The 72,089-nt window shown below is 40.0% G+C and overlaps 1 protein-coding gene across 1 annotated transcript; it reads right to left on the bottom strand.

Moving 5' to 3' along the window:
- Window positions 1–23,935: 23,935 nt before the first annotated feature.
- LOC122124863 (short coiled-coil protein B-like) lies at window positions 23,936–33,961 on the bottom strand. The gene is made up of 2 exons (XM_042699457.1): window positions 33,940–33,961; window positions 23,936–24,078 (listed from the first exon to the last, which is right to left on the bottom strand). Exons 1-2 carry the CDS (start codon window positions 33,959–33,961, stop codon window positions 23,936–23,938), a joined length of 165 nt encoding a protein of 54 aa, XP_042555391.1.
- Between the last annotated feature and the right edge of the window lie 38,128 nt (window positions 33,962–72,089).

The following is a 72,089-nucleotide window of genomic DNA, read 5'->3' as shown; positions in this document are numbered from 1 at the left end:
CTTTTCTTTCCTCCTGTGCTTGCTCAGTTAGACTTTGAGTAACATCTGTTTGGGGCAGGTCCCAGTTCCTTGTTGCTTTCTTCAGGATGTGTCCCCCCCTCTTAGAATTCTTTGTAATGCCGGCTTAATGTGTCTGTATTCATTTAGTTTTTCTTTGCTATTAAAAGTTTTCAGTTCTCCATCGAATGTGAGTGCTAGCTTTGCCGGGTATATTAGTCTGGGTTGGCAGTTATTGGCTCTCAGGGCTCGTATGGTGCTTTCCCAGGCTTTTCTTGCATTCATTGTTTGTGTGGAGAGATCTGCAGTGATTCTAATTTTTTTTCCCGTTGTAGTATAGCTCCTTCTTCATTTTTGCTGCATGCAGGATTGTTTCCTTATTATTCAGATCTATCATTTTTACTATAATGTGTCTAGAAGTGTTTCTCCTGGGATCTTGCTTGTTGGGTGTTCGATAAGCTTTTGTGATGTAGTTAAGATGGTCGTTTTTGAGGTGGGGAAAATTTTCATTGATTATCTTGTTAAATAGGTGTTGCATTCCCTTGCTCTGGAATTCCTCACCTTCGTCCACTCCGATTATGCGAAGGTTAAATTTCTTGGCATTATCTGCTTGCTCTTGAATTTCCCTTTGGTTTAATTTGAGTGATTTTTCCATATCTGTCACTTTTTGGTCCAGTTGGTGTATTCTGTCTTCTGTATCTGACACTCTACCTTCCATTTCATTCACTCTGTTGACCATGGCTTCTATTGTGGTTTGCATGGAAGAAATGGATCTCTTTATGGATTCAATGTTGGTTCTCAGAGTACTGATCTCACCTCTCAGTGAGGTATGCATTACCTCTAATTTGGCGTTTATCTCATTTCTTACTGAGGTTTGTGCAGCTTCTATTTTTGCATCCAACTTTTGTTTGATATCCTGTATCTCTTTTGATAGTTCATCCTTGTGCTCTTTCAATTTCTGATCAATTTCTCGCTTTATTTCTTGAGTCATTGCCTCCAGCAACCCTTGGATGTAGCTTTGTCTTCCATTCCTGCTTTGCTCCCACTGGGGCTCTCCCCTGCGTGGCTGCTGGCTTTTGATGTGAGCTTGCTGTCCTGGGTGGTGGTAAACCTTGTGATTTTTCTCTGTGATTTTCGCATGGGGGTTCAGGAGACTGCTCTTCAATTTTGTTTTGGTGTGTCTGTCTTTGCTTGGTTGCTGATTCTGTATTGGTAGAGAGAGTCTGTGCCTGCTCTGGGTTCTGTTGGGAGCCTATTTCCAGCTGCTATTCTGACTTACTTAGGATTCTCAGCTCTCTGCTGTAGATTGCTGGCAATTCCCGCCTTTGGAAGGGTTGAGCAGCCTAGACTGCTTGTGTTTGCTCCTACGGTGCTCTTGGGAAGATCAGATGCTCTAGATGCACTCTCCCAAATACTGGAGTCTGCTATGGGTCCTGATGTGTTTTTGTTTGTTTGTTTTGGGCTGGTTGTGGGCTTGAACTCTAGGTTTGGGTGCTGTCCCTCAGCTCTTCAGCTCAAGGCTGGCACCCTACCATTTGAGCCACAGCACCACTTCTGACCCTTTTTGCTTTTGTGATGCTGAGAAATCAGATCCAGGGCCTCATGCATCCAAGACTAGCACTCTATTGCTGAGCCGCCTTATCAGCCTGAGCTCCTGCTTACTATCAGGTGCTGGCAGCCTGTGTTGCCCAATTCCCAGCCTAGGGTATATGGGTGGAGTTTTGGTGGGGTTTGGGCTTCTCTTGTCCTGAGCCTCCAGGTCTTTTGTTGTCACAGGCGTGCTTCCCGGGGAGTGTTGTTTCCTCGTTTTCTCCCCTCTGTTGAGGCGTATGCTCAGCTTTTTACTTCAGTTGGGAGGAGTTGGTTGTGTTGTTCAGGCGCCGGATCCCCAGGCCTGGTTCCGGCCCCAGCCTGGAGCGCGCTCGTTAGGCCTGTGCTGATGTGTATACCACCTAGGTTATGCAGCCTGGAGGACACAGTTCAAATTTCTTCTACTGTTGGTAGTCTTGACCCAGGGGCGCTGTTCCTGGCTTGGGCATTTAAGCTCCCTTCCAGGGGCACTCTTGCTCTGGCCTGGCCAGCCGAGTGTGCTCCATGGGCTGGTGGAGCTCTCGAACAGTTCCCAGTTTTAGTGGGTCCTGTGGTCCGGGTGTTGGGGTGGGGAGTCTAGGTCAGGGTCTGGGGATTACCTTCAGCTCTGGTCTCCCTTGAGGGATACACTGTCCCCTGTGGGGTACTCACCCTGGAGCTGGTTGTTTCTGTGTGGTGTAGGTCGTCAGTTGTTGCTGCAATCCGAGTTCAGTTGGGGTGGTTGCGGGCTGGGTTGGGCGGTGGTGGCTCTGTGTGATTCTTTTCTGTCTCTGCCTCTGTCGAAGCTGTCGGGTCAACAGTGTCCACGCTCAGGCGGCTTCTTCGCGGTTTGTAGAGATCCGGTGGGTCTGACACCAGTGCCTCATGTGACTTCTGCGCGGGTAATCTGCAGGCAGCCCCCTGTGCCTCTGGGACCCGGGCGGCCCCCGCTGGGTCATTGCGATCGCGATGAGGCGGGTAGGTGGTCTGCCAACAGGTCCCTTTGTCACGCTGCTGGTGCAGGGCGGCTTTGGCGGGATGGAGCCTCTCTGCTCCAGTGGAGAGTGAGGGGTGGGGATGAGATCCTCGTGGAGACTCCCGGCTGGTAGGTTTCTCTGTTCCTGGCGATCCACTGTTCTGCAAACCGGTAGCTGGTGTTCTGCAAGCGGCCCCCTGTGTCTCTGGGGCTCCGGCAGCCCCCACCGGGCCGGCTCGCCTGCGGCTTGGCGCACTGCAGCGCGGCCAGTAAAGGTTAGGGGAGGGGTCTTCGCTTTTCTCTGTTCTGAAATTCTTCTTTTCCTCTCTTTCTTTTTTTGTTATTTTCCACCTCTGGTTTTTCTCCGACTGTTTGTCTTTTTGTTGTTGTCAGTCTCTTGGGGAGATTAAGCGTTGGAACTCGAACTCTCTTTTTGGTTGGTGAGAGCTGTGGCGTTTCCCTACTGCCCCGTCACCATCTTGGTCCCCTCTCTGCCAAATTTCAAACTCTACTATAAAGCCATAGTAATCAAAACAGCTTGGTATTGGCATAAGAACAGACTTCAGGACCAATGGAATAGAATTGAAAACCCAGAAATGAACCTACAGACCTATAGCCATCTAATCTTTGATAAGGGAGCTAAAACAATAGAATGGAACAAAGACAGCCTCTTCAGGAAATGGTGCTAGCAAAATTGGTTAACTACTTGTAGAAGACTAAAGCTAGATCCTTATATATCACCCTGCACCAGAATCAACTCCAAATGGATCAAAGACCTTGAAGTCAAAGCAGACACTCTGAAAACATTACAGGATGGAATAGGAGAAACCCTAGGTCCTCTTGGCTCAGGCCGAAATTTTCTGAATAGAGACCCAGAAACACAACAAATCACAGAAAGGTTGGACAAATGGGATTGCATAAAGTTGCAGAGCTTCTGCATGGCAAAGGACATAGCTAGCAAGATCAATAGAAAGCCCACGGATTGGGAGAAGATCTTTACTAGCCATACAACGGACAAGGGTCTCATATCTAAAATATACTTGGAACTCAAAAATTTAAATACCCCAACAACAAATCCTCAAAGAAACAACTGCCCAATAAACAAGTGGGCTAAAGACTTAAAGAGAAACTTCTCTGAAGAAGAAAGAAGGATGGCCAATAGACACATGAAGAAATGCTCAACCTCCCTAGCCATAAAAGAAATGCAAATCAAAACAACATTGAGATACTACCTTACTCCAGTTAGAATGGCAAAAATCAAGAACTCTAACAACAACAGATGCTGGAGGGGATGTGGACAGAAGGGAACCTTACTTCATTGTTGGTGGGAATGTAAACTTGTTCAACCACTTTGGAAAGCAGTATGGAGGTTCCTCAAAAGACTCCACATAGAACTCCCCTATGACCCAGCAATCCCACTTTTGGGCATTTACCCAAATATTTACAAACAAGACCACACTAAAGCTACCAGCACAACTATGTTTATTGCAGCATTATTTACCATAGCTAAGATCTGGAACCAACCCAGATGCCCCTCAGTAGATGAATGGGTCAAGAAAATGTGGTATATATACACAATGGAATTCTATGCCTCCATCAGAAAGAATGACATTGCCCCATTTGTTAGGAAATGGAAAGACTTGGAAAAAATTATATTAAGCGAAGTAAGCCAGGCCCATAGAAACATAGGCCCCATGGTTTCCCTTATTTGCAATATCTAGTATATGTATGAGTCAAGCGGAAAAGGTCAGATAATGTGATGTTAGGAAAATGAACCCTTAGATATGTATTTTAATGTTTTTTTTCTTTCATGCATGTGTTTCTAACGCATTTATAAGATTATTTCTTTGTTGCTTTGTATGTCCCTCCCCCACAGTATAACCCCTGCTTTCACTATATTTGATGTCAGTATAACTTGTGGAGGAGATCAGGATAAACAAGTCGTTTAAGGATACAGATGGACCTGTTGCAACAATGAGAAGTACAAGTTGTCATGTCCAAAACGAGCTTTACAATGTTGGTACAGGTGTGGGGGTGAGGGTGGGGAAGGACTGGAACTGGGGGGGAGGGGAGAGGCTGGGAAGGGATGTGAAGGATAAACAAAGGAGGAGGCTGCAATGCTTGGTAAGAAATGTACGCATTATCCTGTCCATGTAATTGTAACCCCTCTGTACAGTATGTTCACAAATAAAATAAAATAAATTAAAAAAAAAAAAGAATTGTTGCCTCCTCCTTTGTTTTCCCTTACCATCTCTACCCTCCCATCTCTCCCCTACCCTACCTGCCCCCTGGCCAAGTTGTAAAGTTCCTTTTTCAACATAAGGTCTTGTACATCTCATTGTTGCATTGGGTCCACCTGTATCCCTACTTAAACAATTTCTTTTTTCCCTTCTCCTCCACAAATTTTACCAACATCAAATACATTGAAAATAGGGGTTATACCATGGGGGAGGGACATACAAAGCAACAAAGAAATCATGTTATCAATATTTTAGGAAACAATAGCAAGAAAGAAAAACCATTTGAGTCCTTATCTTGGGGTTCATTTCACCTAACATCAACTTATCTGACCTTTTCTGCTTGTCTCAGACATATACTACTTATTGCAAATAAGAGAAACAATGGGACCTATGTTTCTTTGGGCCTGGCTTACTTCACTTCATATAATTTTTCCAAGTCTTTCCATTTCCTAACAAATGGGGCAATGTCATTCTTTCTGATGGAGGTATAGAATTCCATTGTGTATATATACCACATTTTCTTGATACATTCATCTACTGAGGGGTATTTGAGTTAGTTCCATATCTTAGCTATGGTAAATAATACTGCAATAAACATAGTTGTGCTGATAGCTTTAGTATGGTCTTGTTTGTGATCATTTGGGTATATGCCCAAAAGTGAGATTGCTGGGTCATAGGGGAGATCTATGTGCAGTCTTTTGAGGAAACTCCATACTACTTTCCAAAGTGGTTGAACAAGTTTACACTCCCACCAACAATGCTGTAAAGTTTCCTTCTGTCCACATCCCCTCCAGCATCTGTTGTTATTAAAGATCTTGATTATAGCAATTCTAACTGGGGTGAGGTGGTATCTCAATGTTGTTTTGATTTGCATTTCTTTTATGGCTAGGAAGGTTGAGCATTTCTTCATGTGTCTATTGGCCAACCTTCTTTCTTCCTCAGAGAAGTTTCTCTTTAAGTCTTTAGTCCACTTATTTATTGGGCAGTTGTTTCTTTGAGGATTTATTGTTGAGGGATTTAATTTTTTGAGTTCCAAGTATATTTTAGATATGAGACCCTTGTCCATTGTATGGCTAATGAAGATCTTCTCCCAAACCATGGGCTTTCTATTGATCTTGCTAGCTATTTCCTTTGTCATGCAGAAGCTCTGCAATTTCATGCAATCCCATTTGTCCAACCTTTCTTTCATTTGTTGTGTTTCTGGGTCTCTATTAAGAAAATTTCGGCCTGAGCCAAGGAGACCTAGGGTTTCTCCTATTCTGTCCTGTAATGTTTTCAGAGTGTCTGCTTTGACTTCGAGGTATTTGATCCATTTGGAGTGGATTCTGGTGCAGGGTGATATGTAAGGATCTAGCTTTAGTTTTTAACAAGTGATTAGCCAGTTTTGCCACCAGCACCACTTACTGAAGGGGCCGTCTTTCTTCCATTCTATTTAAAGAGAACTTTTAAAAAACATTTTGCCAAATTCTGCATAGTTGCTGAATTTAAAAAAAAAACACTACTTTATTGAGATATAATTCTCTTTTACAAGTAAAGATAATAAAAACACAAAGTAAAAAATGTCATTATGTTCTACACAGTCTCTTAATTTAAGAAAATCTGCCTTATTGAGATATAACTTAATTGGGGTATTAAAAAACCACCAATAGTTAAATTATAAAATGTAATGTGATGGACCTGTGTTACTTGACTTTTCTTTTGCATCACCCACATAAGGATCATGGGTAGAAAAGGAGATCTTCTAGTGCTGTTGTCCCAAGACATTGCAGCATGCCAAAGGACCAGAGGCTTACAGCTCCATGCCCTGACAGATGTATCATGTTCCAGTATCTGGCAGCTGTTGGAATCCCTGGTTTCTAGCAGCAGTGGAAAACAACCCCAGGTAGAGGCTTCTAATGTTATAGTTCTCATTTCACACTGGCCTTAGGTCCTGGGATGATCTTAGCCCTCTAGGAACCAGTAGTGTCCCTTATGTCAGAACCGTGAACAGTGCCTAGGGTTACAGCTCTCAATCCCATGTTGTTTGCTGGGGCACACTCAGTGCTCTACTGACCAGTTTTATAGTTCTTGGGTGTTATGATCTCCAGCCCCAGACAGTACTTAGTTTTACACCTCTCTGGTCTTTGGTGTCCAGCTGTCCCTTTTACCATCCTCTTTTCACTTTGTGTTTCCAGTTTAGCTTGCTTTACTAATGATAATCCAAAGTAGACAAGACCACTGGAGAAAAGCCTTTCATTGGGCCTAATGTTGCAGCACATAGAGGCAGCACAGAAAGCTGTTGCCAGGGTGTGGCCAGGGTGTGTGGAGCAATATTATGCAAACAAGGGACCATGCCTGCACTAATCTTAGGCAAAATGAGAGACTGAATTTTTATCAAATTCCTTCTTCTGGGCCATCAGGGAACTTGCTCCTCTTCTTGCCTGGGTGGAAATGGTTGCATGGTAATTTCAAGTTCATGAAAACAAAACCTTGTTTGAGGCTAGCATACAGGTTTGTAATCTTAGCTACTCAGGAGGCTGAAATCTGAGAGGATTCAAAGCCATCCATTGCAGAAAATTTCAAGAGACTTGTTTTTGTTGTTGTAGTTGTTGTTGCTTTTGGTCAGTTGTAGGGCTTGAACTCAGGACCTGGACACTCTCTGAGCAATTTTGCTCAAGGTTAGTGCTCAACCACTTTGAACCACAGTTCCATTTCCTGTTTTTCTTGTGGTTAATTCGAGATAAGAGTCTCATGGCCTTTCCTGGCCAGGCTGGCACCTTGATCTGCAGAGCTCAGCCTGTGTAGCTAGAATTACAGGTATGAGTCATCAGCACCCAGCTACTTCTTTTACTCTTCTACTTAGTTTAGTTTTATGAAGTTTCTTAAGACAGGAGCTAAGCTGATTGATTTGATGCTTTTTTCACATAAATATTTAGTGTTCCTTCCTTAGGGATGCTCTAGTTCTGACTTGAAATTCCAATGTATCATGTTATCATTCTCATTAAAGTTAAAAAGCAGTACTATTGATCTTCCTGTAGATTTCATCTTCAATTTATAGGTTATTTAGAAATGCTTATTTAGAAATGTTTATTTTCCAAACATGTTCTGTCACTGGTATGGAACTTAAGTCCAATAATATACTTTGCATGACTTGAGCCTTCCTTACACTCTGCTGGGAGGATTTGTGTGCTCTGCCCCCTTATTGTTTGACCACATCTTCTTCAGTTCTCCCCTTCCTCACTCTAGCCTTTTTACTGCCTTATGAATGTTCTAAGCCCACTAATGTTTCAGGGTCTTCGCTGGCCATCACCTCCCTCTGGGACTCTAGTAACCCTTCCAGGTGCTGCTCACCTTTATCGAGTTCTGCTCAATGCCACTTCATCAGATACATATTTTACAACTTAATACTATGGAACTGTATTCCCTCCTGCCTTGTCTTCATACTGTTTTCCACACCATGTGAACTCCTCTCTCCTTATCTGAAGTGGATGTATGCTATACCCCAGTGGAGGACCAACCTGTATCTCTGCAGGCAGGCATGTGTCACAGAGGTACTTCATCCAATAATGAGTTGCCTACTTGGTGGTGATCTCATAAGATAGAATTTCTGATGGCATTATAGTCTTCTTACTTTGTGTAAATATAACTTCTGACAGTCACACTATGACAAAACCAACTAATAAACATTTCTCAGAATATAAACAAGTCATCAGGTGACAAATGGCTGTACTTCTTTCTATATATGCATATGTATGGCACGATTTAATTTATAGTTTCAACAGAGTAGGAGAGTGCTGCCATTTAGATCTGGAATACCTCTTAAAGGTCCACATTTATGGCTTGGCTTGAATTTGGCATAATGGAATGAGATGGAAATGTTAAGAGGTGGACTGAATGTGAGGTCTTCCTGTCATTAGCAGTGACTGTGCCTGCAAGAAGATACGGAGACCCTTCTCCCCATCTATTTTTCTTTCTTTCTCTCATCTCTCTCTCCTCTTTCTTTCTTTTCTTCCTAACTAAAATTAGGTGAACTATTTTTCTCCCACAGATTCATGTCATCATGTACCATCTTAACAGCTGGTCCAACACAATGAAGCTAACATGGACTAACATCTCTAAAATGGTGAACCAAAATAAACCTTTTTATTTCCTCATACCTTATTTCAGATAATTTGTTACTGTGACAGAGCCATCTCACATATTATAACTGCAATCACTAGTAATAAAATGAGATAATCATAACAATATACTTTATAGATCACACAATATAACAATATATACAACATACTGTACAGAAGCCCTGTGAATGTTCTCAGTATGTGTGTGTTTGTGTTTGTTTTTTGGCATTCTTGGGGCTTGAACTCAGAGCTGGGTGCTGTCCCTGAGCTTTTTCACTCAAGGCTAGTGCTCTACCACTTTGAGCCACAGCACCACTTCCAGTGTTTCTAGTGGTTAATTGGAGATGAGTCCCACAGCTTTTTTTTTTTTTTTTTTTTTGTCAATCATGGAACTTGAACTCTGGGCTTGGGCCCTGTCTTTGTGCTCTTTAGCTCAAGGTGAGTGCTCTACCGCTTAAGCCACAGTGCCACTTCCTGTTTTGTAGTTGTTTATTGGAGATAAGAGTCTCATGGACTTTCCTGCTGGGGCTGGCTTTGAACCGTGATCCTCAGGTCTCAGCCTCCTGAGTAGCTAGGATTGCAGGCATGAGCCACGGGCACCTGGTTTCCACGGACTTTCTTACCTGGGCTGGTTTGAACCACAATCCTCAGATCTCAGCTTTCTGAATAGCTAGGATTTTCTTAAATACTACATTCAATTCAAGATTTTTTTTTCTTTAAGAGATGCAGTCTGATAAGGTGATGTTAGGGAAATGAACCCCAAGATATGTATTCAAATGTTTTTTTCTTTCATTTGATTGTTTCTAATGCATTTATAAGATTATTTCTTTGTTGCTTTGTATGTCCCTCCACCACAATATAACCCCTGCTTTCACTGTATTTGATGTTGGTATAATTTGTGGAGGGGAAGGGGAAAAACAAGTTGTTTAAATAAGGATACAGGTGGACCCGTTGCATCAGTGAGAAGTACAAGTCGTTATGTTGAAAATGAACTTTACAACTTTGGTCGGGGGGGGGAGGATTGAGTGGGGAAGGGGGGGGACAGGATGGGAAGGGATGGGAAGGGGAAACAAAGGAGGAGGCTACAATGCTTGATAAGAAATGTACTCATTATCTTGCCCATGTAATTGTAACCCCTCTGTACAGTATTTCCACAATAAAAAATAAGTAAAAATTTAAAAAAAGAGATGCAGTCTGTGACTAAGATGTTTTTGCTTTTAGTGTGTTCACCTTGTTTGGGTTAATTCTCTCTGTTAATTCTCTGCTTCCCATCTCTCCTCATGTCCACCTTTGTACAAACTGAGGCATCTGTGGGGTGAACGGTATAAGTAATCTCTTCATTGGCTTTTCAAATGTGGAGTTATTTCCAGAACCTTTTTTATGTATGCTGAATCCAAAGAGACAGAATAAAAATTATGTTGTAACATTCAAAAACCCCAAAATATTGTATTCATCTTTATTGTGATTTGCGAGATAGCAATAAGTGTGTGTGTGTGATGTAATACAGTGATAGCCCTTTTGGCTTTGAGGGGGGGGGGCGGGGTGTTGGTAATGGGGTTTGAACTCAGGGATTCTCGCTCTTACTTTTTTTTGCCTCAGGCTAGCACTATACAACTTGAGCCACTTCTCCACTTCTAGCATTTTGCTAGCTAGTTGGAGATAAAAAGTCTCATGGATTTTTCTGCCTTGGCTGGCTTTGAACTATGATCCTCAGATCTCAGATTCCTGAGTAGGTAGGATTATACCAGCTTGATTTTGGCTTTATGACAATGAGTTAAAAGGAAGAATTTTTCATTTTGAGTGGTCCTAGATCACTGAACTGTGCTGATGGCAGGCTAGTGGTATGTGATCCATGTGGGCAAGGTAGTGGGATGGAGCATGTTTTCCTCATGTTCTTCAGAAGGATGTGCAATTTAAAAACCTAGGAGTTGTTTCTGAAATATTTCATTCAATAATTTCAGACCACGGTTGACAATGCACAGTTGCAATCATAAGTAACTGAAGATGCACAGTAGAACTACTGAGGTGTATGTATTTGTTTGTTGTCTCTCTTACAACTTGGGTAAAACACCCTGGACAACAAAGACCATGGTGTGTTCATTGTTAGGTGTCAGAACAGCATCCTGCATTCTTTAGGTGTTTAATGTATGTTGAGTGAATTCATGAGCGAGGCCCACTGGGCCTAAGGGTGGTTCCATAGTTGGGTCAGACTGGTGCTTCTTGACACAGATGCTATTGGTACCTCTCCTCCTTTCCAGAGTCTGTATGACAAGTTCAAAGCAAATGACTTCCATTTGCTTTGAGAAATAATCATATTTTAAAGGCTGCTTATTAAGAGCTCTCATTTAATGAACAGCTTTGTTTTGTCTTCCTAAGATCCAATTGTAATGTATGTAGCTGGTGCCTTCCCCCCTCTGCCCCCTCCTCCCCCAGTTTCCCCCCCACTCTCTCTCCACACATGGTTTGTTCTTAAGGAAACCATATTCTGCAGCCTGTGGAGATGAAACTGCTCCTTAGTTATTCCGGGACTCTGCAGGAGGCTAACTTTGTTAAATGCTTTGTAAATCCAGAACCTTGTAAACTTTTAAAGGGCACAAAATCCTGCTGTCATGGATGCTATTTTAAATATTGACAGCATTAACTCAGATATATCCTACATCCATTTTTGGCACAGCTATTAGTGATAGAACATCCTTAACATTCTTGGTAGGTTTGTGTGTATGTTTATTTTCCATATTTTTTTCTGCCAGTATTGGGCAAAGCTTCATGATCCTGCTTAGCTTTTATGCTCAAAGCTAGCACTCTACCACTTGAGACACATTTCTACTTACTGATTTTTGTTGGTTAATTGGAGGTAAGAGTCTCGTGGACTTTTCTTCTTGGACTGGCTTAGAGCCAAGATCTTCAGATCTCAGAGATATGTTTTGTAAAGACAAACTTTTTCTTCAGATTAGTTCAGAAGGACTTCTAAAACTCCAGAGATTTCCTGGTGATTATGGAGGGGAATAGGAAGGCAGAAAGATTTTGTCTCAATGTGTTTTTATTCATAGTATTTTACAAAGGTCTCTTCATCATCTTCTGGCTTGCATAGTCTGACGAGTAGCCTAGTGTAATTTTTCTCTTCAAACATCCATAGGTAATGTGGTTTTCTCTGACTAGCTTCAAGATTTCCTATTGTCTTTATCCCTAGGTTTGGTTTTAATTTGTTGGTTTTTTGGCATTTGTTTTTGGTGTTCTTTGAATTTGTGGTTTGATAAATTATTGGTTCAGAAGATGGTAAATATATTGTTTTTCCTACCCATCTCTTTGAACTCTGGGATTCCAATAACACATATTAGACACTTTAATATTGTTCCAGACTCCTTTGGTGCTGAATGTTTTTGTTTTTTTTTGGGGGGGGGGGTCCAGTCATGGGGCCTGAACTCTGGTCTTGGGCTCTGTCCCTCATCTCTTCAGCTCAAGCCTAGCACTCTACCACTTGATCCACAGTACCATTTCAGGCTTTTTTTTCTGCTTAAGTGGTGCTGAGGAATCAAACCCAGGGCCTCATGCATGCAAGGCAAGCGCTCTACCACTGAGCCACCTTCCCAGCCCATTTGGTGCTGAAGTTTTACCTCTTCATTCTCAATTGGGGTTATTCTTATTGCTTTATTTTCAACCTCACTAATTACCTTCTCAGATAGTAAAGCCTCCCGATGACCCAGACACAGCTAGTTATCTCTGTTAGTATAGATTTTAACACTAGCCTGTCATTTGAGTTTTCTTGTGCTTCCTATCTCTCTTCTCTGTCTTTCTCTTTCTTCTCTTCATTTGATTGTGTGTATTCTTCACATCTTTTATATATTTTTATTAGTCTTCATGAATATATTCCTTACCAAGAATAACTGAAAGTCTGGTTTGTTTGGTTTCATTGTTTCTTGAAATTTTATTTTTACTCCTTTATATAATTCAAAATTTTATTTCAAAGTATATAATAGGAGTGAAGGCAAATACTTGTTTCTGCCTGAAAATGAATATTCTTTTTTTCTTCTGTTAAGCCTTTAATGTGGTGTTTTGATTTATTCCTAGCTTCAGGTTTGTTGGTGCCATGGATACTCTCAGTGCCCTATGATCTTGAGATTCTTAGAGTATTACCTCATGTTTAGGATGGGGCCTGCTCTGTCTGCCTGAGGGGCTTTATTAATACTTTCATATCCTGATTTATTTAAATTTTATTTTATTGTAAAGATGCTGTATAGAGGGGTTACATTTACATGAACAGGGTAATGAGTACATTTCTTGTTGAGCATTCTTTTTTTTTTTTTTTGTCTGTTGTGGGGCTTGAACTCTGGGCTTGGGCACTGTCACTACACTCTTCAGCTCAAGACAAGCACTCTACCACTTGAGCCACAGCATCATTTCCAGTTTTTTGTGGTTTATTGGAGATAAGAGTTTCACAGACTTTCTTGCCCGGGCTGGCTTTGAACCATGATCCTCAGATCTCAGTCTCTTCAGTAGCTAGGATTATAGGCATGAGCCACAGGCGCCTGGCTTTGTTAAACATTCTTACCCCCTCCTTTGTTTTTCTTGTACTATCCCTTCCCTTCCTCATATCCTCATTTTTAGGTCTTTTCTTTGCATGAATTTTTCAGAGGTAGCCTTTCTCCATGCTCATATCTTTCTGCTGTAATTCACTATTCTACACTATTACCTGTTCAATGCTTGTTCAATTTGTTGGGATGTGGAGATGTGAGATGTTCTCTGTCATTCTGATTAAGCTTCTGTTTTGGCCAGGCACTGTGCTAGGTGAATTTCTGGGTTTCTCAGTCTGGCCACCATTCCCACCAGACCCCTGCTTAAGACCTTTAAAAAATATGCTTTTAATTTCTTTAGGTAGCGTACAAAGGAGTTGCCATTCAACAGAGCATTTTATGAATACAGTGCCTCTTGATCAGTGTCACCCTCTTCAAAATTCTCACCCCCCCCCATATCCCAATTCTTCTCTCACTTTTTAAAATCTTTAGGTTATGTATTGGATTTTTCTCATTTAATTTATTTCCAGTGCACCTCGATCTGTATTATCCCTTCAACATCATCACTCCCTTCCACCAACCCCTTCCCCTATTTTGATCAGTCCTGTGGCATATGCAATGCATTCTTGCCTGCATTCTATTCATTTCCCTAGCTCATTCTTTTACCCATCTCCTTTTGGCACATCCTCTTGGAGATACCCATTTCCTAGTACTCATTTTGTTATGCTTTGACTTAGTCCTTCTAAAGAATTATCCTGTTTGTGTTCTCCATAGATTCTGTTATATTACAGTTAACTCATTTTTTAGGCTGTCTCTGAATTTATTTCTGGTATTCCTGTTCTTAATTAACTCCAACTGTGGCTTACAAAAGAGGTGAGTCAGTCAGTATGCACATTAAATCATTTTAACCTTCGAAACACTTTAAAAAGTGGTTGTATAACTAATTGGAATCTAATAACCTTAGGAATATTTGCTAGCCCCTGTACTTACTTGTACTTGTTCTTCTAAAAAAGGATCTGAGGAGACTCCCATAGATAAAATAATAATAATAATAGAAAGGGTAAAATGTAAGAAGGGGGAGTGGTAAAATAGGAGTCAAGTGTAGGAAAGGGGGCTAAGCCACTCAGCTGTTCCCAAAAGGGTACCCACCCCTCCCCTAGTTCTACCCAAAGCTGGCTGTGCCAGCACAGAAGTGGAAGATGAACACAGAAAGTAGACACCCACTCGAGCTTCTTGAAGAATACAAAGATTGAGTTTTTATAATTTTTGCCCCAAATTTTATCATGTTTCCAATGAGACACTAGTTCCACTTTCCATTTTTCAGGATCAGGATCTAGTTTTCCTAGATGTACTTTTGTTTTCAAAGTCCATACTCTTAACATCTTGTCCATTACAAATCAGTTAGCTCATTTATAACCATTTGAGTGGCACCCAGTGTGCTTAATTCTAGATTTATAGGTACATTCTAGTTTCCACTAATGAAGGAAACCATGCAACCTGTGTTTCTCTGGGCCTAGCTTACTTCACTTGAAGCCTCCAAGAAACAAGAACCTAGGTAATAAATGTGCTAAGGATTTAAAGAGCAACTTCTCAGAAGAAGTAAATATGGCCAATAGAGATATGAAAAATATGTTCAACATTTCTGGCCATAAAGGAAATGCAAATCAAAACAACACTGCAATTTCACCTGACCACAATTAAAATAGCCATTATGAAGAAAATCAATAAATGATGGCATGGATGTGGCCAAAAGGGAACCTATTACACTGTCAATAGGAATGTAAACTTGTTCAGCCACTCTGGAAAGAAATATGGTGGCTCCATAAAAGGCTAAACATGAGCTTCCCTGTGACCCAGCAATTCCATTCTTGGGCATTTATGCAATACACCACAAACAAAATACAATAAAACCATCACCACAACCATGTTTATTGTGTTAATTACTATAGCCAAAATATGGGATCAACCCAGATGCCCCTCAATGATCAAATGGATCAAGAAAATGTGGTATGTATACACAGTGGAATTCTGCTAATCCATCAGAAAAATGGCATTGAACTATTCATTAAGAAATGGAAAGACTTAGAGAGATAGTGTTAAGATTTCATTTTGTTCACTTGGCTTGTATCAGTGGCCGATAGGTACAGAAGTCAATGCTCTACTCCTAGTAGTTTTGAACTTTAGTCCCCTAAGATATCCAGAAGAGGCCACATGTTTGTAGTTCATGTTTGTAATCCTAGCTCTTCAAGAGACAGAGATGTAGAGGACAGCCTAGGCCATTTTGAGGCCAGCCTAGGCAGAAAGTAAGATTTCCTCCCCAACCCCAATATCAACTTAAAGTCTAATAAAATGAATACCAGGAATCTGGTCATGAAGTGTGTGTGGGGAGGCCAAGGGGAAGGTGACAGATGAATGAAGAGAGGAAGAGAGAAAGGGGAAGAATGCAATCATAATATTCAATGCATAGTCTATGAAACTAAGAAAACTGAAAGGATAGTTGATGTTGGGAGGGATGAGGAAGAATGATAAAATGTAATACTGGATAAGATGCATAGTACTCATAAACAAACAGGTTCAATTTTAACTCCTTTGTACAGCTGCTCAAAGATAATAAAATTATATTTAAAATGAAATATGTTAATAAAAATTTTAAAAGACTGTCATCTCAACCAATAACTGCTGAAAGTGGTGGTTCATAAATACAGGATGCATGAACAGGAGGATCATAGTCCAGGCCTGCCTATGCATGAATGTAAAACTATATCTAAAAATTAACTAAAGCATAAAGGGCTACAGACATAGCTCAAGTAAAATAATCTGCCTATAAAGGGCAAGACTTTTGAGTTAGACATGAATTCTACTCTCAAAAGTTTCCTGGAAGCTGGGGGCTGGTGGCTCAGCATGTAATCCTAGCAATTTAGGAGGCTGAGATCTGAGGATTGCGTTTCAAAGCCAGCCCGGGCAGTAAAGACCATGAGAACCCTATCTCCAATAAACCAACAGAAAACCAGAAGTGACACTGTAGCTCAAGTGGTAGAGGGCTTACCTTGAGCTGAAGAGCTGAGGGATTGCACTCAGGCCCAGAGTTCAAGCCCCATGACCGACAAAAAAAAAGTTTCCTGGAGAAAGATCTAAGCCTGGAGTCACAACTATATCAGCAGGCACTGACCTCTGTCACTTGCTGACACCAGAGTGGCAGGAAGCAAACAATTATGAATTCCTGACTTAGTGCAAGCTCCAGGATCTTCATGTTTCCCTCTGCTCCCCTGCTTGCCTACATTCTGCTTTTGCCCATTTATTTACAAGTCTTTGATGCAATTCTTCATAATGTTATCTGGCAGGTCTCGCACTTGGTAAGTAGGTGTTCAATCCCCATTTCTCCTTGAAAGTGCATGCCTTTGTTTAAATCTCAGAGTATTTCATTGTTCCAATGTCTCATCTCTATGAGAAGTTCAATGGAACAGTTGTGGGGATTTTTTCTTTTTTCTTTTTTGGCAGGCATGGGGCTTGAGCTCTGGGTCTGAGCATTGTTCCCGAGCTCTTTTTCTTCAAGGCTAGCACTCTACCACTTGAGCCAAAGTGCCACTTCTGGCTTTTTCTGAGTAGTTTATTGGAGATAAGAGTCTTACCAACTATCCTGATTGTGCTGATTTTGAACTGTGATGCCCAGATCTCAGTCTCTTAAGTAGCTAGGATTATAGATGTGAACCCAGGCACCTGGATCAAGAAGTTTTTGACTTGCAATTTGTCTGGACATTTTTGTGCACATTTGGTTTGATGTTATTTGTGGTTTTCTTCTAGCTGGAAATTTTGTGCAAAGATTTCATTTACTTGTGTGAGAATTGCTTTGATACACTTATTAATCACAGAATAGGGTCTGGGAAAGCAAATTCCCAGCCCTGAGCTGTGGTTTCTTGTTTCTCCATGGTTCTCTAGTAATTTACCTGCACATGATCTCTCCAGGGTGACTTTCACTCTTGTACTGTGAGTCTTCTGTCCACATGATGCTTCTCACGTGAAGTGCTCTCTCTCTCCTAGTCCATGAATGTTAGCACACAGCTCCCTGTGTAAGGGTCACATTGAACAAGACCCTAATAGGCCTGTGACTACCCTAATAGACCTGTGTGTACCATTCAGAACTGCAAGGTCCATATCCTACTAATCCAATAGACCCATTCCAGAATCAACTAAATATCTGAAAAAGATTTAATATACAGATATCATCAGAATTTGGCAAGAATAAACAAAAACATCACATTGCATTGGTGTAATTGGTTGGTTTGTCTGTCTCCACTACAAATTTATGAGCTACATCCAGGGTTTATACTACCCATAGGGGTGTAGCAGAATTCAATGCTTATCATTTTATAAGGACAGAAATCAAAAGATGAGGCATAGAATGGCATGTGCTACTTCAGGAGAGGAAAAGAGAGAAAAGAATGATGAATAGAAGAGAGAATCACAAGAAGAAGAGCACAGGGTCAGTTTATCACCAGTCCCCAGTCAACTGAGGAATGATGATTTATTGGTACACCTGGCAGAGTTCTGCAAAAGCAGTTCTTTTTTATTTTTAGTAAGTTTTTATTGTGAAAATACTGTACAGAGGGGTTACAGTTATGTGAGCAAGGTAATGAGTATGTTTCTTATCAAGAATTGTTGCCTCCTCCTTTGTTTTTCCCCTACTATCCCTTCCCTTCCACTTCCACAACTACACTCACGCACTCCATCCCCCACTCCACAACCCCCCTGCTGAAATTGTTTTTCAACATAGTGTCTTTTACATTTCATTGTTGCAATAGGTCAACCTATATCCCTATTTAAACATTTTGTTTTTTCCATTCTCATTCCAAAATTATACCAGCATTAAGCATAGTGAAAACAGGGGTTATACAGTAGGGAAGGGACACACAAAGCAACAAAAAAAAATCATACGGTACCTTATAAATACATTAGAAAAAGAGAAAAAAATCAACTCGTGTCCCTATCTTGGGGTTCATTTCGCTTAACATCATCTTATCTGGTAATATGTATATAGCTTTTGACCTTTTCTACTTATCCCAGACATATACTAGTTATTGCAAATAAGGAAAACAATGGGACCTCTGTTTCTTTGGGTCTGGCTTACTTCACTTATTATAATTTTTTTCCAAGTCTTTCCATTTCCTAACAAATGGGGTGATGTCATTCTTTCTGATGGAGGTGTAGAATTTCAATATATATAGTCACATTTTCTTGATCCATTCATCATCTACTGAGGGGTATCTGGGTTGTGCATATCTTAGCTATGGTAAATAATGCTGTAATAAACATAGTAGTGCTGGTGTAGATTTAGTATGTTCTTGTTTCTGATCATTTGGGTTAATGCCCAAAAGTGGATTTCTGGGTCATAGGGGAGATCTATGTGCAGTCTTTTTTTTTTAATTTAATTTAATTTTATTTGAGAACATACTGTACAGAGGGGTTACAATTACATGGGCAGAATAATGCGTACATTTCTGTCCAAGCATTGCAGCCTCCCAAACTCCATACTACTTTCCAAAGTGGTTGAACAAGTTTACATTCCCACCAACAATGCATTAAGGTTCCCTTCTGTCCACATCCCCTCCAGCATCTATTGTTATTAGAGTTCTTGATTCTAGCCATTCTAACTGGGGTGAGATGGAATCTCAATGTTGTTTTGATTTGCATTTCTTTTATGGCTAGAGTGGTTGAGCATTTCTTCATGTGTCTATTGGCCATTCTTATTTCCTCTTCAGAGAAGTTTCTCTTTAAGTCTTTAGCCCACTTATTTATTGGGCAGTTGTTTCTTTGCGGATTTGTTGTTGGGGGATTTAATTTTTTGAGTTCCAAGTATATTTTAGATATGAGACCCTTGTCCATTGTATGGCTAATTAAGATCTTCTCCCAAACCATGGGCTTTCTATTGATCTTGCTAGCTATTTCCTTTGTCATGCAGAAGCTCTGCAATTTCATGCAATCCCATTTGTCCAACCTTTCTTTCATTTGTTGTGTTTCTGGGTCTCTATTAAGAAATTTTTGGCCTGTGCCAAGGAGACCTAGGGTTTCTCCTATTCCTTCTTGTAATGTTTTCAGGGTGTCTGCTTTGACTCCAAGGTCTTGATCCATTTGGAGTTGGTTCTGGTGCAGGATGATATATAAGGACCTAGCTTTAGTTTTCTACAGATGATTAACCATTTTTGCCAGCACCTTTTACTGAAGTGGCTGTCTTTCTTCCATTCTATTTTTTTATCTTCCTTACTGAAAATTAAGTGGTTATAAGTCTGTGGGTTCATTTCTGGGTCATCAGTCCTATTCCATTGGTCCTCAGGTCTGTTCTTGTGCCAGTACCAAGCTGTTTTGATTACTATGGCTCTGTAGTATAGTTTGAAATGTGATATTGATATTCCTCCACCACTGTTATTTCTGTTAAAGATCGTTTTTGCTATTCAGGGTCTTTTATCGTTCCATATGAATTTTTGGATTGCTTCTTCTATTTCATTGAAGAATGAGGTTGGGATATTTGTAGGTATCACACTAAATTTGTAGATAGACTTTGGCAGTATTATCATTTTCACCATGTTGATCCTTCCAATCCAGGAACATGGGAGGTTTTGCCACTTTCTAAGTTCTGCTTTAATTTCCTTTCTCAGGTTTTTAAAGATTTTGTCACAGAGCGTCTTCACCTCTTTTGTTAAGTTCACTCCTAAGTATTTTGAGACTATTACAATAGGAGTTGTTTTCCTAATTTCAGCTGTGCTTTTCTTGTTATTGGCATATAGGAGCGCCATTGATTTCTGAGGGTTAAGTTTATACCCTGCTACTTTTTCAAAGTTTCGAATCAGCTTGAGTACCTCGGGAATGGATTCCATGGGGTTTTTAAAATACAAGAACATGTCATCTGCAGAGAAGGAGACTTTTACCTCCTCTTTCCCAATTTAGATCCCCTTTATGTCTGCCTCTTGCCTTACTGCTGTAGCTAGACATTCTAATACTAGATTGAAGAGGAGTGGAGAGAGTGGACATCCTTGTCTAGTTCCTGAATTTAGAGGAAATGGCTTTAACTTTTCACCATTAAGTATAATGCTGGATGTAGGCTTGTCATACACTGCCTTTACTATAAGGAGGAATGTTCCCATGGATTCATAGTTTTTCCAGAGCTTTCATCATACAGGGGTGTTGGATCTTGGCAAATGCTTTTTCTGCATCTGTTGAGATGATCGTGTGGTTCTTATCCTTGCTGTTGTTGATGTGATGAATTATATTAATCGATTTGCATATATTGAACCAGATTTGCATCCCTGAAATGCATCCTGTTTGATTGTGGTGTTAGCCTCTTCTTTATGATCAACCTCTAGACTTATCTCTGCATTTTTTCTGTAAGCCAATGGTCGAGTCAACTATTTGAGTCACCTTTTCTGAACAATCCTACATCTTCTGTTGAATTCTGCAGTCTCTTTGAACATTAAAGAGAATTAGTCAAGCATACCTAGCAGTAACTTAAGCATATTTCAATCTTGGTAACTCTGAGAGAATGTGACCATAAGTTTCTTTAGCTGCTTTATAGCTCCTCTCTCTATTGGTGAATGGAAAAAAAAGAAATTTGCAAAATAAAATTTCCTGGACATTAAGAGAAGACTCTCCATGGGGAAGTTTATTTGTCAAACACATTTTCACAGTAGAGAGGTTATATAGACAATATCAAAACATTTCTCAAACATAATACCTTTTGATCTTCCCTAAAGCAAATCAGCCCACCTCTTAAAAGCCACCCCTGATCCCTGTGCCCTTGCCTGCTTGGCTGGCCTCCCTTATTTTCTGATCTCACAAGAAGGCACCTGCCACCAGGCTTAGCACTGACTCTTCCTTCTGTGTGGAAATTTCATCCCTGGATATTTGCCATCTCACTCCTCACCTCCTTCATTTTTTCAGGGAAGTTTATGACTAACCTATTGCTTCCTCCTTCTACATCCATGCTGCTGGGCAATTCACCTCACCTTGCTCTCCTTTACTTTCTCATTTAACAATGATCAATTGTCCTGGATCTGCCTCCACCACAAGATGTAAGTTCCACAAAGTAAGATCTGTGCCGGTGCTATTCACAGAAACAGTCCAGAATCCAGAATACTACCTCACTGTCATAGAGGTTCAATGTCTTTTGGATGGATGCATGAAGAGCACCTAAGGCAAACTAAGCTGTGTCTAGGACCACAGGGGAAGGCAGAGCTTGTGGCACAAGGGTGACAGAGGTAAGAATGAGTACTAGAAACTTCTTTACTACTTCTTACAGATTCAGGTTATTTCTCCAAGCAGAAGAAAAATGCACAGAAAGAAAAGGGCTACAAAAGAGAAAAGGAGGGAGTAAGAGAAGATGAAAAGGAGAATGACCTTAAACTTCCTAGCTAAGCTGGGAGCAGACTTTTACATTCTCCTTTTCTCCTTTTCCCTTGCTGAAATTGAAACCAACTGAAAGACATTGTTAAGGCCCAATAAAGCTGCATGATTTAAACAGATACTACTAATTGTCAGCAAGTAACAAGGACTTGCTGGGGCACCATAACCTGTCTTCCAGTTGTTTGCATAGTAAAACCACTCCATCATCTCTGCTTCCAGCCCATTGGCAAAGACAGACTTGACTGTTTTTCCTCCTGCACCTTGTATAATTTTTCTCAGTAGCACAACATTTTAGTGTGTTGTAGAAAGAGAATTCTCATGCATATTTTTAAATGAGAAGGCCAATTACATTGTTACCACAAATGCAAATTCAATACTAATTAATCTGCAAAATTCTGTTTATTAATGGCTGATTTAAGCAATTAGCTGTGCTAATTGCTGAAGAAAAAGATGGTAAAGGTGACTCTTGAATTGAATTCCATGTAGTGTTTCTCATTATTTGCACCAATGGCTAAATACAATACTTGGATGGAAATCTCCAAAGATTGGCCTCCTTGGGACAATATTTCATTACTGAGTCATAGAAGAAAGATATATGTTTTTTCTCTGAAACATCTTTTTATTAAACAGCAAAGCAGAAATGCAACACAATTTTAAATTTTTGTAAAATTAGGTCACAACAGGGATGCAAAATGTTTGCAGTATGACTATTACATCTTTATATAGTTAAAGTCATTCATCAAATCTTATACTAACACATAAGATTTTCCATGATTAAAGTAGCTAAAATCTAATAACCATAAGCTATATTAATGGATCTCTTTTCCAGTATAATATCTTAATATTACCTCTGATATTGATTCCTTTACCAAATGGAATCTATGAACTAAATTTTTAGAAATTGCTAAAAGAATGACTAAAATTCTACAAACCAATTAGTTGAATTTACAGAAAGAGTGAGATAAAAACACTGAGCTTACCAATTATTATACATATAAAATTGTCTCATTCATGATTCTAATACTAATACACTCTTCAAGGAATTTGGTATCAGTTAATTGACTGGGTACAACAAATAAACATTGCAACCAGACCCTAGAGCTGGTATAGCATAGTATGTGGCGTATGTAAGATCAATCAAACTTAACCCATTTTCACACACACACACACACACACACACATTTCCCAAAAGATCTGTTATGTGCCAGAGACAATACAAATCTGGAGTAGGTTGCTAATTTGTTACAAATTTGAGTAGGTTGCTACTTTTATGAAATTATTTTTTACCTATTTCTATTTATTCCTCCAAGATTTTCTATTTCTAATTGATACATAACCAAAACTCTTATCTTTTCAGATACCAACTGGGTTATTTGGTGCAAAAGAAAGTTGTTTTTTTGTTTTTAAACAAATCTCAATTTGATAATTTAGTTTCAAATTAAATCCCTCTTTACAGACCAAATCTCTTTTCACATGGTTAAAACGAAACCATCAGTCCTATCTTATTACTAGAAAGCAAAACTGACAAACTTTAGGCAAGGTTTTGGTTAACTTCAGGATTTACAGATTAGGTTACTGTCAGGTGATTACTACTCAAAGTACTTTTACAAATGTGAAACTATCTTGACTTAGGAGAAGGGAAATAGGGAGGATGAGGCAGATGGAGGAGAGGCACACAATGACAGATGGGTACATACATAAAACTGTATTCAGTACATGATTTTGGTAACATTTTCATAACATGGTTATTTTCTTGTATATTTTACTAAGTAAGCACGTAGTAAAAGACATTGCTAAGCTTGTATATCAAGGCAAATTCAATAAAACATTCATTCTCAAGTTTCATAAATATATGCAATTCTAATTATAAAGTCTCTACAATACATCTGCACATTTTCTTGGACTAACATAATACACAGGCTCATGGAAGTCTCTGGTTAAGTAGTTAATTTTGCCTAGATTTGACATTATTTTCATAAATATTCAATGAAGCTACAAACAAAGGTACTGTAACTTTTGGAATCTACCCAAGTTTTAAAAGGGGGGGGGGAGAAATGGAGGGGAGGGGAGGAAGGGAAGGAGAGAAGGAAAGCAAGAAAGAGAGGGAGAGAGAAAGAAGCAGCAATTCTGTAAATGAGAAGTGAACTCAATCCCTTACTTTCTTTTGCTTTTTGTGTCGGTTGTTTGGAAAATACTAGAAACAGTCATGAGGTTTTCTATATATTGTCCAAGAACTTGCTTTTCAGATTTTAGCTTCAGGCTTTCTTCCTTAACTGCATCTACTCTTGCTGAGAGATCTTCAAGTTGTGTTGGAGTTCCAACACTTGATTAATAAGTCATGTTTCTTCCTCCAGTTCCACCTGATTTTCAGCATCAACATCCATGTCAACATTCATCGTCCTGGGCACAGAACTGCACCTCAGACAGAAAAATCCTGATGAAAGGTTATCAGAGGCACCAGGAGAGGCAGGATCCCAAGATCATGCTTCGAGCCAGGACTCCAGCACTGACTGAAACCGCAAAAGATATGTTTTGAATATTTCCAACAACCAACAAAACATTATACTGAATTTAAATTTTCCCATTTCTTTTATAGTAATAACCTTATGGTTTATTTATTAAATGTGTAATGTCACAATATCTTGTGGCAGTGTTTTATGAGTTCATCTTAAGTAATGAATCACTAAAAGAAATCAATGAAGCATAGAATCAAGGGATGGGAATGTGGCTCAGTGGTAGAGGGTTTGCTTCACATGCATGAAGCTCTGGGTTCCATTCCTCAGTACCACATAAACAGAAAAAACTAGGAGTGGTGCTGTGGCTCAAGTGGTAGAGCACTAGCCTAGAGCTGAAGAGCTGAGATACAGTACCCAGGCCCGGAGTTCAAGCCCCACACAGTCAAAAAAAAAAATCAATGGAACAAAAAAGTTTCTTATAAAAAATAACAAATGGAGAGAAAAAATTCAAAATTAATATAATTAGATTTTATAAATAGGACACAACAACAAAACCCAGTTTTTTCCCAAGATTCTTACAGTATACCTCAAACACCTATATTTTAATTCAAAACCTGAAGAAATGGATAATTTCTAGATGCGTATAGCCCACAAAAATTGACCCAAGAGAATATAAAATATATAAGCAGATTTATAACAAACAATACAATTAAAGAGGGTTACAAAGAAAAAAGCAACTAAGATTTTGTTGTTGAGGGATTTAATTTTTTGAGTTCCAGGTATATTTTAGATATGAGACCCTTGTCTGTTGTATGGGCTAGTGAAGATCTTCTCCCAATCCATGGGTTTTCTATTGTTCTTACTAGCTATGTCCTTTGCCATGCAGAAGCTCTGCAATATCATGCAGTCACATTTGCCCAACCATTCTTTCATTTGTTGTGCTTCTGGGTCTCTATTAAGAAAATTTTGGCCTGTGAAAAGGAGACCTAGGATTTCTCCTATTCCATCCTGTAATGCTTTCAGAGTGTTTGCATTGACACCGAGGTGTTTGATCCATTTGGAGTTGATTCTGGTACAGGGTGATATATAAAGAAACAACTGCCCAATAAATAAGTGGGCTAAAGACTTAAAGAGAAACTTCTCTGAAGAGGAAAGAAGGATGGCCAATAGACACATGAAGAAATGCTCAACCTCCCTAGCCATAAAAGAAATGCAAATCAAAACAACATTGAGATACCACTTCACCCCAATTAGAATGGCTATGATCAAGAACTGTAATAATGACAGATGCTGGACGAGATGTGGACAGAAGGGAACCTTACTGCATTGTTGGTGGGAGTGTAAACTTGTTCAACCACTTTGAAAAGTAGTATGGAGTTTCCTCACAAGACTGCACATAGATCTCCCCTATGACACAGCAATCCCACTTTTGGGCATTTACCCAAATGATCACAAACAAGACTATACTAAAGCTACCAGCACAACTATGTTTATTGAAGCATTATTTAACCATAGCTAAGATATGGAACCAACCCAGATGCCCCTCAGTAGATGAACGGATCAAGAAAATGTGGTGTGCATACACAATGGAATTCTATGCCTCCATCAGAAAGAATGACATTGCCCCATTTGTTAGGAAATGGAAAGACTTGGAAAAATTAAGTAAGCCAGGCCCAAAGAAACATAGGTCCCATAGTTTCCCTTATTTGCAATAGCTAGTATATGTCTGAGACAAGCAGAAATGGTCAGATAAGTTGATGTTAGGCAAAATGAACCCCAAGATAAAGATTCAGATTTTTTTTTCTGGGCTGGGAAGGTGGCTCAGTGGTAGAGTGCTTGCCTTGCATGCCTGAGGCCCTGGGTTCCATTCCTCAGCACCACATAAGCAAAAAGAAAAAAGCCCGAAGTGGCACTGTGGCTCAAGTGGTAGAGCGCTAGCCTTGAGCTGAAGAGCTGAGGGACAGCACTCAGGCCCAGAGTTCAGGCCCCATGACCGGACCCCCCCCCCAAATGTTTGTTTCTTTCTTGTCATTGTTTCTAACATATTTATAAGATGATTTCTTTGTTGCTTTGTATGTCCCTCCCCCACGGTATAACCCCTGTTTTCACTGCATTTGATGTTGGTATAATTTGTGGAGGGGAAGGGAAAAAAAATTGTTTAAATAGGGATACAAGTGGGACCCATTGCAACAATGAGATGTACAAGATGTTATGTCAAAAAATGAACTTTACAACTTTGGTGGGGGGAGGGGGAAAAGGGAGAGGGGGAGGGGGAGATGGGAAGGGATGGGAAGGGGAAACAAAGGAGGAGGCAACAATGCTTGATAAGAAATGTACTCATTACCTTGCCCATGTAATTGTAACACTTCTGTATAGTATTTTCACAACAAGAGAAAATAATAAAAGAAAGCAACTAAACACATGAATTTATGGCTGAATTCTACCAGATCTTTTAAAAAAGAATCATTACCAATGTTCTTCACACTATTCCATGTATAGAAAGGGGACTTTTAGTAACAGACTCATTCTATGAAACCAGTATTAGCTGATACCAAAACCAGATAAGGCCACAATAAAACAAGTAGTGATAGTAAAGAACAAGAAAAAGGAAAAAGAAATTACATTTCAATTTCCATGATAAACATAGATGGAAAAATGTTCAATGAAACACTTGTAAGCAGAATTCATCAGCATGTTAAAAAGATCACACAAAATGATCGATCTGATATCATTTAGGAATGTGGGGATGGTTCAACATTTAGAAATCAATAGCTATAATACATAAAAAAAACCAGAATAAAGGACAAAAATCACAGGAATATCTCAATAGATTAGATCATAGCCTTTGGAAAAATTCATCATTCTTTCATGATAAAAGCCCACAACATGCGCTGGGAAGGTGGCTCAGTGGAACAGTGCTTGCCTTGCATGCATGAGGCCCTAGGTTTGGTTCCTCAGTACCACATAAGCAAAAAAAAAGCCAAAGTGGTGCTATAGCTCAAGTGGTAGAGTGCTAGCCTTGAGCTAAAGAGCTAAGGGACAGCACCCAGGCCCTGAATTCAGGTCCCACGGCCACCAAAAAAAAAAAAAAAAGCCCAGAACAAACTAGACTAGAATCAATGAATTCAATATAGTAAAAACTATATATGAAAACATCATACAAATACTGTTTGGGAAAAACTTGTATTTCCTTTTGAGTCAAGAATACAGGGTATCTACTTTATCTACTCAATGAAATTATTCAATGTAATACCAGAATTCTCAAATGAAATAAATAAAAGCAATAAAAATAGAAAGGGAAAAAGCAAAATTATCCCTATTTGATTAAATGACCCTGTACTAAAAGACCATAAAGATTTCATCAAAAAATTCAAGTAGCGAGGTATAAAATCAACATAAAAGACTAATAGATTTTCTAAATACCAATAATGATCAGAATGAGAAACAAAACAGGAAATAATTCTATTCATGATAGCCTCAAAATTAATTACCCAGAAATAAACCAAAGTTTATTACAACTCCTACTATGTTCATGGACTAGCAGAATTAATATCACAAAAATGGATATACTGTTGACAAAATCTATAAATACAATGCAATCACCATTAGTTTTCACATAAATAGAAATTAACCTAAAATGAATTGGAAGCAGAAGATACTCCCCCCCATCATTAGCCAAAGCAATTCTGAGCAAAGAGTAATGTTTGAGCTATCACTATTGACCTGAAATTATACTCCAATGCCACAGTAACAAAAACAGCAATCCTGGGGTTTGAATTTACCACAGCACCACTTCTGGCTTTTTGGTCATTAACTGAGATTCCTGCCAGGCTGGTGTCAAACTGTGATCTTAGATCTTAGCCTCCTGGGTAGCTAGGATTACAGACATGAGCTTCAGGTGCCTGGTGACGTTATTATAAAGAAATAAATATCTTGCTGAGTGCTGGTAGGAAGAAAGCTGAGCAAATGCAGTCACTGTATTCACTATATATTATGTAAAAAATAATTTGTGGTAGTGATAGGAGGGGAAAAAACTGGGGAAAACAAAGGAAAGGGTAAAATTGCCCAAGGACCTTTGCATTCACAACTAACACCAGGTAGTTCTTGCCAGTCATCTCCTATTATCCTTCACATGGGAGTGTGGCAAGCAAATGGGCTTGATGGTCAACATCTGTGGTGTGTGTGTGTGTGTGTGTGTGTGTGTGTGTGTGTGTGTGTGTGTGTGTGTGTGTGTGTGTTCTGGGGCTTGAACTCAGGGCCAAGGTGCTGCCCCTCAAGCTTTTATGCTCTACCTCTTGAGCCACAGCTCCACTTACAGTTTTTTGGAAGTCAACTGGAGATAAGTGTCTCAGACACTTTCCTGCCTGGGCTTGCTCTGAATTGAAATCCTCAAACCTCAGCCTTCTGAGGAGCTACGATTACAGGTGGGAGCCACTGCTGAAGGGGTACATCTTTCTATACAGACCAATCCAGACAGCTCTATCAGAAGCTCACAGAAATCTATGAGACTGGGTCTACAAAAGCCCTGTGATCACTTTGAAACTCTTAGGCCAAGCTGGTCCCTAGGCTTCTTTTCTTCAAGGCTAGCACTCTACCACTTGAGCCACAGCATTTCTTCCGGCTTGTTCTGAGTATGGGGTTCTGAGGAATCCAGCCCAAGACATCATGTGTGCTAGGCAAGCACTCTACCACTAAGCCACACTCCAAGCCAAGTCATCGCCTTTTTATTTTTTTCCAGGTTTTTCTCTTTTCTTAGATTGCTGAATTTGTTACAGCCTTTGCTGGTTAGTCCTCAATCACCTCCTCCCCTCCCACTCATGTATCTAAGCATCCTCACAAGAACTGGCCTAGATGGCCCTGTTCTGCCCACTTGTTCATGGTCAGCCTTGCCCACTGCCAAGTCAGTGGACTGGGTGACAGTGTGGGCGGGTACTTGGCGCTCATTACATATCTGATGGCCAGATCTTTAAAAACACAAAGGCAGACCCCCAGTTTCCTTTTCACAGCTGACATCGTCCCAGCGACTCAGATCAGTCTACCTTTTATAAAATTAAATTTTTTTATTGTAAAGATACTGTCCAGAGGGTTACAGCTACGTGAGGAAGATAATGAGTTTTTAAACCATCTAGTAGGTCAAGGAACCAGAGCCCAGCTGCTTCCATCTGAAGAGGATGCGCGACCTGGAAATATATCCGGCCACACCCACCACCCCTGTAGGGAGAAGTACTCGCAGGGCAGTGGGAGTGTTGCTTCCGCAGCCTGGGCGGCTGAGGCAGCTGTGGTGCTGGCCCAGTGCACGGTGCTCCCCAAGTGAAGGCCTACAGGAGCGAGGTAGGTCCCAGGGTGGGTGCAGGTAGCCTTGATCGCTGGGAAGGAAAAGGAGGAAAAAGGCAGCCCAAGGCTGGGCGGTGCCGAGTGCCATCTGCGAACTTTGGGTTTGTTTACTCCAGACTTCCTGTCTGGTTTTTACTTTCGTATCTGATTTGAGATGTGGGAAAAAGCACAGCACATCTGCCCACCAGGAGACATCCAGGTACTTAGAAGGAAGGCGGTGCTTAGCAGCACTGATCCTGGTAGGGGCTGTGTCCAGCTACATGTGGGCACCAGGTGAGACTCGGAGTGTGGGCATGGCTACCTTCACAGGTCGTCCCTATGGTTACCAGTGTAGAACAAAATACTTGAGAGCACTTCCTGGCTACATTCCCTTTGAGAGGATGAGATAGGGCCTGTGATATGTTTAGTATATCCTTTTAATTAGATTGGCCCTTGCAATGAGAGACCCAACGCGTATTGGTTCCTTAAAAGTGTAGAAATGTACTCATTATCTTGCTCATGTAGGGCCACCACTACAAATAGAAAACAAAACCCTAAAAAACTGTTCTGACAAAAATGTTTTCAGATGGAATGATTCTCTGGAAGAGTTTTAGTAGGAAGTTCTTAGTAAATATTTTAAAGAGGAAATAGATTACAAACCTTCTCAAAATGAAAAACTTGCTCAGTAAAAGACCCTGGGAAAACAGGGAAAAGATAAACTATAAACTAGTATTTGCAAGCCACATAGTAGAGGAGTTAAATCTCCAATATACAGTGTTCTCAAATCTCTGTAGTACTTAACAAGAAAACCCAAACCAGAATGATTGGATAATGACCAAAAGATACAAATAAAGTTTCACTAAATAGTATACTCAGTAAATAAGCACATAAAAAGATGCCTTGGTCCCAGCCCTTAGAGAAAAGCAATTTAAAAGGCACCATGAGGTACCACTACATTAACCTATCTGAATGACTCAATCAAAATAGTGACAACACAGGTTGATCAGAATTCAGGGGAACATGATTACTCATACATTGCCACTAGGAAAGTAAAATTATATTCTACTTGGGAAAAGAATATAACAGTGTCTTTTTTTTTTTTTGGCCAGTCCTGGGGCTTGAACTCAGTACCTGGGCACTGTCCCTGAGCTTCTTTTTTGCTCAAGGCTAGTGTTCTACCACTTGAACCACAGTATGACTTCCACCTTTTGCTATGTATGTGGTATTGAGGAATTGAACCCAGGGCTTCATGCTGCTAGGTGAGCACTCTACCACTAAGCCACTTGCCCAATGAACAGTATCATTTAAAACTGATTAGGCATTTTTCCCAGAGAAAGCTTTTTTCCCATAAACACCTGTACATAAGCTTTCTGAATCATTTTATTCCTGTGATAGTCATAAAATACATTTATACCATAGACAATTACTCAGAAATATTTTAAAAATTCTTAATACAACAAAAGTTGGTCTGGAATGACTTATGCTGTGTAAAAATTTCTTAACAAGTAATCAGTATGTAATTCCATCTATACTTCTTGAAGTGACAAAGTTTCAGAGGAATATGAGTAGTTGCTTGCTAGGGGTTAGAAGAAGTGTGGGAAGTAGCTGGGATAAAAGAAGGGATAGAGTAGAAATCTATGTGATTAAATTGTATGGCATGTAGCTTGCAGTGATGGTCATGATAATCTATGCCTTTGGGTCCCTATAAATAGTTCCTCTCTCTGCAGTTTCAGCCACCTGCTAATTAGAAATACTTGGAAAAAATTTCATATGTACTCAACTTGTACAGAGGTTTGTATGTGTTTGTGTATGTGTGTGTTCTCCAAATAATATAAACATATGCCTAGCAATTACACTGTATTATGCATTATAAATAGTATAGAGAGAACTAAACTATATGAAAGAACTCAACACTGGTTGCTTACATCTAAAATCTTAGCCACTCTGGAGACATAGTGGAAGTGTTGATGTGTGAGGCTGACTGAGGCAAAAATGTCTTGAGCCCTTATGTTTTCTTCCTTCTGTTTTTTCTTTTCTATTTTGGTCTAAGACCAGGACTTGTACTCAGTACCTATTGATTTCACTCATTGGCTGGCACTCTACCAACTGAGCCATGCCTCCAACCTCTTGAGAGCCTATCTCAAACAGAACTAACAGAGAGGACTGGAGTGTAGTTCAAGTAGTAGAACACCAGCTCAGCAAGGATGAGGCCAGAGCTTACACCCCAGAACCACCACCCTCACCAAAAAACTGTATGAAGGATGTACATAGGTTATATGCAAATATGACTTATATAATCAGAGGGTCCTAGAAGCAGTTTCCTGCAGATACCAAGACATGACTGTATTTGGGATAAAATTTTATCTAATTAATGTACACAGTAATGAGTTCATGTACAACTGTTGAAATCTGAAGATTGGTGGATTCTGCCACAATGAATTATGCTTCAGTTATGCAAGTTGTTACTAAGAGAACCTGGGGGAAGATCTGTGAGATCTTGTCTGTATTAATTTACTAATGTTCCTGCCTGTGACTCTTTGAAAGTATCAAAAGATTTAAACTAATAATTTATGCCAGAAAAGCTGACATCAATCACTTTTTTTCCCTTGGGCTTTTCTTTGACTACGTGATTTGCTAATCATGTCAGATAAAGTTGATCCTGAGACTCCAGTTATAACTGATAAGCAAGCCCTGTCCTTGAATATGAAACCTGTGAGTCAGTGGAGAATTCTGATTCTGTGAAGAATTCTGAGTCTGTTGACCAACATGCCACCAAGAGAGTCAATGGGAACCTATAGTGTACACTCAGAAAAGACCAGATGTTGAGTCTTTCAGGGACCCTGAGACTTCAGAAGTTCTCCCTGTTCAGGTAGCACAGACTGCCACTGACTTGAATCTAAAATACTGAGATTTAAAATATTGGGGTTAACCTGGTACCCCAGGTTCACACTTGTAATCCTAGCTACTGAGGGTGCTTAGGTCCAGATTAATTGCAGATTCCATCTCCAACCAAATGCCAGCAAAATACCAGACTAGAGGTATGGCTGAAGTGGTAAGTGCCAGTCATGAGCAAGCAAGCCAAATATGTGTGAGGCCCTCATACAGTGGGAAAAAAAGTTGGGGTTAAGAGCTCATTGCTAATATAGGATTGCACTTCTTTCTTGTTTTCACAACCATAGATAATATTTTCTCAGTTCTATAAATGCCTTCATCAGTAATTACCTTTGCTGCATGGTGCTTATATAATGAAAACATGCAATTGTTAGTCAAGCTGTATATTAAGCAAATCCTATTAGGTTTCCCATACTTTGGCTAATAATTAGATAACTTATGTATATTATATTCTGGCTCTCTAATTTTTCACACTTTGTTGTGCCTTTCTCCCTCCCCCCCCCCCTCCCCCCCCCCCGCTATTTACTGGGACAATAGGAAACTATTTCCAAAGATGTACTCCAGATCAGATGGGGATTTTGGAGCAGCTGGGGCAAGCTCTTGCTCTCCTTAGCCTCAGCTAGAGTAGCCACTGTGGGTAAGGTCATCAGGCATTTCATTACTGTCTTTGTGCATTTTACAGATTTGTGTTACAAAGAACTTTGTTAATAATTCCCCCTTCCACATTTATTCAAGGGATTTATTGTTTGAAGACAAATATGGTGAGCTGATGGACACTGCGACTAGAATTGGTAGCATTTTCTTACTAGAATGAAGTCTAGGAAATGATATAAATGTCTGGGGGTTTTTTTGTTTGTTTGTTTGTTTGGTCATGGGGCCTGAACTCTGAGTCTCTCAGCTCTTCAGCTCAAGGCTAGTAGCACTCTATCACTTAAGCCACAGCACCACTTCCGGCTTTTTCTGCTTATGTGGTGCTGAGGAATCGAACCCAGGGCCTCATGCATGCAAGGCAAGCAGTCTATCACAGAGCCACCTTCCCAGCCCAAATGTCTGTTTTTTAGTGATGATATATCTTTTTTTAAATAATGATATATTAAGGAAATAGTCCCAAGGATTAATTGTCCTAATTGTTAAAAAATAACATGTTTTATAGCTATCATTATTTTAGACATACACAATTTGAAGTTTCATTTTTGAAATTTAATTCATTTAGTTTGGATAACAAAGAGCAATGAATTGTGATTTTTTTTCTCTAGGAAAAGATATTTCAAATGTCATTGAAAAGGCAGAGACTTCCCTTGGGTTCCTAGTCCCAGTGAAATTTCAGCCAAAGTCAAGCATGCTGGAAGTCAGTATATGGAAACATTAAATCCTGGAATACTTTGGTTTCAATGGCTATCTATTGACCATACCATACTAAAGACATCCAGACATACTAGAGCTGTGGTGTAGTATGTTGCAAATCCAGCTGCCAGTTAGGGATCTGTGTCTTGTAACTGTTCATGTCTCTATTCTGCATCTGATTTAATTTCAAAGGACTGGAACAACCAAGATTCAAAACATTATAAGGGAATACTTCTCAAAACTTTATACTAATAAGTTTGAGAACTTGACAGAAATGGACCTTTTCCTTGCAAATATTGACATGCCAAAACTAAACCAAGATGAGTTAAACCAGCATAACAGGCCCATATCAAGCGTTGAAATAGAAACAGCAATAAGAGACCTTCCAGCTAAGAAAAGTCCAGGACCAGATGGTTTTACAGCGGAATTCTACAAGGCCATCAAAGCATAGCTCACACCAATACTCCTCCAACTCTTCAATGAAATTGAAAGAGAATGTTCACGACCCAACATATTCTATGAAGCCATCATAACCCTCATCCCAAAACCAGGCAGGGACTCATCAAAGAAAGAGAACTATAGACCCATTTCTTTGATGAACATTGATGCAAAACTTCTCAACAAAATATTGGCCAACCGACTTCAACAATTCATCCAAAAAATCGTACACCATGATCAAACAGGATTCATTTCAGGGATGCAAAGCTGGTTTAATATACGCAAATCAATTAATATTATTCATCACATCAACAGGAGCAAGAATAAGAACCACATGGTTATCTCAATAGATGCAGAAAAATCATTCGACAAGATCCAACACCCCTTTATGATGAAGGTTTTGGAAAAATTAGGAATCCATGGAACATTCCTCAATACAATAAAGGCTGTATATGACAAACCTACAGCCAGCATTATACTTAATGGTGAAAAACTAAAGCCATTTCCTCTTAACTCAGGAACAAGACAAGGATGTCCACTCTCTCCACTTCTCTTCAATCTAGTATTAGAATGCCTAGCTACAGCAATAAGATAAGATGCAGACATAAAGGGGATCCAAATAGGGAAAGAAGAAATAAAACTCTCCCTCTTTGCAGACGACATGATCTTGTATTTAAAGAATCCCATAGACTCCACTCCCAAATTACTCAAGCTGATTCAAAACTTTGGCAAAGTAGCAGGGTATAAAATTAACCCCCCAAAATCAATGGCCTTTCTGTATGCCAACAATGAGAAAAGTGTGGTTGAAATTAGGAAAGCAACTCCATTTGTAATAGCCCCACAAAAAATAAAATACCTAGGAATTAACTTAACCAAAGAAGTGAAGGACCTCTATGATGAAAACTTTAAAATCTTGAAAAAGGAAATCAACACACAACTTAAAAAATGGCAAAACCTCCCATGCTCCTGGATTGGAAAGATTAACATCATGAAAATGGCAATACTTCCCAAGGCTGTCTACAAATTCAACGCCATACCTATCAAAATTCCAAGCTCATTCTTCAAGGAAATAGAAGAGGCAATCCAAAAATTCATATGGAACAATAAAATACCCCGAATAGCAAAAATGCTCCTCAACGAAAAGAACAGTGCTGGAGGAATATCAATACCAAATTTCAAACTCTACTATAAAGCGATAGTAATCAAAACAGCTTGGTATTGGCATAAGAACAGACCTCAGGACCAATGGAATAGAATTGTAAACCCAGAAATGAACCTACAGACCTATAGCCATCTAATCTTCGATAAGGGAGCTAAAACAATAGAATGGAACAAAGACAGCCTCTTCAGTAAATGGTGCTGGCAAAATTGGTTAACTACTTGTAGAAAACTAAAGCTAGATCCTTATATATCCCCCTGCACCAGAATCAACTCCAAATGGATCAAAGACCTCCAAGTCAAAGCAGACACTCTGAAAACATTACAGGATAGAATAGGAGAAACCCTAGGTCTCCTTGGCTCAGGCTGAAATTTTCTGAATAGAGACCCGGAAACACAACAAATCAAAGAAAGGGTGGACAATGGGATCGCATAAAGTTGCGGAGCTTCTGCATGGCAAAGGACATAGCTAGCAAGATCAATAGAAAGCCCACGGATTGGGAAAAGATCTTTACTAGCCATACAACGGCTAGTAAACCCCCAACAACAAATCCTCAAAGAAACAACTGCCCAATAAACAAGTGGGCTAAAGACTTAAAGAGAAACTTCTCTGAAGAAGAAAGAAGGATGGCCAATAGACACATGAAGAAATGCTCAACCTCCCTAGCCATAAAAGAAATGTAAATCAAAACAACATGGAGATACCACCTCACTCCAGTTAGAATGGCAAAAATCAAGAACTCTAACAACAACAGATGCTGGAGTGGATGTGGACAGAAGGGAACCTTACTTCATTGTTGGTGGGAATGTAAACTTGTTCAACCACTTTGGAAAGCAGTATGGAGGTTCCTCAAAAGACTCCACATAGAACTCCCCTATGACCCAGCAATCCCACTTTTGGGCATTTACCCAAATGTTTACAAACAAGACCACACTAAAGCTACCAGCACAACTATGTTTATTGCAGCATTATTCACCATAGCTAAGATCTGGAACCAACCCAGATGCCCCTCAGTAGATGAATGGATCAAGAAAATGTGGTATATATACACAATGGAATTCTATGCCTCCATCAGAAAGAATGACATTGCCCCATTTGTTAGGAAATGGAAAGACTTGGAAAAAATTATATTAAGCGAAGTAAGCCAGGCCCAAAGAAACATAGGCCCCATGCTTTCCCTTATTTGCAATATCTAGTATATGTATGAGTCAAGTGGAAAAGGTCAGATAATGTGATATTAGGAAAATGAACCCTTAGATATGTATTTTAATGTTTTTTTTCTTTCATGCATGTGTTTCTAACGCATTTATAAGATTATTTCTTTGTTGCTTTGTATGTCCCTCCCCCACAGTATAACCCCTGCTTTCACTATATTTGATGTCAGTATAACTTGTGGAGGAGATGGGGAAAAACAAGTCGTTTAAAGATACAGGTGGACCTGTTGCAACAATGAGAAGTACAAGTTGTCATGTCCATAATGAGCTTTACAATGTCTGTGGGGGGAGGGGAGGAGAGAAGTATTGGGACTGAGAGGGGGAGGAGGGAGCCTGGGAAGGGATGTGAAGGATAAACAAAGGAGGAGGCTGCAATGCTTGGTAAGAAATGTACGCTTTATCCTGCCCATGTAATTGTAACCCCTCTGTACAGTATGTTCACAAATAAAATAAAATAAAATAAATTTCAAAGGACTGCTAGACATCAAAATTATATGGGCATATATATCGAATATGAGATTTGCTTAGCACTTTATTTGGCAACCAGTGATAGATGAATTTAAATCTTCCAGGACAAAATATTTTAGGGTAATTTATTTTATAAAAGTATTTAGGGTATTTTTTTACCTTTTGTTTGATACTGGGACTTAAACCTAGAATGTTGTACTTGCTAGGCAAGTTCTTGCCAAAGAGCTGAGCTACATTCTTACATTCTAGCTTTCTTTCTTTTTCTTTCTTTCTTTCTCTCTCTCTTTATATATATATATATATTTGCATTTTGATTTTTATGAAGGTGAAGGTATATTCTTGGAAGTTTGTCTTGATCAAAAGAAACCTGCACTTCCTTAAACCATATAGAAAAGTTTTGAAGACCATGTTTGTTTTCTTCAACTCTCAGAGACCTTATTGCCTCTAGTTTAATATTCTGTGCTCATCTCTATCACTTTTCTCTGGAAGCAAACTGCTTGCTTCCTCTCTCCCTCCCTCCTTCTCACTCTCTGTCCCCTTCTCTCTTTCTTCATTTTTTAATTTGTGTGTTCTGGCACTGAGGCTTCACCTCAGAGCTTCACAATCTACCTTGCCCCCCTCCCCCATAGCTGGCACTTGAACCAAACCTCCAGTTTTTGCTTTATAAAGAAATGGAGATAAGAGTCTTACAGACTTTTCTGCTCTGACAGGCTTAACACTGTGTTCTTTAGATCTCAGCTCCCTGAGTAGTTAGGATCACAGGCATAAGCCATCAGTGGCCCATTTCTGCTTTTCCTTTGTTGGCAGTTAGTTACGGTATATATAGTTCAAATATGGGTTGATCAGGCCTCCTCCAGACCCTGGCCATTTGGACCACTTCTTTTTCCTCTTACTCAACATGCGCTCTGCCAGTATCCTATTTCTTTGGGCTCTTATCTTCTAAGGCACCACATATATTACCCATTTCTCTTAATTTATGACTAGGTTGCAAGCTTCAGGAGGGCTTCAATTTGTCTGACAAATATTTGCAAATGAAGCTGAGGGCATTTCTCTATGGTAGAGCACATGAACAGCATGTACAATACCTGGGTTTAATCTCTAGCACACACAAAAATTAGGTAAATGAATAAATCTACCCTATGTAACACTTAGAGCAAAGTATTAGCATGACATAATAACTATTATTGTTACTTTTGTTAGTATCTGGAAAGTCTTCATGCTGACATAGTTTGCTGTTTCTTACAACATTCTGTGTTGATTTCTTCTTTTTAGATGTTTTTATTTAGTCTTATTGTAAAGGTGATTTACAGTGTGTTAAAGTTACATAAGACAGGTAATGAATATATTTTATTTTAAATAGTGTCACCTCTTCTGTTCTTTTCTCCTCATTTTCCCCCAACCCCGTCCCCACAGTTCGATAGTTCATTTTCAACATAGTGTCTAGTAAATATCACTGTTGTATTTGTTCATCCTATTTCTTATCATTTCTGTGTTCCCATTTACCTTCCTTAAAACAGATAAACTTACATAAAAGACAAATGATACAGGGGACACCTGGACATGATAAATTAAACAGGACCCTAAATAATCACACAGTGAGACCAAAGGAGGATAATCTTAGGAGATGATCACTAGTGCCACGCTGACTCCAGTAGAGTCTGCTTAGCATGGGAAACCATCTATCAGACCATGATAGGGGCTTCAGAGACCTATCTCTGAGTTTTGGGACTTCACCGAAGTCTTCCTCAGAGAATGGGGCTTTACAGAAACCTATCTCCAAGTTTTGGGACTTCACCGAAGTCTACCTCGGAGAATAGGGCTTCTAAGAGGCCTACTCCTGGGAAAAGGCTGGCAAACCCCTGGGAAAAGATGTGTTTCTGCCTTTCTTCACTGTATAAGAGTGCCTATTAATCTTTTACTGTTTCTACTGCTCTTTGTACTTACTCATTGTCAACGTTCCCTTATTCAAAGCTCTTTCTTAAGGGTGTTGACGACTCCAATATCTGATGAGTGTCTTAAAAATATGACGAACTCACCAGAGTTAAGGGCTACCCTGAAACCTCTCTTATGGAGGCTAATAGACAAGTTATAAGTAAATATAAAAGTATTGGGGGTTTCACAAAGTCACTTCAACAGAAGGAATTATTTGTAAGGGATTTACAAGAAGCTGTAGGCTCAGCTAGAGCAGAAAGAATGGATGGCAATTACTAAGATAACTATTTAGGAGAAAGAATTTCCTGCTATTTACTAAGAGATTTGCTAGGTCTCCTTGAAGTTTACTATTAAAGAAGAGACAGGAAAGATCTTATGGGAAAAGTTAAGGCCTCTATAAAGATAGGTAATGGTTAATTGGTGACAAACATCAAAACCCAAACCCATTGTATTCCTTAGAGATAAGCCGGAGACAAATGCCTATCAGGTGCCCAGCTGGTGACCACCCAAGAAAGAAGCCATGCAGCAAGATTGTGTAACCTTTTGCCCTTTCTCATGGAGACTTTTGCTATAAAAGTTTGTTATCCTTGGGGCTGGGAAGTTGGCTCAGTGGTAAAGCGCTTGCCTTGCATGCCTGACGCCCTGGGTTCGATTCCTCAGCACCACATAAGCAAAAAGAAAAAAAGCCGGAAGTGGTGCTGTGGCTCAAGTGGTAGAGCGCTAGCCTTGAGCTGAAGAGCTGAGGGACAGCGCCCAGGCCCAGAGTTCAGGCCCCTCGACCGGACCCAAAAAAAAAAAAAAAAAAGTTTGTTATCCTCTGCATTAAATCACACTCAGCATCCACTCCTAATGTGTGTGAGTTGTCTGTTTGCCATCTCCCCATCCTATTTCAGGTTCCTCCCTTACGTGTCCTCTGTCGTCCCAACAGAACCTGGTCCGCAGCACACTAGAGGCTCAATAGCTATGTGCATATGATTATATAAAATGATGTCTATCAAAGTGAACTCAAATGGAAATGAAGTTGTTGTTACTTTGCTTTTTGTTTTGGTTTTGGTTTTTTGGGTTTGGTTTTTTCTGCTTTGTCACTGTTTATGATTACTTCTATGACTCTGTTACCTTTACCTTTTAATTTCCTGCTCTTTCATCTACTTTTCCTCATCCTGCCTACCTTCTTTCTTTTTTCCTTATGTCTTTCTCTTTCTTCCTTATCTTATCTTGTTCTTTCTTTCTTTTCATTTTCCAGTCTGTCCATGGTTGGATATTGCTGTGTGTCTGTAGAGTTAGGCAGTGGCTACAGTAGCTTCCACCCTCATCTTTCATGGAGGGCTACAAGTACAAATCTGTGCGCTAAATGGAGAGTGGATGTTGGGACAGTAAACAGTCTGATGATAGGGTGAGACCCCTTTCTTTCTCCCATGTCAATTTCATTTTTATATGTTTAGTGATATTTAGCTTTGAAGAGAACAGAACCTAAGACTTTGTGATTCATTAAAAACACAAAGAGAAAACAAAACACATTGGGCTTAATCTTAGAGAAACTAAGTTAAAACTTATAAACTGAGGTACATCTATATCTGCCTATGACTTTTAGAAAAGAGAGTAAACTTGGTCCTTTCCGTTTCTTTTTTCTGTGGTGAATCTATTTGACTTGTAAAAAAAGTTATTATTTCTTTGTTTGTAATACTAAGAATGTATTTTATTTTCTACAATCTAGTCTAACTTCCCATTGAGCATTTAAAACCCTTTATCCTTTGGTCTTAGGCTACCATGTTTCTGGGACTTTTAGCAGGTATCTTGTGCCAAGTTGACATGGGAAAAAAAGAGGTAAAGACATTTGGTTTTTTTTTTCTTTTTCTTATTAATGTTTTTTATTGTGAAAATACCATACAGAGTAGTTAAAATTACATGAACAAGGTAATGAATGCATTTCTTATCAAGCATTGTTGCCTCCACCTTTGTTTCCTCTTACCATCCCTGCTCTCTCCTTACACACACACACCCCAAAGTTGTAAAGTTCTTTTTTCTTTTTTCTTTCTTTCTTTTTTTTTAGTGATGTCTCTTGGCTGTGTGTGTCCTTTGTGTGTGTGTATGTGCCAATACTGGGACTTGAACTAACTCAGGGTCTCACACTCTCATTTGTCATTTTTTATTATGAAAATACCATACAAAGGGGTAACAATTACATGGGCAAGGTAATGAGTACATTTCTTATCAAGCATTGTTGCCTCCTCCTTTGTTTCCCCTTACCATCCCTTCTCATCTCCAACCTCCTAACACTTACCCCCCACACCGCCAAAGTTGTAAGGTTCATTTTTGACATAGCATCTTGTACATCTCATTGGTGCAATGGGTCCACCTGTATCCCTATTTAAGCAATTTGTTTTTTCCCTTCCCTTCCACAAATTATACCAACATAAATATAGTGAAAACAGGGGTTATACCATAGGGGAGGGACATACAAAGCAACGAAGAAATTATCTTATAAATATGTTAGAAACAATAGCAAGAAAGAAAAACCATTTGAGTCCTTATCTTGAGGTTCATTTTGCCTAACATCAACTTATCTGACCATTTCTGTTGGTCTCAGACATTTACTAGTTATTGCAAATAAGAGAAACCATAGGCATTTGCTTTTGAACCAACCTTAACAAGTCTCTCTAAAGCTTACTTTATTATCAGGTGTGCACTTGAACTCCTGTGCAATGCCATCACTCTGATTAATCTCAACTATTTCCCCACTGAAACTACATCTAAGAACTGTGAAAAATCAAGCAAAATTGTAACCAAAAATCCCAAATGAACATCCCCCAAACTGCCAATCCTTGGAGGTACTCCTATGAATTCACTTTTTCCTTCAGATGTCACACTTTATCATTTGTATTTTTATCATTTTATCATTTATGTTTTTAATTATATTTTTTTTAAATTGTCATTTGTGGGGCCTGAACTCTGGGCCTGGGCACTGTCCCTCAGCTCTTCAACTCAAGGCTAGCACTCTACCACTTGAGCCACAGCGCAACTTCTGGCTTTTTCTGCTTACATGGTGCTGAGGAATCAAACCCAGAGCCTCATGCATGCAAGGCAAGCACTCTACCCCTGAGCCACTTCCCAGCCCTTAATTATATTTTTAAATGTATTTTAGTGGTTTTTTTCTTCAAGTAGTTGTACAAAGGAGTTTCACTCAACAAAGTTGTTTATGAATAAAGTGCATTTTGATGCATTTCATCCCTTTCAACATTTCTTGAGGTGTCATTTTTCTCATATTGTTATCCTTACTTAATGACATAGTCTTAGAATTATTGAAAAGAATTAGATAAGACTGGCCTGTATCTGTTCATACATCCTCTCCCTTCTGTCCTTTTATGATGAAAAAATTGTTCTCAGTTCTTAATTAAGGCATCCCATTCTGTGTACTTGTGTACCATTCCTGTGAGGCAGGAGAGGAAGGTTTCCGTGCTTCCAATGACAGTATTTATCATGTGCTCCCATGTGTTTTGCCACAGATAGGTTAGCTGTCTTGGGTATCATGCATTTGACCTTTCCTCTGCTTAGAACTATGTTATTGTAATACAGTACAGATGTTACCCATCATCCCTTCAGAGAAGCTTTCTATGACCATTCTAACTCTAACAGGCTTCTTTATTATTCTTCTAGAGGTGCTATACAAAGTACTACCTACAGAATGTCTAGACAACCAAAATGAATTATCTCACATTCCTGGAGACCAAAATTGTATGTGGCAGTAGAATGAGTTCCATTTTGAACTCAACCGCCCTCTTACCTAGTAACCCATGGGAACAAATTTCAGAAAGTGTTCTATCAAATGCAGCATTAGTACCAGGAACATGTCAGAAGCACTATTCATGATGGGAGCCAGAGAAATAAAAAAATGAGAAACAGTGACAATTTTAAGACCAAAGTTAATCCTACTCAATAAAGCAATAGGAAACTCAGGGCTGCTGTGTGCTCTATACTCTAGGTACTTGGGAAGATCATGATTTTCAGATAGGGGTGACTCTTACACTCGAAATTGTGGTAAATGTATATTTGTTGTCAAGAGAGAGTCTCCATTAATGTTTCTTTTAGGTTGTGAATACCAAGTTGATAACATTTCACCCATTATGGGTGAGGAAAAGAATCTCCCAGGCAGAGAAGCAGGCAGTCCAAACAAACTGATCCACATCCATGTCCCCATCACCTCCATAAGCCAGCATGCCTTTACTATTCAGGCTGATCTGTGGGAGATGTGTATGAGGAGGAGGACACAGGATTTGTGGGAAGGTGACCACAGCCAATTTTAGGACAGAAAGGCTCTTAGCCACTTTGTTAGTGAGAAGTCGAAATTGAGGCTGCAAGGGGTGGGGGTGGTAGACAGAGAGGTCCAGTGTCCCAGCCAAGGCCCCCTTGTGGGAAAGAGCAACCCACCAAATTTAGCTTGAGGCAGCAGTAGCCTCCAGAGGCTGGAGAAACAACTGAGAGGATTCTGTTTCCTATGTGGTTTGGATCCAGGCAGGATAGAGGACTCCAAGGGACCCTTTGGGACTAGTTTGTAAACAACTTCAGGGTGCCTAGGAACAAGTATGACAAAAATGTAAGCAGTTAACTATTAGGATGGATAGCCAAGGGATGCTAAGAAGCAAAGTTCCAGGGCAAAGGTCTGAGATATTAGGGAAGTTAAAGCAGCAGCTGACACTACCAATTAGAGAGGGCAAAACTCTGCCAAGGAAGACTTCTCTAAGCCTAAGTAAGCATCCTTCTAGTGTTGGCTAACAGAAAGATAACTTCATGTTGCCTGTGTTGTACTACACTGCATAGCATGGGTCCAGGAATAGGATGTGGCATTTTATTTTATTTATTTTATTTTTATCAGTCCTGGAAAAGCTTTTTTTTGCACAAGGCTAACACTCCACCACTTGAGCCACAGAGCCACTTCTGGCTTTTTCAGTTTATATGGTACTGGGGAATCGAACCCAGGGCTTCATGCATGCTAGGCAAGCATTCTACCACTAAGCCACATTCCCAGCCAGATGAGGTATTTTAAAATGCAACTCTTACCCAGAAGGAGGGCTGTATTAAGCCACACCTGCTTTAGTGCAAATGAATTTGATCCACTTGACTTTGGCCACCTCCTAGGGTGAGGATGTCGAGATATAAATTGGAATGAGTAAAGGGATTGATTTAAAAAAAAAAAAAAAAAAAAAAGTAAAGGGTAGCCAAAGCAGGACAACTGAGGGCTTGGGACTGCAGGGAAGCAAATTGACAGTGGATAAAATTTTTAAAAAATACTAAGAGGAATGGGAGGTGGAGTAGGTGGCCCATCACCGTCCACTGAGATGAGGCTTGGTTAAACTAGGTTAAATTCATGTTGTAATATCCAAGCTGGGAGTCCTTGAATGACTCTGCTCCCTCACAAAATTTCTAGCCCCAAGGTAAACTATTAAAAGTAAATGAAGGGGTTGGGAAGGTAGCTCAGTGATAGAGTGCTTGCCTAGCATGCATGAGTCCTGCATTCAATTCTTCAGTACCACATCAACAGAAAAAGCCAGAAGTGGCATTATGTTCAAGTGGTACAGTACTAGCCTTGAGCAAAATAAGCTCAGGAACAGTGCTCAGGCCCCGAGTTCAAGTCTTAGGGCTGGCAAAAAATGAAAAGTAAATGAAAATGGCTGATTTATCCCAAAGGCCTAAGAGTGAAATCAAAAGATCCCTGCAGAATCCTTCTGCAAATTTGGGAAATGAAGAAATCCTCTGGTTTAACATTGCTCAACCTGGATAACATCTTCAGATTCAAACAGATTCTGTTTTCATTCTGAGCTTAACCACAGGGTCAACTTCCTGGACAATCTTGGTGGAGACCCTAAATGCCTCTAGAGACCTCAAGTTCCTCATCTACAAATCATAAATCCTTCCTGAATAGGTTGTTGGGAGGTCTTAATAAGACAATAAAGGTGAATATTTTAGCATAAAACAAATGCATAAGATAATTTAGTTACATGCATCATCATCATCATGATCATCATCTTCATCATCATCATCATTATCATCAGGGCCAGCATGATCACCTGACATGATTTTAGAACTCCTAGCAGGTTCATTAAAATAATGTAAATGAAATAGATTTTAAAGTTAACCCATCCTGGTTTCAAATATGAGTTCTAATGGGGACCAGGTATTGGATCTGAGGCACATTACTTATTTTGAGATTCAATTCCCTCATCTGTTAAAGGGAATCATAAAATAGACCACCTTGGGATGAATCAAGAAAATTACATATGTATATATATGTATACACATATGTATACGTACATATTCACATATATACATTGTATATATAATGTAATTGTACTCATCCAGTCATAAGACTAACAGAATCCATTTATTAGAATGGTTTGCCAGCTGAGTGACAGTGGATCATTGTACCACTAGCTGCTCAGGAGGCTGAAATCTGAGAATCACTGTTCAAAGCCAGCCAGGGAAGGGAAGTCCACGAGACTTTTATCTCCAGTTAATCACCAGAAAACCAGAAGTGATGCTGTGGCTCAAGTGGCAAAAATCTAGCCTTGAGCCAAAAAGCTCAGGGACAGCACCTAAGCCCTGAGTTCAGGCCAGCATGCGCGTGCGCACGCACGCGCGCACACACACACACACACACACACACACACACCTTGCATAAAATACAAAGAATGACTATCCATAAAAATAATATGTCTAAATGGTGCTGGCAAAATTGGTTAATCACTTGTAGAAAACTAAAGCTAGATCCTTATATATCACACTGCACCAGAATCCACTCCAAATGGATCAAAGACCTCGGAGTCAAAGCAGATACTCTGAAAACATTACAGGATGGAATAGGAGAAACTGTAGGTCTCCTTGGCACAGGCCAAAATTTTCTTAATAGAGACCCAGAAACACAACAAATCAAAGAAAAGGTTGGACAAATGGGATTACATGAAGTTGCAGAGCTTCTGCATGGCAAAGGACATAGCTAGCAAGATCAATAGAAAGCCCACGGATTGGGAGAAGATCTTCATTAGCCATACAACAGACAAGGGTCTCATATCTAAAATATACTTGGAACTCAAAAAATTAAATCCCCCAACAACAAATCCGCAAAGAAACAACTGCCCAATAAATAAGTGGGCGAAAGACTTAAAGAGAAACTTCTCTGAAGAAGAAAGAAGGATGGCCAATAGACACATGAAGAAATGCTCAACCTCCTAGCCATTAAAGAAATACAAATCAAAACAACATTGAGATACCACCTCACCCCAGTTAGAATTGCTGTAATCAAGAACTGTAATAACAACAGATGCTGGAGGGGATGTGGACAGAAGGGAACCTTACTGCATTGTTGGTGGGAGTGTAAACTTATTCAACCACTTTGGAAAGTAGTATGGAGGTTCCTCAAAAGACTCCACATAGAGCTCCCCCATGACCCAGCAATCCCACTTTTGGGCATTTACCCAAATGATCACAAACAAGACCATACTAAAGCTACTAGCACAACTATGTTTATTGCAGCATTGTTTACCATAGCTAAGATATGGAACCAACCCAGATGCCCCTCAGTAGTTGAATGGATCAAGAAAATGTGGTATATATACACAATGGAATTCTATGCCTCCATCAGAATGAATGACATTGCCCCATTTGTTAGGAAATGGAAAGACTTGGAAAAAATTATATGAAGTGAAGTAAGCCAGGCCCAAAGAAACATAGGTCCTATGATTTCCCTTATTTGATGTTGGTATAATTTGTGGAGGGGAAGGGAAACAAAAAACAATTAAGTAGGGATACAGATGGACTCACTGCAACAATGAGATGTACAAGAGGTTATGTTGAAAAATGAACTTTACAACTTTGGCCGGGGGGGGGGGGGGGGCCGGGATGGGAAGGGGAAACAAAGGAGGAGGCAACAATGCTTGATAAGAAATGTACTCATTACCTTGCCCATATAAATTGTAACTCCTCTGTATGGTATTTTCACACACACACACACACACACACACACACTATGGCATTTGTGAGGAAATGAATGGATCTGGATGGGTCTGGAAGAAATTATGTTAAGAGAAGTTAAGTCAGGCTCAGAGTGACAAAGAACACATGTGTTCCCTCATAGTATATATTAACATATATTAAAACATATATAGTGTCATATGCATGTATGCACAATTGTAAAATGGTATACACAGGGATGGATTCCTATGATATAATGCCTTTGAACAGTTACCTGACAGTTTCACAAAATTAATACCAGAAAGCTGAAACATGTTTTATTTTTCCTGAGGAGAGTGAGGCTCAAGAGGGAGGGGGGGCAGATGAATGGTGGAAGAATTGAAGTCATAACACACAGTGTACACATGTGAAAATGGAAACAGTAACTTGAGGGGAGGGGTGGGGTTGGAGAGTTGGAGGAATATGATGGAAGGGATGACATGAATCAAGATGTACTAGGGCCGGGAATGTGGCTTAGTGGTAGAGTGCTTGCCTAGCATGCATGAGGCTCTAGGTTCAATTCCTCAGGACCACATAAACAAGAAATAATGATAATAATATAAATAAATAGTACAACTACTTCAAGATAATTTAAGAAAAATACCCACCTCAAAGGCAGCGACTAAAAATATTTGCATCATTGCTGAGCTTGATGATTGACATACAGTAAGAACTGAATAAATGAGAGATGGGGTGCCCCAAACTCCTTTTTTCTTCCCCTTACTTAGTCTCTGTGCCATTTTCACTCTTTCCTGGTGAATACAATTGGATAGGGAGAAGTTGATCCAGTTCTATGAAGGATCAAGAAGTTGCAAATAACCGGGTGCTGGTGGCTCCTGCCTGTAATCCTATCTAGTCAGGAGGATTTTGGTTCAATGCCAGCCCAGGCAGGAAAGTCCATGAGACTCTTATCCCCAATAAACTACTCAGAAAAAGCTGGAAGTGATGCTGTGCCTTAAATGGGAGAGCACTCACCTTGAGCAAACAGAAGCTCAGGGACAGTGCCCCAGGCCCTGAATTCAAACCCTAGTAATGGCAAAAATAGTTGCAAATACATTCCTCTCTGTCTGAAGAGATGGAGACCTGGGGCTCAAGGAAGTGAGTCTGGCCCCATCCAGATCTCATGGTGGTATTTAGAGGGGGGACATTTTTTTTAATTTTTAAAAATTTTATTGTCAAGTTGATGTACAGAGTGGTTATAGTTACATAAGTAAGGTAGTGCCTAAGGTTCAACATTTCTTGTTGAACTTGTAACCCCCCCACTTTCCCTCCCCCCAAACCTCCCACAGTTGTACAGATCATTTCCAACATAGTGTCTGGTGAGTATCACTGTTGTATTTGTGCTCTTTTTGTCCTTTGTCTCTTAGTGGTATTATGGTTTGGGGGCTGCAGTACAGAAAATTTGTTTTATTGAAGCCATTCCCTTCTGAGTGGAGCTGAGGAACTGCAAGAGGGAGGTGCTTTGAGCATGGCTAATTAGCACTTCAGAGAGCGATGGTAATCAGAATTCACAGCAAGATCTGATCAGTGTTCTCTTGGAATCTCAGGAGAAGCCACTGAGCTTCTTTGTTCAATTTTGTGTCCTTCCTCTGCCCCCAAGGGTCCTCTTCTTTATCTTATATTTCTTCCTTTCCTTTCTTCCTTTCCTCTCTCCCTTCCTTTCTTCCTTTCCTCTCTCCCTTCCTTCCCTTCCTTTTTCTTCATTCCTTCCTTTCCTTCCTTCCCTTCCTTTCCCTTCCCTCTTTCCCTCCTTCCCTCCCTCTTTCTCTCCCTCCCTTTCTCTCTCTCTCTCTCTCTCTCTCTCTCTCTCTCTCTCTCTCTCTCTCTCTCTCTCTCTCTCTCTCTCTCTCTCTTCTCTGTCTTCTATCTTCTGCTGGTAGTAGGGCTTGAACTCAGGGCCTCAATCTCTCACTTGTCTTTTTTATTCAAGGCTGACACACCACCATTTGGTCCATAGCTCCACTTCTACCCTCTTTCTGATCAATTGGAAAACAATCTCTCAGACTTTCCTGCTGGGCTGACTTTGAATCTCAATCATCAGATCTCAGCCTAGGATTACAGGTGTCTAGGATTACAAGTGTAAGCCACTGGTATCCGACTAAGTTCTCTATTTTCTTAACTGTTCCCCTCAGTCTTTCAGAACACCCCCCCACACACACACACACACCAATTCTCCCATCTCTTGTCATCATAACCTCATGAATATGGAGGAAGGCATTGATACTGTATAATTATTTTTTCATTTACAAAACATTTCCAGTAGATAAAGCAAGATGGAATCCTCATTCTGAAGGAATGGCACTAATAAACCATGATTCCGTAAATGCTTTCCTAGAGTCAGGCAGTGAGTAGATATAAGAAGTACCAAATCTGGCTGTGTGAAAGAGAAAAAGTTTTTTTTGTGTCTGGACATGGGGCTTGAATTCAAGGCCTGGGAGCTATCTGATCATTTTTGCTTAAGGCTAACATTCTACCACTTGGAGCAAAAGCACTACTTCTGGTTTTCTGGTGGTTAATTGGAGACAAGACTTTCATGGCTGGCTTTAAACCTCAATTCTCAGATCTCAGCCTCCTGAGTAGCCACGATTACAGGCATGATCCATTGGTGCCCAGCAGGAGAAAGCTATTCTAGACAAGTATATCTGGAACATGAGTCAGGACAAATATGTCTACTTATGTATAGGTTTCACTGCCTCACACCTGTAATCCTAGCTACTCAGAAGGCTGAGATCTGAGAACTGAGACTGAAATCAGGCCAGTCAAAAAAGCCTATGAAACTTGTATGTATAATTAACCAAGCAAAAAGGAAGAAGTCAGAGCTGAAGTATAGCTCCAATGGTAGAGCAATAGCACCAGATACCAAGTCCAAGTCTTGGTCTCAGACAAAAAGGCAGAAGTGAATGGAGCTGTGGCTCAAGTGGTAGAGCATCAACCTTGAGTGAAAAAGCTAAGGGATAGCACCCAGGCCCTGAATTCAAGCCCCAGAATGAGTGCAATAAATAATTAATTGAAATAATGGATTCATCCAGTCAACTGGTTAGTTCTTGGTCTTTGTTCAACCAGCTGTGAGTTAAATATGCATTTGTTATTCAGAAACCAACATTCTTAAACTGAGTTGTTTGGAGCATATATACGCATGCCAAATCTTCACTTTCCTTCTGTATGTCAGTGGCCCAGTAGAAGAAAAAGGGAATTTCTCTCATTTGTGTCTTTTTAATTGGATCACCATAGTGGGAGGAAGTAAGCAGGGAAGGGAATTGAACCAGAAAAGACTCTTCACCTACAATGTCTATAGAATGAGAGCCCTGTGCTTTAAGTCTCCAATGGTGTGTGTGTGTGTGTGTGTGTGTGTGTGTGTGTGTGTGTGTGTACCTTGGGCTTAAATTCAGGACTGGGGCACTGTTCTTAAACTACTTTTTGCTTAAAACTGGTGCTGTAGCCGAGTGCCAGTGGCTCATGCCTGTAATCCTAGCTACTCAGAAGGCTGAGATCTGAAGTCCTGGTTCAAAGCCAGCCTCAGCAGGAAAGTTAGTGAAACTCTTATCTCCAATTAACCACCAGAAAAACTAGAAGTGGTGCTGTGGCTCAAAGTGGTAGAGCACTAGCCTTAAGCAAAAAAGGTCAAAGTGCACAGACCCAAAGTTCAAGCTAAACCTTAGGACTGATAAAACAAAAAACAACAGTGCTTTCTCACTTGAGCCACAGCTCCACTTCTGTGTTTTTGGTGTCTAATTAGAGATAAGAGTGTCATGAACATTCCTGCTTATGCTAGCTTTAAAGTGTGATCCTCAGATCACAGCCTCCTGAATACCAAGGATTAAAGGCATGAGTCACCAGCACCCAGCAAGTCTTCAACATTTACCCTTAGTACTAAGCTTGGGCTTGCAAATAATCTAATGTTTCTGTCCCACATCCTTTCCCAATTCCAGATAGGCCCTTGAGAGCTCTTCTTTCTTGTATCTGACCATTGTTCAGGCTTCACTCTAGAAAAATCAATGCCTAGAACAACTGGTGCTATTTCTGAGTGACAGCTCTCAGCTGGCATGTTACCCTTAAGTCACATTTGAAAGCTTTCTAGGCATGTCCAAACAATGCTACCTCCTACTTTGTCTCTGGAAAATCACTGGCTCGGAGAAGGCAAATCTTTACTCACACATGACCATGTGACTACATGGTGATTAAAGAAAGAGAGGTGTTCTTTCTTCTAAAATCTTTAGGAAATCCAGGAAATGTTTAGTTCCATTTTTTTTTTTGATTCAATGTTATGCCCCAAGTGATCGAGATGTAAGAGAGCTGGGAATGTGGCTTAGTGGTTGAGTGCTTTCCCAGCTTGCATGAAGTCCTAGGTTCAATTCCTCAGCACTAAATAAAAAGAAAAGGCTGGAAGTGGTGATAGAGTGCTGGCCTTGAGCAAAAGAAGCTCAGGGATAGTGCCCAGGCCCTGATTTCAAGCCCCAGGACTGGCAAAACAAAGATGTAAGAGGACCACTTTATCTTGAAGTATTAAGGTATTAATGAAACAAAACTGGACACACACCTGTGATCCTAGCTACTCCTCCACAGACAGAGTTCTGAAGATCACAGTTCAAAATCAGCCTGGGCAGAAAAGTTTGTGAGTCTCTTAGCTCCATTGAACTAGAAGTGGAGGTTTGGCTCGAGTGGTAGGATCAGAAAGCTAAGGGAAAGAGTACAAGGCCAAGTTGGGTGAATACACACACACACACACACACACACATGCATGCACGCATGCAGTTTAGTGAAACAAAAGCCACTCCTAGGGTTTAGAGGACACTAAAGGTCTCATGGTTATGCTGGGTGCTGGTGGCTTACACCTGTAATCCTAGCTACTCAGTGAGGTTGAGATCTGAGGATTGCAGTTCAAAGCCAGTGCGTAGGAAAGTCTGTGAGACTCATCTCCAGTAAACCACCAGAAAACCAGAAGTGGTGCTGTGGCTCAAGTTGTAGAGCACTTGCCTTGAGCTGGAGAGCTGAGGGACAGTGCCCAGGCCCAGAGTTCAAGTCCCATGACTGAAAGAAAAAAATAAAAAAAGGTCTCATGGTTACCTCTTTCAGGGTAAAGACACTAAAGGACTCATTTACTCACTAGAGTATTCCCTGGGGTTGATATATAGTAGTGATTAGCATGTTGGAAGAATCAGCCTTTTCAGTAACACCATATCTCCCCACACACACCACCATAGAAGGGTTTTCCATCTGTCCCTTCTGGCACTGCCATCATTCATCATGCCTCCTCCTATTTCTCTGGAAGCTACCTTTTTTTTGGTGGGGGGGGGGGGGGAAGGGGCGGGTCGTGGGGCCTGAACTGTGGGCCTGGGCACTGTCCCTCAGCTCTTCAGCACAAGGCTAGCGCTCTACCACTTGAGCCACAGTGCCACTTCTAGCTTTTTTCTTTTTGCTTATGTGGTACTGAGGAATCGAAACCAGGGCCTTAGGCATGCAAGGCAAGCGCTCTACCACTGAGCCACCTTCCCAGCCCAAGCAACCTTTTTTCTTAACTGTATTTTTTTATCTTTTCTTTTTTTGATACTGGGGATAGAACCCAGCACATTGCACTTTCTAGGCAAGCACTTTGCCACTGAGCTACATCCTAGCCCTCTGGAAGCAACCTTGAATGCTCCATCCTAATTTCCTCTCTGAGTAGATCTCGCTACTGCAGATGAACCCATTCAAACATTTTTCATTCATTCATTCATGCACTCACTTATAGCCAGGAATCAATCTTTTTTTTTTCTTTTATTGGCCTGAACGCTGGGCCTGGGCACTGTGTCTCAGCTCTTCAGCTCAATGCTAGCACTCTACCGCTTGAGCCACAGCACCACTTACAGCTTTTTCTGCTTATGTGGTATTGAGAAATCAAACCCAGGGCCTCATGCATGCAAGGCAAGCACTCTACTACTGAGCCACCTTCCCAGCCCAAATCAATCTTACACTGTGTGCAGAGTGTACACAGGCCCATCTCCCAATAAGTGATAGGAATGCAGAGATAGGACACACATGGAAGTACTGTTGAAGATGTTACAGTCTAGAGAGAAGCTAGGGCCATAGATACCTAAAATCAAAAGCTGGATCCTCAGTAGGGATGATGAAGGGTAAGAGGAAAAAGAACATTCTCAAGGGACTCTCATCAAAGGAATTCAAAGTGAGCTGGGAATGTGGCTTGGTGGTAGAGTGCTTTCTAGCATTCATGAAGCCTAGGTTCAATTCCTCAGTACCACATACACAGAGAAAGCCAGAAGTGGTACTGTGGCTCAAGTGGTAGAGTGCTAGCCTTAAGCAAAAGAAACTCAGGGACAGTGCCCAGGCCCCAAGTTCAAGCCCCAGGAATGGCAAAAAAAAAAAAAAAAAAAAGGAATTGAAAGCAATGGGGTCATTTCATTTGTGTGTATTAGGACTTAGGAGTGTAGGCCAAGGAAAGAAGTGTGAGTACAGAGGCAACTTTGTGTAGGTGAGTGCGCAGTTATCCCAGTTGACCTTGGCTTCATCCTAGTTTGCCTGGCAACAAGCTACTTAGGACCAGGATGATCCATCCCTTACATCTAACCAGAATGGGTGCACCCGAATTCAGTTCATGGGGCTGGTAGGAGGGCCTTCTGGTAGGGAGGACCATAAGTTTTCATGCACTCCAAAACAAACTGCAGAGCAGCAGATGTCCCCAGAATATTCCTATAAGTGGAGGGTAACACAAGTGTGGATGAATGGTTCTCTATCACATATGTGTTCCACCATCTCCTCACTTGGACCCTGAACTCAGGAAAGACCCTAACTACACAGAACAGTTAAGCCTCTCTCAGTGGGGTATGGAATTCACCAGCTTTGTCAGTTTTTCATTTCCCTAGACTACCTCTCTTTTCCTTCCTTCATTCCCTCCTTCCTTCCTTCCTACCTTTCATCCTTCTCTCCTTCCATCCTTCCTTCCTTTCTTCCATCTTCCTTCCTTCCTTTCTTGCTTCCTGTCTTTTCTCTTTCTCTCCTCTCTCCTTTCTCTCTTTTTCTCTCTCTTTCTCTCTCCCCCCTTCCTTCCTTCCTTCCTTCCTTCCTTCCTTCCTTCCTTCCTTCCTTCCTTCCTTCCTTCCTTCCTTCCTTTCTTCCTTCCTTTCTTTCTTTTGCCAGTTCTGGGGCTTTAATTCTGGGCCTGGGGACTGACCAGCCCTTAACCACCTGCCATGTCTGAGGACTTCAACAGACAGATGTTGAGTTTTTAGACACCTATAACTACAACTAGCACCATGCTTGCTTGATGGAAAGTAACCTTTGCTTTCTATTAGTTGTGATGGTGTGGTGGTAATGGTGGTCAGGATGGGCTTTGGCTTTGTTGAATCCTCCTCTGAAATACTTTTCCAGCGAGTGGAAGAAACTAGAAACTTCTCACAACCTCTAGGAAGTTTAGTGTGGAAGAGACCTACAGAGCTCCTGCTACCCCTAAACAGGTCTCCCTTCACCCTTGTGTGCCCTGCCACAGAAATTTGCTAAAAATATACTTCTAATGCTCTCTCTAGATATAATATAGCTATGTACATATACATATGTATATGATCATATGTACATTATATATTATAATATATAATAATATATAATTATGTAATATATACATTGTTATAAAATATGATAAAATGTATTGTATATTATGTACTAATGTAATTACCTATAATATAGAATGTATTAATATAGAGCAATTATATAATATGATGTGTACATAATATATATAATATACATATGTTATATACATGTTATATTATACACATATGTGCATATTTATATGTATATATACATAATATATATTATTACACAATATATTATATAATATGTTATATAATTATGTAATACATATATTCTATACACATTCTATAACATGTGTATATTTACACATATATATGCATATATACATATAGACACACAGCCATATGTATGTATCTATGTACACATATACATACACATATGTGTAAATATGTCTATGTATACACACATGTATATACATACACATGTATATACACATGTATGTGTGTACAAGTGTATATACACACATGTATATCTTACATGATATATATATATATACATACATACATATGTGCATATACATATGAAAGTGGAAGCAGTTGAGTAGTTGAGTGGGATTGGACAGATAAAAGGGAGAATGCTAGAATTGGTAATGCTGACCAAAATGCATTGTACATATACATACTGACATATCACATATTGAATTGAAACTGCTCTGTATCCTTATTTAAAGGTAATAATAACAATAATAGCAATATGAAATTGGCTTAAAATATGTTTAAAAGTGAACCTAGGGCCTCCATTTCTTTCTATAACTAATCTGAAATTGTTCAGCATCACTGTGGCTGAAGAAAACTGTTCCAACTCTAATACAGCATCTGGAACATAATTGGCATATGATAAATACATATTGTATAAAGAATCTCTAGGTGGTCTGTTGAGAAAATGTAGCCCTTCTGTCCTTGTAGTACATGTTATTTTCCACCTGCCAAGACAAACTCTCCTTTAGTAGGGAGTACCAGAAATCCCAGCCAAAGGAGGCTTGAATGAGAAGGAATTTCTTGGCTCACATGAATAAATTTGATTGGGGACACGAATTTTATCCTTAGGACCAAATTCCTTTCTTCTCTCCCATATGACCACATTCCCAGATAGATTTCCTCTAGGCTCGCTATGAAACTACCAAGGCTCCCTGTCTCACCCCTTTGCAACTTCAAGAACTCTCAATGTCAGTCACATTGGCTTTCATTATAAATTTGTCAAAACCCATAGAATTCACAATGCCACAAGTGAACTCCTACATGAACCTTGGGCTTTGGGTAGTTTTGCAGTGTCAGTATGAACTCACTAATTATAACAAATAGATCACACAAATCAGAGCCACTGGTGTGGGAGGGCAAGAAGGGCATATGAGGACTCTCTGTACATTCTGATCTTTTCTATTTTAACAACTTGCTCTAAATAGCAAAGAAGTCTATAACTAGTAAAATAGTAGGAGGAAAGCTTAGTACCAGTGGCTCATACCTATAATCCTAGCCACTCAGGAGGCTGAGATCTGAGGATCACAGTTCAAAGGCAGCCAGGGCAGGAAAGCCCATGAGATTCTTATCTCCAATTAACCACCAAAAAGAGCCAGAAATGGAGCTGTGGATCAAGTGATTCCAAGCTAGTCTTAAGCAAAATAAACTCAGAGATCATGCCCAGGGCCTAAGTTCAAGTCCAAGGACCAGTAAGGGGGAGGGGGAGAAGGCGGGGGGGTGGGGAGAGAAAGAAAATGAAGACCATTACTTAGGGTTCTCTCTGGGTCTCCCACTTAAAAGATGAAAGACTTCAGGCAGGTTATTTAACCTCAGCTTCAGTTTTTTCATCTTACATGGGAAGCTATTAGAACAGTAAGAATTATCTTTTCTGTCAAAGTGAGAATTGTTCTTCTTAAGAGCTGGAGAAATCTAGGGCCTGCAAAGGCAAACAAAACATCAATAACTTACTTTAGGGTATCACACCCTATCTGCTGAGGTTTAGCCAAGCAAAGGCTTCAGAAGGCTTTGTCCAGTGGCCAATTGACTCCAGTATTTGCTATATCTATTGTACTTATATCATATGTCTGTTACATTTTAATTAAGACTCCCTGTTACAAATTCATTGAATTTTAGTTACTTCCTGTTCCTTACCCACATCCTGTTAATTTGTTTTTACCCTCTTCAAACTAGCAGACAAGACTGTGAACCAAAATTCTGACCAATTGTCATGAGGGCCAGTACTACGTTAGGGAGAAAACCTGGGTAGACTGTCTGCCTAGCTTGCAGGAATCCTTGGATTCTTCTCAGTTGCATGGCCTCCTGCAGAAGTAAATTTTGCCTCATCACATTCTAGTTGGTCTTTATTCTTCCATGGCACCCCAGTTTCCTGAGAAGTCCCCAACAATTCTCAACATAGAGAATGTTGTAAAAGACAAGTTAATTCCTGGAATATCTACCATAATTTATTGTGTATGAACAGTCATAAGTGCTAGGCTTGGGGCTCTTGGTGAAATGTAGAAGTAGAGGAGAGGTAGTGTTTGATTTTTTTAAGCATTCAAGAAGCCATTCAAGGTTTTTTTGGGTTTTAGGGGTTTTTTTCCCTTTGTTTTTTGTCATTCATGGGCTTAAACTCTGGACCTGGGCCCTGGGCCTGAGCTCTTCAGCTCAGGGCTAGCACTCTAGCACTTGAATAACAGCCCCAATTCTGGTTTTCTGGTGGTTAATTGTGTTAAGAGTCTTGGGGATTTTCCTGCCAGGGCTGGCTTTGAACCAAGATCCTCAGCTCACAGCCTCCTGAGTAACTAGGATTATAGGCATGAGCCACTGGTGCCTGGCTTGCCTTTCAAGTTTTATGTGCTAAAATTTCTTTTTCTTTAAGCTCCTCTTCAACAGTCTTCTCATGGACACTGCAGAATGAACCATCACAGGGAGAAAAGTGAAAAGTTGGAGACAGAAGAGTAAGGATAGTCAAAGGAATGTAATCTGGACACTGTTGGCTATCACTATTGGCTATCAAAAATGGTGGGACAAAGGGTGAACAAATGCAGCAGTGGTACTCACTAGACACTGTTGAAAATGAACTATACAACTTGTGGGATGGGAGGGAAAAACTGGGAGAGAGCAAGGGGAGGGGTGACATAGTCCAGAAAGAAATGTACATATCACCTGACTTATATAACTGCAACCCTTCTGTACATCACCTTTATAATAGCAGTTTAAAAAAGAGGAAAATAGTTTATTCTGTGTTAAATTTTATTTGCATTTTACCAACAAGTAATTCTCCCCTATTTTCATGTTGCTTAGCTGTCCTTGATTCAGCTGTTACATCTGGTCCATACTATTCGAAGACCTTTCTTATGAGAGATAGAAAAAATGCACTGCCTTGTGAGTTTTATGAAATTATATTTAAGATACTCTTTGGAAAGACTTTCCCAACAAAACATCAAAGTGCAGGCCAAAATTCCATTGTAATATAAATTGTTTACATTTAACTATTTTATTAGATTTTATTTCTGATAGAGTTGTTTATTTGTATAATATGGAGATTTTAGTTATTGTGAATTAGATGTTATGTTAGGAATATAGTGTAGAATGTAAGGAGTAAATAGCTACTTCCCTCAAAAGAGTTTACAATCTCAGATAAAAAGATACATTAAAAAATAAATGCTCTCCTACCATTTTCATAGGTTCTCCTCCAGGAAGTGGGGTTAGCATTTGGTAGCTGGTGCTAAAAGAAAAATCTTTGATTACATCCTTGACCCGGTATTGTACTAGGGACAACTGTCATTCAACCTCTAGTCATAGGTACTTTGGAGGCTGAGATCTGAGGACTGCTATTGGAAGGTAGGCTAGGCAGGAAAAGTTCATGAGACTCTTATCTCCAGTTAACACTAGAAAGCCAGAGCTTTGGACCTGTGGCCCAAGTATAGAGCATTAGCTTTGAGCAGAAAAGCTCAGGGACAGGGCTCAGGCCCTGAGTTCAAGCTCTGGGACTGGCACACACAAAAATAAAGGTTATGATAGAGGTGTAAGTACGGTGCTATAGAAGTAGATAGGAAGATGAAATCAGAGAAAGAATTTCAAGCAAATAGTAGCATATCAGTCCTTACTATAAGGACTAGTAAGAGCTAAACTAGAGGGAGGAAGATCTGTAAGAGATGTGGAAGAATGCTTTTTAAGATGAAGAAGCAGCATATGCAAAGATGTGAAACAAAGCCTCATTCAGCAACCTGAAAGTACCAAAACATAAAGTTTAATAAGTGTTGGGAGTTAGCCGGGCACTGGTGGCTCACGCCTGTAATCCTAGCTACTGAGGAGGCTGAGATCTGAGGATCACGGTTCAAAGCCAGCCCGGGCAGGAAAGACTGTGAGACTCCTATCTCCAATAAACCACCAGAAAACTGGAAGTGGCGCTGTAGCTCAAGTGGTAGAGCGCTAGCCTTGAGTTGAAGAGCTGAGGGACAGCACCCAGGCCCAGAGTTCAAGCCCCACGACCGACAAAAAAAAAAAAAAATAAGTGTTGGGAGTAATTTATATCCAAGTGTAAGTTGGAATATAAATTAAAGGTTTGAATATAAATTAAAGGCCAAATACCTTGTGAGATCTACATATTATAAAAGGGTTTGGTTTTAGTTCTGAAAAAAGACGTGGATCCTGATGTTTATTTTATCATTTATTAGCTTCATGATGACCTAAGCAAGTTGCTTAAAATATCTGAACTTCATTAACAAAATGGTAAAAATGGAAGATGACTTCCTACTCTGTTGATTATTTTCAACAGTAGCAATCTGAATGGTAGAATTAAGGCTTTTGGACATGGTTCCTATTTAGTTCATATAACATTGTCCATAATAGCAAAATCTCTCTGGTTATTTCCCATCAAGAGTAATATGGAAAATTAAATTGTGGTATATTAGAATATATACATATATATAGACATACATCTACATATATACATATATATGTGCTCTTTGATCTAGTACTTGTTTTATATTGATTAGACTTTTGTTGTTTGATTTGGTTCTTGAGACTGTGTCACCCAATGAGACCTGGAATTTTAAACCCTTCTGCCTCAGCCTCTTGAGTGCTGGGATTCTAGGTATATGCTACACCTAGATGTAATATAACACTTTAACCTAGAGTTGTATACCAAATGCATACTTATACACAGAAATATACAAAATATGGTTAATCATTTATTAAAGTTGAAATTTAGATGAAATAATAACTTTTTGATGCTTATATTTTGAAAAACAGGATCGTGAGCTTCCAAGACTGATTAGAGGCCGAGTTCACAGATGTGTTGGAAACTATGACCCAGAAAAGAACATTTTCAAATGTATTTCTGTCAGACCAGCATCTGTTTGTGAGCAAAAAACATTCCAAGCATTTGTTAAAATTGTAGATGCTGAGATGAAGTATTATACAAAAGCAATGAATGAAATTTAAATAGTGATAAGACAGTATAAAGGGAATCATTTTATTGCTGTTTAATTTACCATTCCTATGGTCATAGTGCTGTACGTTTTCTGTACTTTATTTCTTGAATTAAATCCTTTAAAATGAGATTTTTGAAAAGCAATTTTAATGCGTTTGCTAAAGTGGAGCATTTGCTAAAATGTATGAATGATTTCAGATAAAAATTTTCATTGTAATATACATAGTTACTTCTTACACTTGATATAATTCTAAAGGCCGAGAAGAGTAGTAAGTACTTTTTTGCAGTTCTGTGGTTTGAAATAGTTCATACTTGTAAAGAAGATGCTCTACCACTTGAGCCATACCTCTAACCCTTTCTTGACTTTATTTTCTGGGTAGAGTTTCGATCTTCCTGTTCACACCCGTGTTTAGCTGGGAAGATATGAATTGCTTATGAACTTTATTTTTGCCTTGGCTGGCCTTGAACCAAGATCCTTCTGATTTTTGCCTCCTGAGTAGCTGGGACTATAAACATGAACAGCTTTCTTATCTGTTAGGTACTTCTTTAATGTGGGATAACAGTACATTTATTCTCAAGCATCAGACTTAGCAGAGGTAATTCTAGAAGCATTCCCATCATCAGGACTTTTAAAAAGTCATTAATAGAGATTTTATTTTCTTTTTTATTAGCTTACATTAGTAGTATACAAAGCAGCTGGGCACCAGTGGCTCATGCCTATTAATCCTAGCTAGTCAGGAGGATGAGAAGGGAAGAAAGACCAAAAAAGACCATGAGACTCTGAACCAGGAAAAACAAAGTAGAGATGTGGCTCAAGTGGTAGCAAAAAGTACCTGTACACACACACACACACACACACACACACACACACACACACACACACACACACACACACACATACACAGAAAAAGAGGGTTTCATTATGATAATTTGCATTCAGGGTATTTTCAACAACTTTACCTCCTTTTAAATCCCCCTTCATTCTCCCCTTTTTAAATCAGTACTTTGTAGGTTTAAGTATGCTGTTTTCATTTGTGTTTAAAATACTTCAACACTCTTCACTCCTCCAGTACTCTACTATCCCGTTTCCCCTCCCATTGGTTCTCCACTAACAAGACCTTATGCCCCATTCTTAGTACTCTTTTTAGGTCTAGATTCCAGTGATGTTTGCCTGTTTTGAGCTTGCTTTATCCCTTTTTTATGCCAGTACTGGAGCTTGAACTCAGGGCCTGAGTGCTGTTCTTTAGCTTTTTTGTTCAAGGCTGATGCTCCTGGCTTTTTGGTGTTAATAGAAGATAAGAATCCTGCAGACTTTTCTGCCTGAGCTGGCTTCCATCCTTGATACTCACTCAGATCTTAGCCTCCTAAGTAGCTAGGATTGTAGATGTGAGTCTCCAGTGCCCAGCTGAATTTGTTTTTTATTGTGATTTTTCTTAAAGATACATATTTCCATTCTTCTTTATGGACAATTAATACTCCATGATGTGTGTGTGTGTGTACATATATTTCACATTTATCCATTTATGAGTGTGACACCTAGGCTGTTTTCACAGTTTGACTATCATGATAAACATGGGTGTGCAAGTATCTATGTCATATGCTAGTTTACATTTCTTTATATATATGGCCAAGAGTTGTATTATAGGGCCATAGATGTATGCTTATTTTTTGATAAACTATTAAATTTTTTTCCATAATGTTTTCACTCCTTTACATCTCCACCAACAGTTTATGAAAGTTCATTTATTTCCTATATCACCATCATCATCAATTTATGATTGCTTGGGGTAAATAGAATCTGTGTGTGTGTGTGTGTGTGTGTGTGTGTGTGTGTGTGTGTGTGTGTGTGTGTGTACTTGTGTCCCGACCTGCAGGACTTCAACGAGGGCAATGAACCTAAGCGAGAAGGAATGAAGGGACAAGAGACACAAAGAATGACAGCAAGACAAGGATTCTGATCAAGCTACAAAATTTTATTTTTCACACAAGGGTATTTATATGCTTAGAATAAGGAAGCTTTTTCATTGGCCGTAGCAGTTGCAGGATGTTTGCTTAGGGCAGTGTGAAAAGGTGGTCGTTAGCAGCTACCAGGTGTTTGTTTGGGGCAGGATGAAAAGACCAGATCCTGTAAACAGCCTCAAGATGTTCCAGTAAGATAGTCAAGCCTATCATGCTGAGAGATTCCCTTTTGGCTCCCAACATCTCCCCCTTTCTTATTTAGAAAATTGACCATCAATTGTTGGCTGCTCTTTTTAAGGGGGTGACAGAGGCTCTGTTCCTCTAAGGGCCCAGGGTTTTTCTCCGCTCCCAAGTGAGTGTCCTCACTCGGGGAGGGGAATTTTACAGGCCTTGGCATGTTTTTTGAGGAGACGGCTTGTGGGTATGCATGCCAACCATCATACACCAGAGCTTGCCACTCAGGGGTCTTGGGTTTTGGGATCTCGCGGATCCATCCCCCTGCAGTCTTACCTGCACCCTTGATTTGAGCATTTTTTTCTTCCTCCCATAGGTGCATCCTCCCCCAAGCGGAGGGGCCTATAGGAGGAGGGGTGAATCTATCCCTTATGGCAAGGGCACAATAGGTCTTGCCCGTTGAATGGTCAGGAGTTATGAATAAGGAGAAGGGTTTTCTAAATAAGAAAAAGAAGTGGGGGGGGGGGGGCTCCCACTGGAACAAGCTCATGGCAAAACACTAATTAAAAGCCTGGGGTAAATCCTAGATCTCAATGCCACGGTCTGCCATATCAAGGCGATGGTGATGAACCTGTATGGGCTTAGAAGCCAAGAGATTAATCTGTTATTTAATAAATTCAAACAGGAAGGTCAACATCTGGAGTTCTAGCTGCATCTGTAAGAGAAAAGGAATCATACTGGGGGGGGGGAGGGGAAGGTTTCCCCTGGGTTGTGGTAAGCCATTCACCTGTTTTATCAAACGTTCTGGCAGCCACCTTGGGGCTGCTTGTTCTTGATCTAAAAGACAAAGGGTGGCAGTGAGTGGTCTACCTGTAGCTTGGGAGGGCATTGCCCCTTTGCTTTGTTTGCCACAGGGACATTCATGTGCAAAGTGACCAGGTTGTTTACAATTAAAGCAAGTACACTAGCTGGGGACTGAACTTTGAAATGCCTTGGTAAAAGCAGAGCCTATGGAGAGCCCCATGGTGTGAGCGGTCCCTACTCCAGCACAAAGCCTGACCAACTCAGAGAGGTTACCCTTGTTTTTATGTGGCCGGAGGACATCTTGACATGCTGGGTTAGCATTTTCAAAGGCAAGATGTTTAACAAAGGCACTTTCACTTTCACTTGGCCCAAGAAGCCTTTCTGCAGCCAAGTTAAGCCACAAGACAAAGTCACTGAAGGGTTCCTCTGGCCCCTGTCTAACTTTTGCCAGGGAAGTAGTAGCCGATCCCTTTTGAGGGAGACGCTTCCAAGCATAAAGGCCAGCATTTTGAATTTGTGCCAAAAGTCCAGTAGGAAAGCGAGCCTGTTTAGCATTGGTATCAAAGGGCACATTACCCAAAAGTTTAGTATAGGTCCAGGTTTTTGAAGATGTTTTAGCCAAATTTTTTTTGTGTGGTCTCTCTATATTGTTCCTTAAAGTCCACATTCCATAAAACAAAATCACCCCCACTAAGGGGGCGCGGGCCAGGAACTTCCGATCGTTAGGGGTGAGCCAGCGTGCACTTTGGTTTTCTAATAAGGCTAAAGTATAAGGGGCAGTCTGGCCATATTGGGCACATGCATTTTTAAGCTTTTCAACAAACCGAAGGCTAAGCCTCTTATACTCTTGTTGGCCTTTTCTCTGGGTGGGTTGTTCCTCTTCATCCACAGTATCCTGTTCCTCATCCTCCTTTTCCTCCTCTTCTGATTCATCCTCCTCACCCTCTGAGGTCCTATCTGTCTGGCTCCGAGTTACTGGAAAGGCGAGAACTGATTGATGGCATGATCTAACCTTAATTTTATTAGGTGGTTTTGGCGTACCGGCCAAGGCCAGTGTGCGGAGTTCATAATCAAGGGACCGCAGTTCTTTTAAAAGTTGAAGGTGTTCTCACCTATGTTGAAGGGACTCGCGTAAAGGGGCCAGGTTAGGTAAAGGGGGGAGAGAAAAAACATCGGGATCTGGAGGGGCAGTGGGCCCTTGAAGAGCCGGGCCACAAAAGGAAGGGGGTACATAGGAGAGATGCGGAATATTTGAGGTAGAGGGTTTAGTCTGAGGTAGGGGGTAACTGAGTAAGGGGGGGCCGAGAGGCATGTTGGAGAACCTCCTCTCCCATTTTTACAAGTTTTAAAATTCCACTATCAAATAGAGAACATTTTAAAATGTCATTAATCAAATTCCAATAGGAAAAGGTGGTAGCAGGAACCTTTTCCGAACCAAAGATTTCATAATAATCTGTTAAACAATCTCCTACTCTTTGCCATCTTTTTGCATCTATGATTCCTTCAAAGGGGAACCAAGGACACAAGTCCTCTATGAATGAGAAAAATAATTCTAAATCCTTTTTCTTAACCCGTGTTCCCTGTGTCTTGAAGGCCTCCTTGAGGTCTGACATGTGATGATATTGCTTGTCCCATAGTGGGTCACTCACCATGAGCCATCCCCACTCTCCTCCTGGATCTGTCTCTCGGCGGGGTCTGTCAAGGCGATCTCAGACTGTATTGTTCTGTTTCTATGACATCAGACTTTTGATGAATATTGCATTTTATCTGCAGATTGTTTTCAGTACTGTAGATATTTTGACAATATTGATACTGTTGATTCATGAGCATGGGAAATCTTTCCATCTTCTGGTGTCATCTTCAATTTCTTCAGGGTTTTATAGGTTTTTATTGTTGTTGTTTTTCACCTCCTTATTTTAAGGTAAGTTTTTTTTTTCCCCTGAGGCTACTGTGAATGGTATTGTTTCCTCAGGATATAGAAAAGCTATTGATTTATTTTTGGGGGGGTCCGGTCATGGGGCCTGAATTCTGGGCCTGGGTGCTGTCCCTCAGCTCTTCAGCTCAAGGGTAGTGCTCTACCACTTGAGCCACAGCGCCACTTCTGGCTTTTTTTTCTTTTTGCTTATGTGGTACTGAGGAATCCAACCCAGGGCCTCATGCATGCAAGGCAAGCACTCTACCACTGAGCCACCTTCCCAGACCAAAGCTATTGATTTTTATCTGTTAATTTTATATCCTGCTATATTAGCTAAGTTTTTTTTCAAATCAGACGTAGTGCTTTTGTGGAATCTGTTAAGCTGAGGACCAAGATATCTATGATAAAAGGGATAATTTGACTCCTTTCCTCCCCAATTAAATCTCCCCAATTTCTTTCTCTTGCTGCTCTAGTTAGGAATTCCAGTATGTATTTTTAATATGAATAAAGGGAATGGATATCCTACAGTTGTTCTTGACTTTAGAGGAAATTCATCAATTTCCCTTTTAATTGATGTTAACTATAGGTTTATTATATATATATATATATATATATATATATTCTATATATATATATATTCTTTGTTATGTTGACAGAAGATTTCAATATTCATAGTTTCTTCAGAGTTTTTATTAAGGGATGTTGAATTTGGTCAGTTTTTCTGCATCCACTGAGAGAGGATCATATATTTTGTCCCTGTTGCTGTTAATATACACTGTGTTACATTTTACTGAGTTATATTTGTTGAACTACCATGCATTTGTGAGGTGAAACCAACTTGACCATGACCAGTGCTCTTTTTTAATGTGTTGTTTAGTTTTCAAGTATTTTATTGATACTTTTTGCATTTAGTTTATCATTGAAACTGGTTTATACTTTTATTTTTATTTTATTTTTCTGGTCCTGAGGCTTGAATTCTGGGCTTAGGTGCTATCTCTGAGCTTGTTTTGCTCAAGGCTAGACCTCTACCACTTGAGCTACAAGAACACTTCTGGCTTTTGCTGAGTAGTTTAATGGAGATAAGGGCCTCCTGGACTTTCCTGCTGGGGCTGGCTTTGAACTGCAATTCTCAGATTTCAGCCTCCTGAGTAGCTAGGATTACAGGCAAGAGCTACCAATGCCTGGATAATTGTCTGTTGTCATTGTCATTTGGTATCAAGGGAATACTGGCTTAGTAGAATGAGTTTGGTAGAACCCCTTCCCTTTCTATGTTCTAGTAGTTTTTGGAGTATTAGTGTTAATTCTTCTTTAAGGGTCTAACTGACTTAGACAGTGAATCCATCCAGTCTTGGACTTCTTTTTTTATTTTTTTTGCTGGTCTTGGGGCTTGACCTTTTGCCTGGGCACTGTCTCAGAGGCTCCTCTCTACCACTTGTGTAATGTCTAAGATTGAGGTGTTATTTCTCATGCTAGATTAAGTATTATGGCTCAGCAACTAGACATTCACCTATATGTTCAGAGCAGTAGGCCTGACCTCCAGCAATACTCATTGAAATAACTAGCTAGATAGAGACTTTTGTAGAAGAGTAGGTAAGTTTTCTGCTTTGAGGCCACTTTTAGTATAGAAGCTTCTGCCAGTGTTTGGTTCTTGGAACAAATCTACCACCTGCTGGACACAAAAGGAGGGGCCACTGAATGCTTCTATAAAAAATTATACTTTGAGGCCAAGTGCTGGTGACTCATATCCTACCGAGTTACTCAGGAGGCTGAGATCTGAGAATGGTGGTTCAAAGCTAGCACAGACAGGAAAGTTCATGAGACTCATATCTCCAATTAACCACTAGAGAACTGGAAGTAGCAGTGTAGTTCAAATTGGTAGAGTACTAGCCTTGAGCAAAAAGGGCTCAGGGATAGCACTTATATCCTAGTTCAAGCCCCATGACTGACTGAACCCTCCCCCAAATTATATATATATATATATATATATATATATATATATATATATGTATGTATGTATATGTATATATATATATATTTGTATATATATATGTATATGTTTATGTATTTTATATATGTATGTATTTTTTTTTGTTGGTCGTGGGGCCTGAACTCTGGACTTGGGCACTGTCTTTCAGCTCTTTAGCTCAAGGCTTGTGTTCTGTCACTTGAGCCACAATGCCAAACTTCCGTTTTTTTCTGCATATGAGGTACTGAGGAATGGAACCCAGGGCCTCATGCATGCAAGGGCAAGCACTGTACCACTGAGTCAAGTCACCTTCCCAGCTCCAAAATTACATTTTTAATATCTTAATAAGAATTATATTTTTATTATCCTTAAGATTCCTTTTCATTATTCTCCCCATTCCTCTGAACCCTATCCCTCCCCTCAATTTTGTTTTGTTTTTCTTTTTATTATCCTTAGGTTGTCATACAAAGGAGTTGCAATTTAACAATGTCACCCCTCCCTCCCTAGCCTTTCCCTGTAGGATATACAATGGATTCTTGACTGTCAAAATAAAAATTCAGCAAATTAAAACACCAGGAAGCAGGTATTCAAAAGGAGTAAGTTGGTGTCAAGGGGAAAAGGTAACAAGATAGAAGCTTTTTAAAAGTTATTAATTTAAGAAAGTTATCTTGAGAGCTGCACTGGGCATTGGTGGCTCATGCCTCTAATCCTAGCCATTCAGGAGGCTGAGATGTGAGGGTGAAAGTTAAGTCAGCTAGGGCAGGAAAGTCTGTGAGACTTATCTGTAATTAGCTGCCAGAAAGCCTGGAGTGTAGCTGTGGCTCAAGTGATACAGCAATAGCCTTGAGCATAAAAGCTCAGAAAGTGTGCAGGTCAGGCTTAGAGTTCCGGCCCCAGGACTGGCATACTTACAAATATTATCTTTAAGTAATTGCACAAAGGAGTTTCAATTCAACATATAGTTTATAAGTACAGTTCATCTGGGTCAGAGTCACCCCTTAGAAGCTTTTGTTTGATGCAGAGAGCACTGCCATTTGTGGGCTAGGTAGGTTCCCACTTGCACTACAGGATCCCCACTTTGTTTCTCCAAGATCATCAAGAGTCCAAGCCTAAGAGTATGCTTCAACCCTGAATGTGCTTAGACATCTGAATTTGCCAGTGAGTGGGGAGCATACTACCCTGAGTGACAGAATTGCTCTGCTTGCTGGCCTCAATGCTTATAGACCCCATTTAGAAGTTAATTTCCCTGTGGATGTTTCATGATTCAGACTGTCTTGATTATAAGTCACCCGTCTTGTCAGTAACACACTGCAAGATTCAGTTTCCACTGACAGGTTTCAGTTTTTATTCTAGGCCCATTCAGCACTCTGCTTGCTTATATGGAGAAAGGTTGTGGAAGTCACATGACTCAGAGGGTCTGGGCATCACCTCTGACCTACCTAGGAGTCAACACATAGCTAGGAGGCAGGCCTTTAGAGACTGAACATTAAGCCAGCCCCCAAGCAAGCTGTGCTCCTTATTCTGCTTCAGGTGATGTTACTGACTCAAGCCTTGGACTGTTTGATACGATTGCTTGATAGGGACTACTTACCAGGGAGAGTGAGGCCTTCAGCCACTGCCTTCTACATTGCTCCCAGAACTCCTTACTACTTAAACATCTCTGGGAAGAGATTGAGATGTGAGGATCTCAGTTTGAAGCTAGTTGGGGCAGGAAAGTCTTTGAGGGTTTTTTTTTTTTTTTTTTTTTTTTGAGTTGTGGTATTTGAAATTAGGACCTGGGCAATGCCTATGAACATTTTTTGCTAAAGGCTAGGGCTCTACCACTTTGAGTCACAGCACCACTTCTGGCTTTCTGGTGGTTAAAATTAAGAGATAAGAGTCTCATAGGTTTTTTTGCCTAGGCTGGCTTTGGGCCTCAATCCTGAGATCTCAGCCTCTTGAGTAGTTAGGATGACAGGCATGAGCCACTGGTGCCTAGCTAGTCTGTGAGATTTTTATCTCCAGTTACCTTCCAAAAAGCTGGAAATGGAGCTGTGGCTTAAATGGTAGCCTTCAGTGAAAAAACTCAGAGTGTGGGCTGGGAAAGTGGCTCAGTGGTAGAGTGCTTGTCTCACATGCTTGAGGCCCTGGGTTTGATTCCTCAGCACCACATAAACAGAAAAAGCTGGAAGTGGTGCAGTGGCTGAAGTGGTAGAGTGCTAGCCTTGAGCTGAAGAGCTGACAAAAAAAATCCTCAGGGAGAGTGTCTAGGCCATGAGTTCAAAACCAGATCTGGTACACATACACAAAACCCAACAACAAAAAACTTCTCTAGGACCACATCAGATTGTCTTTCTCTCAACTACTTCTCCTGGTTGTCACCCAGACATTGTGTTGGGGTGTCCCAATATTCCATGACCCATGATAGTTCTTTGTCTTCAGGACCCATTTTATATCTGTCTCAAACTTAGATCCTCTCTCAAGTCAATATCTAGCTAATGTATTCTAAGAGAATTTCTTTGTTGAGTGTAGTCTTTGTCACCTGAGCAGTCATTTCACTGTCTAATCAAACCCTGCATTGGGTCTAAGGGCTTGTAGTAGATGTAGACTTACCTTGTGCCTAGAATTATCCATCTGACACCAGGGATGTCAAATTTATCTTGTGATCTGTCTTCAGCTCCCAGGCTTGGAACTATATGCTGCATTTCTTTGTTGCCTATGTTTCTCCATGCTTTTCTACTGTCCAGTCTTCTTGTTATGACTCCTGATGTTTTTAGTCTCTTTCTTCAGTATATAGGCTCTCCTGTGTTACTTGACTCTTCGAATTGAGAGCCAAATAGTGGGTATTTGTAATCTTTTAGTACTGTCTGGAACTACCACTTTATTCAGCTCATTTAGTCATGCTTTTGTTTTACAATGTTTTATTAGCTTCTATTAGATTTGTACAAAGAGAGTTTCATTGTAACATGTTTATACATGAATACAGTGTATCCCTTACCCCTTATCCCCACTTCTAAGACAATTTTAACAAGTTTACCTGTTGTATTTTCATATATATGAATAAGCTTTACCAAAATCAATCTCATTTACCTTGTCCATTTACCCACCTCCTCCCATTGGTAGCTCCCAACAGATCATGTTTTACTTTCCTGTAACTTACTTATTTTTTAGTGTGTATTTGTTGCACCAAGAGGTTTCATCGTGGTATTCAGGGATGCATATATATATATATATATATATATATATATATATATATATATATATATATATATATATATATATATATATATATGTAAAACATATATAAAACATTAATTTTTATTTTTTTTGAAAATTTAAAAATTTTATTATCTTTAAGAGGTACAAATAAGTTCCCATTCTACAAAACAGTATATGAGTACAAAGTGTCTGACAACACTGTCACCCAGCTCTCTTAGCCCATCCCTTCTCTTGCTTTTTTTAAATTGAGATTAGGTGATTACATAAATTTCACCTATTACACAGTATTGTAGAATAGTGATACTTAAGAGTCACAAACACACTTTAGTTTTCATAAGGCAAATTGTCATTATCATGGTCTATACAGTTTGGGAATTGTATGAGCTTTGACAATGCAAGTTATTTTTTCCACATCAGGTGATGTTTACATTTCTTTCCTTTTGCTTAGTTTAGGCTGTTCCCATTTATTCTGTTACTCCTCCTGGCTTCCCTCTGTTGCATGCATATATCTATCATATATATGGACTAAACCATGGAGTCATTTAGCAATGATATGACAAAATGGGTGGCTGTCCTTTGTTTTCCATATCTTCTTGTATTTTGGCTTTAGCATCCACATATCAGGGAGACCATGTGCTGTTTGTCTCTTTGTTCTTGGCTTACTTTGCTCAAAATAATCTGCTCTAGTTCCATCCATTTCCTTACAAATGCCATTATTTTGTTCTTTCTATTGGCTGCATAATATTGTATATAGATACCGTGATTTTTGGATCCACTCATCTGAGTTTAATTTTTATTTTTTTATTGTTTTTTATTGTGATTATGTGATTACACAAATTTTACAAATTTCACAGTATTGTGGGATAGTGATACTTAGTTAAAGTAACAAACACGTTCTAACACAGTCTAACCTTCATGGGGCAAGTTGTTATTTCTTCCACATTGGGTGGTATATACATTTCTTTCCTTTTGCTTAGTGTCAGCTGTTCCCTCTTTCCTGCTCATTCCCTCCCTCACATTGATGCCACTGAGTTGCTTAGTTTGTTTTGATCTATGACCAGTGCAGCTGATGGGTCCCACTGTTGTATGTTTTTCCCCTGTTTCCCCTCTTTTTCTGTGTCCTCCTCCCTGTTTCCCTCTGATGTGCACATTTATCCCATATATGTAGTCAGCAGCATGGGGTCATTTAGTAATGATTCAACCAGATGAACGGAGATCCTTTGTTTCTCGAGTCTTGTTTACTTTGTCGTATCTCCTTACATTTTTGGATTTAACATCCACTTATCAGGGAGATCATGTGTCATTTGTCTCTTTTCTCTTGGCTTACCCCACTCAACATGATTTCTTCTAGTTCCATCTATGTCCCTGCAAATGCCATTATTTTGTCCATTCTAATGGCTATATAATGTTCCATTGTATATAGGTACCACAACTTTTGGGTCCATTCATCTCCAGTGGGGCATCTGGGCTGTTTCCATATCCTGGTTATTGTAACAGTGCTGCAATAAACATGGGGGTGCATGTGTCCTTCTATCCTGGTTCCAGGATAGACGCCTAGAAGTGGTATGACTGGGTCATAGGGGAGGTCAATAGTTAGCTTTCTGAGGACCCTCCAGACTGCTTTCCAAAGTGGCTGTTTAAGTGTACATTCCCATCAGCAGTGTAATGGGGTTCTTCTTTCTCTGCATTCCCTCCAGCATTTGTTGTTGGCTGACTTTAGAATGTAGGTCATTCTAACTGGGATAAGGTGGTATCTCAGGGTTGTTTTTATTTGCATTTCCTTTACAACCAGGGATGGTGAACATTTCCTCATGTGTTTCTTTGACATTTTTATCTCTTCTTCTGAGAAGTCTCTCTTTAATTCCCTTGCCCATTTAGTAATGGGTTTGTTGGGTTTGGGAGGGATTAGTTTCTTGAGTTCCCTGTATATACTGGATATTAACCTGTTGTCTGATACTTTTCTGGTAAATATTTTCCCCAATTAGTTGGGGGTCTTTCTAGTTTGATTGCTATGTCTTTAGCTGTGCAGAAACTTTATTTTAAGGTAGTCCCATTTGTCAACTCTCTCTCCAATTTGTTGTGACCCTGGAACTCTGTTCAGGA

This window comes from Dipodomys spectabilis, unplaced genomic scaffold, assembly GCF_019054845.1.
Source record: "Dipodomys spectabilis isolate Male_0828 unplaced genomic scaffold, ASM1905484v1 ptg000250l, whole genome shotgun sequence".
Classification (NCBI taxonomy): domain Eukaryota; kingdom Metazoa; phylum Chordata; class Mammalia; order Rodentia; family Heteromyidae; genus Dipodomys; species Dipodomys spectabilis.
The sequence above is the reverse complement of the archived record's forward strand: the minus strand, read 5'-3'. Positions and strand labels throughout refer to the sequence as shown.

Excerpts from the sequence above, each read along its gene's own strand:
- LOC122124863 (XM_042699457.1), bottom strand. The coding sequence starts at position 33,961 with ATGCAGAATAGAGACATGAACA. Across the intron at positions 24,079-33,939 it reads GCAGAATAGAGACATGAACA|ATCTCTCAGCAAGAGTAGAT; the intron begins GTTACAAGACAC and ends CACAACTTGAAG.